General features: G+C 37.7%; 1 protein-coding gene across 2 annotated transcripts; it reads left to right on the top strand.

The window, feature by feature from the left end:
- Positions 1-22,852: 22,852 nt before the first annotated feature.
- Positions 22,853-59,376, top strand: LOC114664460 (nuclear GTPase SLIP-GC-like). 2 transcript variants are annotated; one of them, XM_028818555.2, is made up of 19 exons: positions 22,853-23,018; positions 24,182-25,093; positions 29,575-29,658; positions 30,117-30,225; positions 32,530-32,758; positions 35,834-36,055; positions 36,689-36,886; positions 36,985-37,166; positions 37,635-37,668; positions 37,853-37,951; positions 38,752-38,875; positions 39,536-39,669; positions 41,115-41,288; positions 42,447-42,604; positions 42,943-43,072; positions 45,091-45,199; positions 49,658-49,791; positions 50,187-50,274; positions 51,138-59,376. In XM_028818555.2, the coding sequence occupies exons 2-19, from the start codon at positions 24,217-24,219 to the stop codon at positions 51,203-51,205; spliced, it is 3,153 nt and encodes a 1,050-aa protein (XP_028674388.1). In that variant the 5' UTR covers positions 22,853-23,018; positions 24,182-24,216; the 3' UTR covers positions 51,206-59,376. The 2 variants fall into 2 exon arrangements, with proteins under 2 accessions (XP_028674388.1, XP_028674389.1); XM_028818556.2 differs by lacking the exon at positions 22,853-23,018 and having other exon boundaries at positions 24,143-25,093.
- Positions 59,377-72,089: the final 12,713 nt, after the last annotated feature.

Here is a 72,089-nt window from a genome sequence, read left to right as displayed (position 1 = left end):
GATGCTCATGTAACCTGTATGTGTGTGTGCTAGACAATCAATTATGTTGTCTGTTTTTTTTTCAGAATTTACTGTCTTAATCTTCTTTATTTATTTATCTGGTTTGTACAATGCTATATACTGTATATTCTGCCGTTCTTTATTATATTCTGTAAGTGCCTTGAGCATGGGAAAGGCGCTATATAAATAAAATGTATTATTATTATTATTATGAGAATTTTAAAAAGCTTCAACCTTTAGATATAAAAAAGATGTTTTCATGTGAAATGCATATTAGGCAATGAGAAAAATATAAAACACTACTAAAATTAACAAAGACAAATGACAATATTATTACATGTGTATGCTTCATATAGTGTTGATTTACAGATACTCTTGCCAAACACTTATGGTTTCCTGGCTACCATCTGGTCCAGAGGCTCTGACTGAATACCCTATCATAAAATCTGAAAGATTACATTAAACAAATTAGACAAACAGTTAAATTAACTGAACATACTTTATATTTATAAATATATGCCAGGTCTGCAGAGAGATAGTACATGGGACAGGTGATGGGGCTGTCTTCATTTTCATCATAGTAGAATGTTCACACTGGAAAAGCAAGGCGACCAGGTGGTTGAACAGCACCTTCCCTGCAGCACTTGAGCATGACATGCTGTTAATTGCACAGGCTCTTCAATTTGCAAAGTGACCAACAGTGTGGACAGAGAAGTGTATGATACTACAAGGCGCAGAATGAAATGTTTGTTGTAATAAATGACTGATGATGATGTTAATGAATGAACATTGGCATTCTGAACAAAGCTTTATGGAAAGCTTAATGGAGCAATATGACACTAAGGCAATCATCCACTACAGTCCTCTAGCTCTCATATTATACTGTATTTGTATAATATAAGCAAAGCAAAATTAGACTACCCTTAAGGTGTAGCAAGTTATCATACCTTTAAATATAGGTGGCATCTACTGTCACTAATAACTAGAAAGCTGACTGTTTTAAGCAAATTACACACTATTCACTTTGTGTTTACAGCTCTTGCCATGCCGTAAACACACAAACACCTGAGTTGAGCGGAGTTGATTTGGGGGGATAGGGGGTGGGGGATAACCAGTACCGAAACTTTCAGTATAGTGATCTGCAAACACTGTGAATAAATAACAACAGAACACTTACCTTTTGTTTTGTCTTGGTAGAGTCTACTTTCCCCTTTTGTATTATTAATATGAAGCCTTTGTCAGAATGCCTCAAATCTCCCAGACTTACCACTGTTTATAAGGTATTGTACCATATAACTTCTCCCCACCTTCCCTTCTACATCTATAACCTCAGGCAATTAGGTGTAGTAAAAGACAAGCAGGAGTTAAATTACAATTTAAACAATGTATTATTGATAATATTCATAAATAATAACAATATGCAAAGTACATTTGAATATTGGCAACCATACAACCTGATAAATGGTGATGTGTAGTTTCAGGTGGCACACAGACTTGTTAGTTACTTAAAATGTCTCTAGTTAAGGCATCATTTCTGGTCAGCTTTCTTCAGAACAGGCCGCATGCCTGTCTCAATATGGCTGCCAAGCTGTGCTCTTCATTGTGTTGTCCTTTTCAGTTCATGGTGTGTGAGATGGTCTTTCACCAGTTTGGTGAGAGAGATAGAGTGAGGTAAAGCAAGCAAATTTATAGGTTTTCTATCCAACCCGTACAGCCAATAGGGCGTCATTGTACTTAAAGGCTTCTGATACAAGCCAGTTCCAAACAGCCATACTTCAGACCAATGGGGGGATAGAACACCTTCACACATGCCCCCCAGACCATATGTTAAAGTAAAGCTTGGCAGTTAGGCAGCCTGGCTTTCCTGTGGGGGTTGACTGAAAGACTTCAGCAAAGAAATATTGGTCAGACTTGTTTGAGGCACTTCCCCCAACCCTGTTGTAAATTTACAAAGAGACTCATTCCAAAAAGGGGGAAAGGTGTTCTTAAACCATCAAACCATTGCTGTTATTATCAATAATGTAACACTAATATTACATTGCTTTGTCAAAGTTACAAATAAAGACATACAAAATATTTATCAACTTGTACGCAAAATTTCACATCACAACATCTTTTCAGTTCAAAAGATCATTTTGATGAAAATGAAAATATTTTTATCCCTTTTAAAGCTTTTTAGATGACATGTTGCATTCCAATAATTGTGTAACATATGCTATGGTCAGTTTGGCAAGAATTTTGAGACAACAGCTGAACGACAGTCCCGATTGCTCCATTGTGTTTGGTGACCACTATTCAACAGGAAGTTGGTTAACCAAGCAAGAAAATGGCTGGAAATTGGCATAAATACCCATGAAAATGGTGTATAGTCTTCTCCTGAATTGAATGGAATGTCAGAGAGACAAAGGAGTTGATTGTTGACTTTGGGAGAAAACAGCAGAGACAGAGCCACCCCTTGGAAATAACAGCTCATTTAGGGAGAGTGGACAGTTTTAGATACTTTGCTGTCCATATCACAGGGGACCTGACCTGATCCAAGCACATTGATAATAAACAAACCAGGGTTTGATAATCTTAGATTACAATTGAGAATACAAGGGACATCCCAAAATATAAGAAGGAGCATGATTTGGACACTGTATCAAAGAGCCTAGAAGGTCATATGCATAGATGAAGCTAAAGCTCTGTGTTGTCTTCCAAGCTGTGGTAGATCAATATAGTCTAGCCTAATGGGATCATACAGTTTGAAAATAACTCAAAGTGTTCTCAGAGTAAATCACGTGTGTTACCACATATTGTGGTAATGTGCTTTATTGTCATTACCAGTAATTAAATAAAATTAGTTTAGTGTCCTCTGCAGGATTATGAGAGAGGCATTTGTTTGGGAAAAAAACTATAAAGAAATTAAACTGGCCTTTTTCTTTTCTTTATATAGTGCAGAGAGATGTCTTCGCTGATGATTTGAGCGCCTTTTGGGGAGTGTCGCAGCGGGTCTAGTGTAGACTACAGAGGCGGCCCTGCCATTGACTGGCCGGGATGGCATTGTCAGTCTTCTACTCCTGCATGTGCCTCCCGTGACCTCAGCAAAAGAAAGTGTGAAGCACCTTAATATTAGTTTGCCACGGTTTCGAAAAGGGATCCCGTATTTGCAGTTGTCTGAGCTGTAGCTCAGGGAAGGAAAAAAAAATTTAAGTGCTTAGTTTCGCTTAAGGCAGAAGCGCAGTCCGCATCTCAAAGGCCAGCACAGCTACACGCGCGCGCACCGGCTGCTTGAATTTTTATAGTAATTGTGCGGGACAGGATACACCACCTTTCGAAGACATTCACGTCATCACGTGCCAGCAGAGGGATGACGTAGAGCAGTTTAATTGGTCGGTGTGAGGGCGCCGAATACAAAAGGGAATTACGGCCTCTAGAGGGGGTCTTCTGCCTAGATCTTGCTAAGAGAAAGATACAGTGGAACCTCGGTTCACGAACGTCTCGGTACACGTACAAAACGGTTTATGACCAAAAAAGTTCGCCAAACTTTTGCTTCGGTTCACGACCACACACTCGGTATACGAACAAGCCAGTTTCCCTTTCGGTTTGTACATGTTCAGTCTCTCCCTGTGCATTTCCTGTGCAGCGAGCAAGCGAGCGAGCAAGAGAGAGAGAGCGCAACACACACACACACACAGGAGCGTGACAGAGAGGCGCACACACACATGAGCGCGCGAGAGAGAGGCACACACACACACACACACACACACACACACACACACACACACAGGAGCGTGACAGAGAGGCGCACACACACATGAGCGCGCGAGAGAGAGGCACACACACACACACACACACACACACACACACACACACACACACAGGAGCGCGCGAGAGAGAGGCGTACACACACACACACACACACACAGGAGCGCGCGAGAGAGAGGCGTACACACACACACACAGGAGCGCGCGAGAGAGAGGCGTACACACACAGGAGCGCGCGAGATGGAGGCGCACACACACAGGAGCGCGCGAGATGGAGGCTCACACACACAGGAGCGCGTGAGATGGAGGCGCACACACACAGGAGCGCGCGAGATGGAGGCGCACACACACAGGAGCGCGCGAGATGGAGGCGCACACACACAGGAGCGCGCGAGATGGAGGCGCACACACACAGGAGAGCGCGAGAGAGAGGCACACACACACACAGGAGCTCGCGAGATAGATGCGCGCACACACACAGGAGTGCACTAGAGAGAGACACATGCACACAGGCGCTCCAGGCTCGCGAAAGAGAGAGAGAGCGAGCGAGAGAGGGAGGACTGGACGCATAAGGTAGAGAAGGCTTGTTTTTGTTTTCAGTTCTGTTTACAGCAATCGGTTCGTAGCGTGCATTGTTGCAATGTTACTTTTCTTGGTGGTTTATTAAATTACAGATTTTTCAAATGTTCATTTTTTTCCGTGTGCTTAAAACTCATTAAAAAAAGTGTTTTTAGCGAGCGGTTCCTAGCACTATAGAGCAAAATATTGCAGTGTTAGTTTTCTCTGTTGTTCAAGGTTTTCTCAGTGTTATTCAATGTTTTTACATTTAGTTTACTATTACGCTGTGCATTCTGTGGTATATTTAACTATAGTTGTGCTTAAAAACTAAAAAAATATATATTTACATACAGTTCGTACGGTCTGGAATGGATTAATTGTATTTACATACAGTCCTATGGGGGAAATTGCTTCGGTTCACGACCAAATCGGTTTACGAGTTTTGGAACGAATTATGGTCGTGAACCGAGGTTCCACTGTACTTGGTAGAACACCATCTTGAATTTACCAAGCACTACTGCTTGTGCCGTGATTATTGTAAATATTTTTTTTTGTATATATTCTGATAAATTTCTCGGAAATAACATTGGTGGAGGTATTTATTGGGTTTTGGTTATTGGTGCACTGTTTATTTTTGTATATACACTTTTTCTGTATTTTGAATATTTTTGTTTTTGGTGAATCCTGTACTATACACTGTTTGAAGTTGCAGCTTCCTGACTTGGAGCACTGTGGAGGGAGACAGCTTCATATTGGTTTTTGTGTATATATGGGTTTCACTAGTTTGTGTGCATTATTCTTTTTCATTTGGGACTTTCAGTCAGCACTATAAATACTGTATATAGTCACCCTTTTTGGGCTCTATTTAATTACTGTTTTTGTGTGTCCTTTTGCGGTATTGGACTGTATATCGATATATAAATTCCGCAGGACATTATTTTGTTTTTTTTTTAAGTGCACCTGTAAATAAAACCTCACTTTTATTTAAAAAAAAAACCAACCCTTTTTGTGTCCGTGTCTCCCTGTCTTACACCATCATCCTGATCACGCTCGGTCCCACATACTAGACACCTGGAGTGTAGGCCGGTGACCCCAATTCCCACTACACGGAGTGTCACACATATACAATATCATGGTTTCCCAAATTATAATCTCAATGACTAACAAAGAATTGTGTACCTCTTAAATAAGACTGCTAGAGAGACCCACCTATTGGCTAAGATGATTTATGAGAATACTGTGGTCTGTTGTGTCAAATGCTAGACTCAAGACTAAGAGAACAAGAACAGGCATACTGTCCATGTGAGTATTAGCATGCAAGGTATTTACTATTTGAACCAACACATTTTCTGTACTGTGATTTGGTTTAAAACCTGACTGAAACTTATCAAGAGTAGAATGCTTATTAAAAGATTGCATTAGCTGTTAAAACATTAGTTTTCTACAATTTCACTTGAAAAACCAGGTTACATATAGGTCTAAGATGATCAAAAACAGAAGCTTCTAGTTTATTTTTCTTGAGACAGGGTTTAACCACTGCATTCTTTTGAGAATCTGGGAAGACCCAGATAATCTACAAAATTCAGATTATCCTGTTTTAGTAAAGGAATCTAATTCATATTGCAGACCACGCTTAGTTTTCACAGGCAGGTCTTTTGATTGTATTATATTACATAGAGGTTGGGAGCATGCGCTGATTACAGGGAGTTGCCGCACCCACCACATGGCACAATATTTTTAATTGTATTTTTAAAAAATAACAAAAGCTTCACGTGTTTAACTTTAAGTATTCATTAGGCATACCATTGGGTTTTGAAGACAATGTTTTAAAATAAAAACCTTCGATTCCCAGCATTGCTGTTAACAATTTTACAAACATAGGACTGCCTCTCATGATGGACTAATGCATTATATTCGTTTTATATGCCTTTATTTTTTCATAGCGGACTGTTAATTTGGTTTTCCTCCATTTATACTCAGTCTTCTGACATTTGTTTTAAGCTCAGACACTCAGAGTGTCTCAGAGTTTCCCTTGGTATGTTTGTACTAGAAAAACTGCAGCTCTCAACCTGGCAAGAAATTTTTTTTTACCTTACTGGTTATTTCTGGCTTTATTAGGAAAACAACTAAATTCAGACTTATTATGATTATTATCAAGCCTAGCTGCTGCTGTGGCGTCAAAATAACGTTACTTACCAAGGTGTTGCTCTGTCGTTCTAGTCAGCAGTTTCTCGGAATCAAATAAAATACAAAAATGATCAGCTATAACAATATCTATGACTGGCATCACATTCATTTTTAATCTATTTGAAATTATTAACTCCTCGTGTGTTCTCCTTAATGTGTAGGCTGCTTGATATTCTGACTATGATCAATAGAATGCAGAAATTTAATAAATTCTCTTGCTTTGGGGTTTCACTGACTATCGAAATGAAATTGAATACTATTTCAAACCTGTTACAATTTGCTATTATTGTAGATAATATATCTGAGAATTCCTCTGACACATTATATTTTTGAGGTTACTAGAGAGTGTGAAACTCCTTGAAAAGATTTGGCAAGATACTCAAAAGACATGAAAGTACCAAAACTGGCATCTCACAGTTTAAACTTTTTGAGTAAATGGTTTTTAAACCAACACCTCTTTTACATTACCTTCATATTGCTGATTCAATTACCATGTAGCGCTGTCACAGCTCATCCACTTTTCACTAAGTTTTACAAAGTTTATTTTACTATAAATGATAAGTTCATTAAAATAAAAGACCTTACTGCTTGATGCTCTGATGTTAATTATGGCTGTATTGAGGTAAAAGTAGAAAAAAGAGTCCACAGTAAACTTTCTTATAATAAAACTATAATTAACTGCTTCATTTTTTATTTCCTCCATGCATTAAAAATGCAAGGCTTTTTAAAGATTTGCTAATTTTAAATATTAAAATGAAGACAGTAAATTTTAACTTCTGTGTAAACTTTTTTTAAATAACTATGTATGAGTATTTAAATTGCTTTTGATACAGTAGGAGTCCAGCACTGTAAAACTCTTATTCATAATCACTCTTATTCGTTTTTTACTGGTGGTGTGAATATAAAATGAGGAAACTGTGAAATGCTGAACACTTTTCAGATGCATTTAAAAACAAGTTCTCTTATATACAAATGTTATTAAAAATCAATCAATGCGTTTAATCAGCATGACAAAAGGGCTAGTTAATTGTGTTTTTCACTCTAATTTTTTTCATGTATTTACGTACATTGTCTTTAAAAATTCATTATTTTGTTATACAATAAGCCACATCACACATGTTTTAATATCTACAGTATTATATTTCATGATTGGTGGTTTTTTCCCTGTTTTATTTTTTGCATATCTTCTTTTCAAGTTATCACTGAGATAAGTCCAAGTTAAATAAAATAAAATAAAACGGAGCCGGGACTTGCTTTTTTTAAACTACAGGATGGCGGTGGTTTAGTTCCCAAGTTTGACTTGCTGCCCATTACTGAGAAATCAGTTGACTTATCTGTGCTCCCATTGTACAAAAATCAACGTTAGACTTGTATTACACCGTTGTACTTGTAACATGCCTTGAAATTGTGTTTGCTATGCAATGTTGTTATGTAAAATAGAGATTTGTTAAATGGCCAATATGGCAACTATTTGAATAATTTGGTGAGTAACAAGAAAATACAGTATATGAACAGAGTCTGACATTTCCACTGTGGGGACCCTGAAGAACTGTAAAAAATAATTCCATTTTTTTAGAGTCACAACTGTACTGTTATATAATTTTCTAAATATTTTTATAAAACAAAGAGACAATATAAAATAAAGCTCACTTAAATGAACAACTCTTAAATTAAAATTTCAAAATAATGAAAAAGTACACAAGTATCATTGACAATATTTAAAGGTCAGAAAGTATTTTGTTTTGTATATTTATTGTTATTCTGGCAAAATAAACACTTTTACATTTTTTAAACATGTTAGACAATGTATGCATAGTGTAGTAGACAGGTGCATTCTGGGATTGGGCTAACTGTTTTGGAAGTTGGAGTGTTTTTAATATTTGTATTCAGTGTCACGTATGTACGCATGGGAGGCATTTTAAGGACTTGGGTGATGGTAATTCTCCACCAATCCAGGGGATGGCGTTATTTGATAACATTCTCTCTTTTCCTCCCTCTGCATGATCAGAAGATTGACTGCCCTCCTCCACCAGTGTCACTTCCAGTGTGCATCCAACCAGGACCCACCTTTTCCTGCCCGGCTGTCATATGACCAGAAGACCTGCCATCTTGTGCGGTCACAGTAGGACTCCGGTCTTAGAAGACTTGATTTTGCATTTTTGCACGCTTTATTTTGATTTATATTATTTTCAGTTACACAGGGTTTGCCAAAACTCTGTCTCTGTTGATCTTATTACATCTGTGATGTAATAAGATCAACAGAGGTAGATATCACATTTTTGTTTGTAACTGGGTGTGTGTGACATGTGATTGAGAACTGGTGATCAGCTGCACAGATGTTTGTACATGCAGTACATTCAGGCAACGGCCCTCACAACTGTGCTACTGTTTCAGTAGCTTGTACTGATTATTATTATTTGAGATTATTTTATTAACTTAGTGTCTCCTTAAGGGTGGTCCAGGCCCCTCCAGCCACCCCATTAACTCCTCCCATGATTAAATACTATGATTCATTCACACTGAGCCAACATTCACATCTTTGGGATGTGGGAGAGAAAGTAGAGTGCCTACAGAAAACCCAGACAGACATGGGGAGAATGAGAACTCCACTGAAACAGTTCAAACTCAGTCTCTTGGAGCTGTGAGCCAACAGTGAAAAATTCGTTAAACTGAATACAGTATTTAGTATAGAAAGAAGAATCAAAATGCACATGCTGAAAAATGTTATCTATAGAATAATTTCTTTAGCAATTTAATTTCCCCTAAGAATAACATCATTTTCCAATTCAACTGCACTCTTAAAATGATACTTTTTTAATAGTAATATCCATCCATCCATTATCCAACCCACTATATCCTAACTACAGGGTCACAGGGGGCTGCTGGAGCCAGTCCCAGCCAACATAGGGCGCAAGGCAGGATAATAGTAATATATGGTTCTTAACTTGGTAGTGTGGTTATTCATAGAGCCATTGCTTAATGAAGCACAGTTTCATTCTGGGATGGGTTCTTTGCATATGAAGTTTGTGCCTTGAGCATGGGAAAGGCACTATATAAATAAAATGTATTATCATTATTTGTTCTTTGTGCTTTGAAAAACATCCTAATATGTAGGAAAAAAACTGAAATCTTTAATGTATACTGCACTGCAGGACACTGACAGATTAAGAAAATCTGAACTTAGCCTCTGTTACTGGACGTATGTAGCAAGAGTCCTTTTAAAATCATGACCCACTGATACAGTATTTCACAAACCTGTTACCATCTATTCATGGTTATTAACACTATGGAGCCTATTACATGTCTAAATAAATAAATGGGTCTTTCTGAAACCTTCATGTGGATGGGTCTCTTTTGAATCAAAAATGGTCCTCCTATGGTGTCTCTCTGAAGGATCACTCTAGCGCCTTTATTTTTAAGAGTGTCCTGTAGGTGAGTAAGAATTCTTCCTAAGCAAATTGATGAGATGACCTGTTAGTGGTATAATGTCCTTTATCATAACAGATTACTCATTATGTGGTAATGCCCCATCAGGTGCTTTTCCAAATTAATCTTTTAAGCAGCTTACTTCTTTCATGTCCTTGCACAGAAACAAGTTACTATATCATCCCAGGACAGTCCAACCACATTTTAAATGTTGTGCATGATGAGATCTGAAACACAAATAGAAAATTCAGAGGATAAAGTTGCAAGAGTGAGGTAGGGATTTGCAGTCCCGTGTTTGTACTGTAACTCTGCAGCAGCCTTTTAAAGAATAAACAAAAGTAAAAAATGAATGGTATTTGTACATTTGCAAGTCTAAACATTGTTCCACGCACATTTCTATAATTAACGTGAACATCATGTCTCTGTTCTCTAAAGAAATTGTAATGGAACATAATGTTTCCCATTTTTACTGGAACTGCTTGTTTTTCAACAAGTATGATTTTGCCTGACAAGAGCCGTCCTTATACTGTATGTAATTCAGTTTCTTTATATAGAGGCCTCAGGCAAAGGGTTGTATGTTGTATTTAAAAGTCCTGTCTGTTTGACTGAGGCAACATTGAATAAAAGTATTCATTTTTTAAAAAAACTCCAGTAGTATTTTTAATTTTAGTGACGATCTCAGAATATTTTACTTGAAGAATTGAGTAAGTAAGGGTTTTGCAAGGCATGAAAACACCTCTTGGTCAGTAGAGAGCAGCTCATGATTCATAGTCAGGGCAGCTGGTCTTTTATTCCACAATAGCTTAAAAATACTCACAGTTCTTGGTGTAAAAGTTTACAGGGAAAAAGTGAATGATGCACTAAACAACAAAATATGCAATCCAAAGTTAAAACAATTCTTCTTGAGACAATGAAAGGAAAAGAAACACAAAAAGAGAAAACGACACAAAATATAGGCTCTTACCGTGATATTTATTTGGTATATTTCAGTCCAGTAAAAGGTATTAGTGGCCTTAAAAAAACAAAAAACTGGACCTGCTCCAGTCCATGGCATAAATGCAACTTCTCAAAAAAAATCTTAGAAGCTGTTTTTGGTTCATAGGAGTCTCAAATTGCGCCTTAACAGCAACCACTACTCAGCCACCAGACCCCTACATCTGGTGCACCTCACACACACTAACCCTATCTTACAAGTTTCCACGATCAATCAGAACCCCCCAGTGCAGCTTGCATTCACACTGGGAGACACCATTTCAGTCTTGCAGGAGAAATTGTACACTTCAAATAAACGTTAAAGTGTCGACATGATTGATCACTACCCAATATAACAAAACAACATACCACGTTCACCTCAAGGCTATTAAGAAAAAAAAAAGAGAAACACTACGGCGTACATCCATTGTTAAGTAAAAGGGACTCCCCTGTGGCCGCCTTTCTCGATTCTCAGACATCCACAACTGCACTTGGCACCAGCTTTAAAACACAACATTGAACATTATGTACAAGGCCCGTAGCTGAAATTAATGGCGGAATGTCTGAAAAACACAGAGGTAACTTTCCAGTAGTTTCAAAACCTTGTTGAATATTTTTGTTTTCTCACTGTATACCTGCTGATAATCATTTATTGTTGCTTGCGTTAAGACTTACGGAGTGTGTTACTGCTCTCTGTCTGTGCTGCACTGGCATCCCAGTGAGGGTATAGCATCACAATGATTTGTTAAGCATAGGCTGCAGTAATAATGGAGATGAGTCAGAATACGGGAAGGTTGTGGTGAGCTTCATCTTGTATTGCAGGGACAACAACCTACAACTCAACATCAGCAAGACAGAAGAGATAGCGTTGGATTTAAGCATGCCAAGTAGCCTCTGAGAATAGTCACCTTTCAAAGGGAAGATGTGGAAATGGTGAGAGCTACAAGTACCTGGGGATCACATGAACAACTAGTTGAACTAGCTGGACTGGTCTGACAACATAGTGGCAAAGTACAATAAAAGGCCAGTGCAGACTGTAGTTGCTAAGGAGGCCCAGGTGTTTTGATGTGTGCAGCAAGGTTCTTCATAGTAGCCAGTGTGTTGTTCTATGCTGCAATCTCCTGGGGAAGCAACCTGAGGTCAAAATGATCACAATGCCTGAGCAATCTTATCAGGAAAGCCTGCTCCATTACAGGGAGAATCCTAGATACACTGAAGGCTGTTGTGGAAAGAGGATGGTGTCAAATTGAATGCCATCATGAAAAATCCCCTCATTCCACCATGGTGTACTAAGAAACCCATCTGGGGGTCTTTTCTGCCCACTGCTATCAGACAATTCAGTGCTTCCACCTGATGTACTCATTAAGTTTATTTTTATTTATTTATAAATTGATGATTAATTGGCAACATTATTTGTTTTGAAAGTCTGTTTTTTTCAATATAATTAGATTTCATAATTGCACTAATTTTATGCTGGGTTTAAAATGTGACTGCTACTTCTTTGCATTTTCTGGTTTAGTGCAGTTTCATGAATGAATATTTAATTCCATATTAATAAACAGAATTGATTGTTGAATGACTGAATCCATAGACTGTGGAAAGCATGAAGTAGGAGGGCCGAGGGGAATGGGGTTCACAGACATTGATGCAGGTCTGACATTTATTACAGGAGACAGACCCAGTAGCAGTGTACAATGTTATAAAGATGACTCAAAATTGATTCACTCAACTATGATGAAAATCTATCAAATCACAATGCTGTATTGAAAGCAAAGCCTAAAAATGTAAGTTCTTCATCATAAAATAGACTTGAATAAATGTTTACCATCAAGAAACAGTAAAAGTTACTAATGGTGTCCTCAGTCGTTCTCTTACCGACTATCTGATCAGCAACTGAACAGGTGCGAACAATCTCATTTCAATCTGTTTCATCGTTGTTTACCACTATCATACTTATTAAAGTAAAAAGGTGTACAACAGCATTAGCTAATTCAAAAATGTAAGGTTTTGTGGTGTCACCAGTTCATTTCAGGGTTATTTTCATATGTATGCAGCGACATGAAATTCCTATCTGCAGGTTTCATCAACACTGTTCTTGTCCATCAGCCTGAATCTCAGTCCATTGATTTTGTGTAATGTCCTTCCATTAATAACAGGTAGTGGTGTGCAAAAACAGCACAGTTTCCTTTATTATACAGTTTCACAAAAGTTTTCTCTTTGTGTTCATAGTAATGATGTCTTGATTTGAAAGTGAGTTGTTCTGTTTCTTTAGTTGTCAAGAGGTTGAGCTCTGAATGCAGTGCCTGTCTTTTCCTATGAAGTGCCCCTTTTGGACACCTGGCCAGTTCTTGCTCTATTCTGGTAATTTCATTAATTAGCTCTGATACCTTCTTGGTTCCCAATTTATTTTTGTGTTAAAGATATGAGATAATCTGTCTTCTTAAGAAAGCCTTCAGATTTTCCCAGAATATTCCTGAGAGACCTCTGAGGCTGTATTTTTCTCTAAAAAAATTGATTTGTTTGGATATAAATTCTGTACAGTTCTCGTCTGCTAATAAAAGTGGGTTAAGAACCAGCTGCAAGATAAGTATGTGGGTCCTAATGATTTGAGCTCCATGATCAAAGTGGTGTGGTCGGTGATGACAATAGCATTTAATCGTAGGAAAAAAATTGTTATCTATAAAGAAATAATCAATTCTTGAGTAGCAATGATGCATTGGTGAGTATAAGGTAAATGTTCTTGAGTTTGGGTTTAGAAATCTCCAGAAATCTCTGTAATTGTTTTTGCAGTGTCAGATTTCATCGCTCCTATGGCAGGAGACATAACTAAGTCTAGTTATAAAACACAATTAAAGTCCCCAGCCTTTATAATTTTATGAGTGTTCTGGGAATGGATGCAGATATGTTTTGGATGAAGTCACTATCATCCACATTGGGTGCGTAGATATTTATCAAAATCACTTTACAGTTAAATAAATTGCCAATGATGATCACATATCTCTCTTCAGGATCAGATATTACATCTGATACTACAAATGGGATTGTTCTATGTAAACAAATTCCCACACCTCTAGTTTTCTTTGTAAAGCTGGAATGGAATATTTGTCCAGTCCAGTCCCTGTGCAGCCGAAATTGATCCTTGCTTAATAAGTGAGTCTCCTGTAAAAATACTATTTTAGTGTTTAGACCTGTTAGGTGAGAGAATACAGTATTTTCTTTCTCTTTAATTTGTGATTGATACCTTTAATATTCCAGCTCACAAAGTTAACTGTTTGGTCACTGAGACGTTGCTTCTGAACTTTTGTTGTCATTTTGTAGTCGTAACTGAAAATAAGACAGCTTTGACCTTAATTTCCAATTTTGCCAGGAGTTATTGCCACGAAGCCTATTGTAGATTAAAAACAGCTTGCTGTCTTTCTCTACCTCCTAGCCCCCAGGCCCATTTTGCCTCCCCTCGTGAGGCTAGACCACACTTCACAAAGTCTCAGTCATCTGACATACCTAGAGACACAACATGTCCAAAACAAAACAAGCCCCCCAGCAGTGGCGTATAAGGATTAGAATAGAGGTATCTATTGACAATACAGTCCAAATGTTATAAGAATAAAATATAATAATAATACAATACAATTTATTTTATATAGCCCAAAATCACACAAGAAGTGCCATAGTAGGTTTTCACAGGCCCTGCCTTTTGACAGCTCCCAGCCTTGACTCTCAAAGAAGACAAGGAAAAACTCCCAAAAAAACCCTTATAGGGAAAAAAATGGAAGAAACCTTGGGAAAGGCAGTACAAAGAGAGACCCCTTTCCAGGTAGGTTGGGCCATGCAGTGGGTCAAGAAAAGGGAGTAAATACAATACAATACACAGAACAGAACACAAGTAATCCTCAATACAATACAATATAATAGTGCAATGGAAATATTACAAGTACAGAACAGAATTCAACAGTAGATGATATCACATAATAGGATTTGGATTTGTTCAGAGTCCTGGAGACCTTAGCCATCAAGCTGCCTCCCCCTATTGGCCATTCCACAGCTGAGTCAGTGCTGGGCCAGCCAATCTGATGAAAGAACCCCTCTACCCAATGATTCCTGCGATTCTCCATCAGAGATTACTTTACCTTAGGCAGGCAAAACAACTTGGCAGGTGGTCAGTGGCACCAAGTGCCACATTTGAGTACAGAGAAGAGAAACAGAACAGGTGAGAGTTAGTAACAAATAATAACTATCATATTACTTATGTTTTAGTGCTAATGACTAACAACAGAGATGCAGTCTGTACAGTTAATCAGCAGCTCTAGTCAGGATATGCTAAACTGAAGTAGTGAGTCTTCAGCCGGGATTTGAAAGCTGAGACCGAAGGGGCATCTCTTATAGTAGCAGGCAGACCATTCCACAGTTAAGGGGCCCTGTAACTAAAAGTTCGATCTTCCACTGTTATTTTATTAATCCTTGGGATCATAAGCAGACCGGCATTTTGAGATCTTAATGTATGTTCTGGTTTGTAAGTCATGATAAGTTCAGACAAGCAAGCCGGGCCTTGGCCATTTAAGCCTTTATATGTTAAAAGGAGGATTTTGAAATCTGCCCTAAACTTAACCAAGAGCCAGTATAAGGATTTGAGAACTGGAGTTATGAGTTAGTATTTTCTTGTTCTTGTAATAAATCTTGCAGCAGTATTTTGGATTAACTGGAAGGTGAATAATGAACAGTTTCAATATCCAGTAAACACCGAATTGCAGTAGTCAATCCTACTAGAAATAAACGCAGTAGTCAATCCTACTAGAAATAAACGCATGAATTAATTTCTCAGAATCCTGCTTATTTAGAAAACACCTTAGTTTCCCAACATTTTTAAGATGGAATAAACATGATTTACACAACTTCGTAATGTATGCTTTAAATGACATGCTGAATCAAAGATAACTCATAGATTTAGGGCTGATTCAGTAAAATTAATAGTGATTCCAACTGAGTTAAATGATAACAAAATATTGTTGCGATCAGCATCATTCTCTCCAATTATTAACATCTCTGTTTTATCAGTGTTTAAAGACAAGTAGTTCTCATCCATCCACTCCTTTAATTCACTAACACAACTAATTAAAGACAACATCGGAGAAACTTCATTTGGTCTAAAAGAAAGGTATAACTGGGTATCACCTGCATACGAGTGAAAATTAACATGTTTTCTAATTATAGATCCCAGTGGAAGCATGTAAAGTGAAAACAGTAAAGGTCCCAGTACTGAGCCCTGCGGGACACCATATCTCACATCTGTGTATAATGTTGGAGTACTGTCAGCATTTTTCTCAATATATTGCAATTGATTTGATAAATATGAACTAAACCAAGCGAGCACAGTGCCTGTGAGCCCAACATCATTTTCCAGCCTGTGCAGTAAAACAGAATGGTCAATGGTGTTAAACACTTAAGTCTAATAACTGAATTTAACAAATAAGTAAAACATTTGCTAAATGTGTCAGTTTCCACATCAATGTGTACATTAAAATCCCCCATCAGCACTACATGCTCATAATTTATAGCCAAATAAGATAAATGGTTGCCAAATTCAGTAAGGAACAATGAATATGGCCCTGATGGTCTGTAGACTAGCACTACAATTGTGTTGGAGTCTGTTTTAATATTTGAAATGAATGCCTCAAAGGATGTGAAGTTGCCTAAATTTTTAGAAGTGATTTGCATTTTGTTACAATGAATTATTCCAAGACCTCCTCCTCGACCAGAATCTCTACATTTATGAAGGAACGAGTATCCATCTGGTGATGCCTCAGCTAGGGGGACAGTGTCAGAATTACTAAGCCAGGTTTCAGTGAGGAGACACAGATCAGATGTAGTACTTAATATAATATCATTTACCAAAACAGCTGTACTGCCAAGAGAGAGTACATTTTTTGTTTTAATTTGAACTAAGTTTCTATTACAGGTGCCCATGGTGGAGGGTCTGGTTTTATCTCTTGGTCTAATTATACACCTTATTTTTTGGTTATCAAGTAATTTAAGGTCTGCATCATGACTAAATTTACTGGATGCCCCATAACAGGGATTATGGGTAACAGGTTCAGGAAAGCAACAGGTGGGATAAACAACAGCCTGTGATTTAAGATTTCATGACTGCGGCCTGGATGGTGCTCTTATCAGTCAGCCAGGCAGTGTTGCCACCATATTTTGTGATAATACAAAACATCCCCTCCAATTAGGATGAAGACCATTTCTTTTAAAAAATCCAGGCCTTTCCCAAAAATCATCCCAATTGTTCACAAAGGCTATGCTTTTATTTGCACACCAGGGGCCTCATGTATAAATGATGCGTATGTACAAAAATGCTGCATACTCCTGTTTCCACGCTCAAATCGCGATGTATAAAACCTAAACTTGGCGTAAAGTCACACACATTTTCACGCTAGCTCAAACCCTGGCCTATGCAAGTTCTCCGCTCAGTTTTGCAAACTGGCAGCACCCAGTGTCAAAGCAGTGCTTTTGTTCCAGTGTGGTTTCCCTTTCTTTTTTAGATCCACATCCCTGACGCAGCTTTATCATATACACTGAAATTAACCGCATATTGTTTATTAGTTTAATGCATCTGATTGTAATTAACCTGCAACAATATAACGGTCCATGGAATAGCCAAACTATTCCAAATACCATAGCTACTTTAGCGTTGTTACTGTCACTGCACCTTCTTCTTCTTTCAGCTGCTCCTGTTACAGGTTGCCACAGCACATCATCTTTTTCCATATTGCTCTCACTGCACCACTCGGAGTATTTTTATCACTGTATCTGAGTGTGGAATCACAGCTCTACAACAGCTGATCGGAAAGAGAATTATTCGTATACAGCATCAAACAGTCATGCTGCCTATTTGAACTGCTCTCATACGGCAAACTCTTCAGAGCCTTTCCTGTACTGACCTCGCATTTCAGAAACAGTTTCATCCCACGAACTCTAAATACACTCAGTGCTCCTTGTAGAACTGTTTGTACTTATCAGTACAATTACCTCACTGTAAACTTGCGATACAGTTATAATATTGCACAACCTGAGCCACTTTATAAAGCGCGTATTTACATATGATAACAATATAATTTTTAAGATGAAATGCAGCAAAATCTGTTTATTACATTATACAGATAAAATGTTAATATTATTTAAATAATCTATATTGTTAATAATTAAACATGTGAGGACACGGTGTCACAGCGCTAGCAACGAGCTGGCACCCATTCAGGGATTTTTCCTGCCTCATGCTGTATTCTTGTTGGGGCTGGCACGACACTGGAAGGATAGACGGATAGAATAATTAAACATGTACTATGAAGATATTTCAATGTTCCTTAAAAGTTTTAAAGAATCTGCATTATAAGCTTACAGATGGCTTGACATCTATTAGGGAGCTGATCATGTGGCGATTGGTTACTTGGAGAAAGAAAAGGAAGGACAGGAATTGGTTAGTAAGTTTGAAAGAGGCAGTACTGCTACAATAAATTATTTCATCGAAGGTCGCACACGGAGCAGCAAGCATCTTGTGGGAGGCAGGAACAATCTCTGGATGAGGTACCAGTTCGTCACTATCACTGCACCACCGTGTTTACATATTTAATAAAATGCTTTAATTCCTATCACCATGAAAATGATATCAAGTATACATCTCAGTATTTAAATTATTCAGAGAGCTGTAATATCATGAATGTAATGGATTCTGTGTCATGTTGGAGGAAGAGAAAAAGCCCGTTTAAGAAGCACATAGTGATTCACACACATAGAGCACATAGAAGAACAAATACAATACAAAGCATTTAAGGTGCTACTTTAGTTACGATGGTATTTGAGAAACTAGTAAATTAAAGATTTTAAGATGAAATTTATGATGTTCTACTTTAATGACAAAATAAACTACGTGATTAAAGTCGAAATTTCGAGATTAAAGTTGACATTTCAAGCTTTTTTCTCACTGTGTTCCTATTTTTTTTTCTTCTTTTCTCTGTACCCTAATAAGCTTTCGTATGACACTCGGACAATGGGCTACGACTCTCCTTTTCACGGCGACTTTGATATGTGACAACTTCTTTTTTATTTTGGGCACTGTGTGACTTTGTGAACTTGAACTTTACAGTTTCTCAGACATGCTATGTCACTCGATCAACTTCCTTTTGTTGTTTATACCATTGTTTAAACCAGCAAATAGTAAATTATTCCTTGCTTCCACTTGGTATTTGCTGAAATTCTTCTATTTTTCCCTGTGCTTTTTCCATTGTCTTTTCACAGAACGCCTAGCTTAAGGGCTATTTATATTGATTTGCATATTCAAAGAGGCATAATTCTGGGAGGAGTTTGGGAGTGGCAGCAGGCACATGCATGTGTGTTACTTTTCATGTTGACCAGGATTTATGGAGCAGAAGAATGTGGAAATTGGCATTCGCACAGATTTATGCATCAGGATTTTTTTTTGTGCTTGCAAAATTTTCGTTTTTTCCATATGCCATGTTTTAGTGTGAATTCTACGCACGGCGTTATGCATAAGGCCCCAGGTTTCTAGCCAGCAGTGAAGTGAATGCAATCTAAACTAAATTCTGAAATTTTCTTTTAGATGAATTTCCTCTTTAATAATCTTAAACAGTCTTGAGAGAGTAAACCCAGGGAATGATGTTAAACAGTAGCCCTGGTTGAGCATATTAAGCTCTAATACAATAATCCAGGGGTATGATGTTAAACAGTCCACTAAAAAAAAAAAAAAAAAAAAACAACATTTATTTATATAGCACATTTTCATACAAAAAAGTAGCTTTACATAATGAAGAAAAGAAAAATAAAAGAAAAAGTAAGAAATTAAAATAAGACAACATTAGTTAACATAGAATAAGAGTAAGGTCCGATGGCCAGGGTACACATACATACATACACGCATATAATCTATATATATAAAAGTCAATGTATGTATGTATGTATGTATGTTCCAGCATCACGTCCGAACGCCTGGAGCAATTTTCATGAAACCTGGTACAAATGTTTCTCAATGGTCAACTAAAAATATTGTAGGGTGAAATCAGCCCTAACCCATCCTTCTTGATAGGGTGGGGGGTGATCTTATGGTCTTGTATGTATGTTATCATTTAGTTGACACTCAGAAAGACCACCAGAGAGCAAACTGGAGGTGACTGCCAGCATTCTTTATGTTTGAGCACCACCGCGCCCCTGTTGCTTTTGAAATTAAATAGAGTTCTACGTGTGCAAGTGTGTGTGTCTGTCCGGCACAGAAGTGAGACGTAGAGTCGGGATGAGGGTTCCAGCTCCGAGGATACGCAAGCGAGGCCAGCACACCGGCAAAAGGAAACATCCTAAGAAAGACAGTCGCTTAGTTGCTAATGCACAAATGATGCGACCACGTCAGCAACATGAATCCTCATAGCAGACAGATGCCCAGAGTAGTTCTGACGATTTCAGTTCTTTGTAGGATCACAGTTAATATATAGCAGGCGACTGCCAGCATTCTTTATGTTTGAGCGCCACCTCGCCCCTGTTGCTTTTGAAATTAAATAGAGTTGGCCAGCTCCGAGCGTCAACTGGATGATAACATACATACAAGACCGCAAGACAAGAAGATTAGTGAGTCTTTATTGTTTGTTAATTTATTTTTATTTTTAAAGTTGTGTTTTTTTTTTAAATTATGTTTATCTCAAACAATTAAAAAAAAAAAAACACTTTATTTTCCTCCCAGGCAACGCTGGGTATTTCTGCTAGTTGTCATTAAAACATAAACAAGAAGTGGCCAAGAAGGAAATAGGATGTGGAATTACGGTACCAGTATCATTGCAAGCCAATCAAACAGCAGCTAAGATCTTCTTTGCCTTACCAGAACCGGATGCCACTCACGATTGTGTTTCAAAAAAGTGTTGGGATCAGATTTTGTAGCTATTTTTGTGCTTCCTCTGTAAAAGTAAAAATGTAGAGCTTGCCTTGAATGTCCACTTTCAGCTTGAAGTTTGGCCCTGGGTGGCACTACATACCTAGGAAGAGCTTAGCTGGTTATCCTCAGACATGCATGCATGACAAGTTATAAATGAGAATAAGTAACCATTCTACCCTGATAACGCAGCATTTTGGAGGGGAGGGTGTCCATGACAAACTTGAAGTTATACCATTGGTCTTATTTTCAATGGTAAATCTCCTTACACTTTTCTTCTGATTCTAACATTGTGGCCCCTCAGCATCTTCTTCCTCTTCCTTTTACTGCATTCCAGCTAAAATTCTCTGCCTCCAATCACCTATGCTACTTTTATAGATTTGCTCTGGTTGTTGGCTCTCCTCTCTTTCTCTTGGCTGGGGGTTTGAATTTTGCTTTGTTAAGTTTGACTTGATTGTACTGAAAGTTGTTTGATTCTCCCGAAACAGGTCTTGGGACTTGAAATTTGGAATGTAGGTTACCCTTGGCCCATAGGTGCTTGCTAAGAAACGGTTTTAAAAATTTCATGTTCCAAGCGCGAAATTTCTTATAGTTTTTTAGACCCATTTGTATGTCTGTCCGCTTTTCACGAGAGAGCTACTTAACAGATTTAGATCGAGTTTTTTTCTATAATTTGCTTGAACATTCCATTGATTTTGCGACTTTCTCGTCACACTAAGTATCATGGTTCGCTTGCTGTACTGATTTATTAGCGCGAATCCGAGAGAGACTCATCGGGCTGCAGGGAGGGGGACAGGGCCCTCCTCACTCACACGTCTGCCTCGGGACATAACCTTAACTCCGCTTAGTTAGTGAACGAGAGAACTACTTAACGGATTTAGATCTTTTTTTTCTATAATTTGCTTGAACATTCCAGTTGATTTTGCGACTTCTCTCATTGCGCTGAGTCATACTTTGGTTGCAGGAACGATATATTCATGCTAATCCGAGACAGAGGCTGCTGGCCGAGGGGAGGGGGAAGAGTGACGTCAGGAGTAGAGAGCTGGGTGGGGCTCTACTCACTGTCCTGTTTCACTAATACGCGGGCGAAGCCAGGGGGATGGCTAGTATATGTATATATATATAAAGTAACTGTCATTTAATTGTTTTCATTTTAGCACAATTGGTATTCCATAATTGAAGCCTAAAAGATTTAATTTAGAATTTATAAGCCTATTTCCTTTTGGCATTCTTCATATGATGAGCTGTTCCATTGTTCGTTACACAGCATCTTTGAGAAAAGCACTTCATAAATGACACTAGCTGTGCTACCCATCTAAGATGGGTTTAAATCTACAAAATCAATGTAGACCTCTGTTTATTCAGCGTTAATGTTTGCATTGGAATGTATTTTGTAATGCAGTGTACCAATAAAATGCTCTGCAAATTTCATTCCAACAGATGCTGGGTCACAAACATTAGCACTGCTTTTATGAACCTCATACCAAATGGTATACAACAGACACATTGCACCTGGACGAAGACACAGATACAAGGACACACACACACAGACACTTGTCCTTTTTTTTAAGGTTGATATTTTCCTCATTTCTGTTACTTGTGCAGTATTGATGTGGTTTGAGCAACAACAACATTATAAAACTAAACCTATGGGCAGGTAATTTTTTTGTGTTTTACTGGAGAAGAAATCCTGGATAGATTATCTTTTCCTTTCAGTTGGTGTCTTTATTACTTATGGAGGCATTTGCATTGTTTTACTCTATCTAGATTAACAAAACTATTGCAAAATGTTTTAACATAAGAATCTGTATCCGTCATTCATATTCAATCATCAAAATGAAGAAAAAAACGTTTTTACTTTCGATTTCTGTGAAACAAAGAAATGAGTTTCAATTTTCTCTGCTGATGTGTTGAGGAACTGGATTAGCTATTATGTAATACATTAAGCTTCATAGGAGGAGATAAAACTCACAAGATCATGTTACAGGAAAAAAAATCTATGTCTATTTAACAAGATCATTTTGGACTGTGAAACATTTTTCTTGTGAATAGATAGATATACTTAGTTAAAAACAGACTCTGCTTTATAGGGGTTAGAAAGAGTTTTTAAATACATTTTCCTGAAGACTGTGGTTTGGCATTTTTTTCAAACATTACCAAAAAAAAAAGAAAAGAAAATTGGCATTGAACTATATCTGTGGTAAGAAAGTGTTATGTACTTCAAGCTACATTAGTAAATATTGACAGACATTTGTGATTTTTTTTATATATTGTTCTGGTTTCATTCATTTCATTTCATTTTGTTGTAAGGAGATTGCATTTCTGGTTGATAATCAAACATTTATGTTTTAAATTAAATAAACAAGTCTATATTTTGTCAGGTTCTCACAATGGTTTAATTTTTATTATTTAAGATACAGGCTGTTTATGATTTACTTTGTGTATTTTTTAGACAAAAGTTATGTTAATTGCAGTGGGTTGGCACCCTGCCCGGGATTGTTTCCTGCCTTGTGCCCTGTGTTGGCTGGGATTGGCTCCAGCAGACCCCCGTGACCCTGTGATCGGATGGAAGTTATGTTAATGTGTCTGTTCAAAATCATCTGTATATTTGCACATTTGTGTATACTACAGCAACAATGTGTCTAGTTAATTTGTTATGCTTCTAAATGTTTCAAAAATAGTTTTCAGAGATTTACATCAACATTTACATTGTGTTACAAAGTTAAATGATAGCATGACCGTGGGCTCAGTGTGACTATGGGCGTGTGTGAGTGTGCCATGTAATGAACCCACATGCCATGAAGGTTTGATTCCTGTCTTGTGCCTAACAGCTGAGACCGGCTCTGCCTTTCTATGACTGCGTCTTGGACAAAGATATTGTTTGATCAAAATTGATATGATAATAGTGAGTGGCATTTTAAATTTGTGTACAAGTTAGTAACAATTTCCAACTTTGGCTTTATGATTATTCAGATTAAAGACAGCCCTACTACTAGCTATAATCTATATGAATTTGACAACTGTGAAACTAAAGCAGTATATTTAATTTTGCACATGGAGTAAATATACAGTAATGAATATTTGGTCTTTTTACAATTTTTTTGTGGACTTTTCCTTATATAAATATTGTATGTAAATAAAAAGATCTTCAGTGAATAAGACAAATGTTTTATTAGTATGTTAGAAAAAGCAAGATTATAATGAACATGTTAACATGAACCACCAAAGAATTGGTTTACATTAAGAATAATTATTACTTGAAAATAATTATTTTTACTTTTTATGTGTTCAGATTTTGATTTTGTAGTTGTGAAGATTTTTTTATTTGTCAGCTAATTTACAATTTAACATTTTGGATTTCAGGAGTCTTTAGAAGTGGTGCAAGAGTTTCTAGCACAATGGATCAAAATAATCTAAAGAACATGTTACAACTGTTGATCAGGAAACAACAGGAGGAGACAGCGCGACAGAAGGCTAGAGATTCCAGTCAAATGAAAGAGATTGAAAAGATAACTTGTCTGTTACAATCAACTTTGCCTGTAACCCAAGAGTCAAGTTCTATTCCTCTGACAAAGATGACTCCACAAGATGACCCTGCTGCCTTTCTGAAAACATTTGAGCGAGTAGCAAGACATCATCATTGGCCTGAGGAGACGTGGGCACTAAGGTTAGCCCCACTTCTGTGTGGTGAAGCCCAGTTGGCCTATGCTGGTTTGGCTGATACAGATGCAGAGTCCTATACTAAAGTCAAAGAAACCATTCTACGCCACTTCAAAACGGCTTCTGATTTATATCGACAGGAATTTCGTTCACTAAAGATGCTACCTGGGGATTGCCCTCGCTTTGTTGCTCAGAGGCTAAATGATTTAGCAAATCTGTGGCTTAAGCCAGTAGAAGCAGAAAAAATGAAATTATTTGACAAAGTTGTATTGGAACAATTTCTGAATATTTTACCAAAAGAAACACAGGAATGGGTGAAAATGTTACAGCCTGAAGACCTTGAAGCAGCAGTTATATACACTGAGTCATTTACTGAAGATACAGAAAGTGTTTCTGAATCAACTGGTAAATTGGCCAGTGAGCCCAGGATGGGCCCAGCATCTTCACATATGGCTGGATATGTTTTGCCTTCTGGAAAAGTAGCATCTAGCATTGGAGCTGCACCACCCAGACTGCGAGAGCAAATAGTTTCTCCATATCATTGTGAAAATACTTTGAACACAGTTAGAGCTGGTGCAGATGGTGTCCAGATGAATCTCTTATTGCAATTGAAAGGTAAGAGCAAAATTTACAAATGCATTATGTACTGTACCAGTAATGGCACGCTGCAAATACACTTGACTTGAGAATTCATAGTTTTCACACTCTCTCTCTGTACATTTAGCATTCGTTTGCTCAGAGGTTGATGCGCTTGCTGCTTCCTGAGCAGCTCTTCTTTTCTCCACCCTAGCGGCCCACTTCCTCTCTTCTTTCGTCTGCATCTTTTTCCATTAAAACTTATTAAGTCAGTGTTTGTGTTGCAATTACATAGTACGTTTTCCTTAATTTTTCACTTAAGGTGGCGCTTAAGTCTTCAGTTTGCCTCAAGAATGATTTAAGATATGAAGAGGTAGGGGAGGTGGTAGGGATGAGAATGGCTCCTGTACACCTGCTGGCCATTGCCGAGAGTTGATTCTACAATAAAATAAAAATAAGAAGAGGAATAACCTTGGAGGTCAATCATCACCCCGAAAGCAGATAGTAGATGTCACGTAGTATATTTGTACCAAATTTCAGGTCAATAGGTCAAACGGTTTGCGAGCTACAGGTGATTTAAAATCCTGGACAGACAAACGGACAGCCACTGTAGCATATTATATAAGAAGATATAACACATGGTTGATCAACTTGTCCTCTATGTGCCAAGCTTAGAGAATGGAAGGTTATCATCTGGTCTATTAACAGCCCAAAAGCCATGACCTCAATGTTGAGTGCTAACACTCTGAAATATGGACATCACATCCTTCCTACACAACAGCTTAACCCGTAGTGCGCATTTATTATTGCATTTCATAATAAAATTGCCAGTGAGTAAAAGCAAGATCCCTGTCCTCTCACTAAACCAAGAGATTAGTAATTCAGTTTTGTGGTCTTTGATCTGAAATGTAGACTAGTAGGACCATAATTTATGATTTGCACTGCCATCCAAATGATATCATTAACATTTGTTTAAAAGCTGTGGAGAGCACTGCCTTCACTACAGCACATTTATTCAGACATTTTATTAGTTAAAACGTGCATAATTGTAAAGATATGTATATAACTAGTGCTGCAGGTACATGTGTGTCAGATTTGTTCTTAAAAGGAGAGGTGAGAGCTCTAGTTTCCCTTTAAAATTAAGACTTGTTCCTATATTAAAAACTGTGATTGCAAATACATAAACTTCATGATCTTATCCAAGTTATACTTGTGTTTTTAACCTTGGAATGTGATCTCCCATTGTTCCTAATCTTCATAGGTTTCAACCCTGTGTTCTAACAGGCATGTCCAGATTTCCAGCTTCATTTAAATTATTAGAAAATGTCCTGTGAATTGATCAAATATGTAATGTGAAAATAGAAATGATTAGTCCTGATATGGTAACAGTGGATTTGTAGTAGTGAGGGAATTTTAGAATTTCTCACCAAAGTAAAATTAAACCATGTCTGCTGGCATATTAATAATTTTTCTTTAATAACTTAGTTTCAATTGTACATATATAGACAGACAAAAAGGCAAACAAGGTGCTACAATAGTTTGTGTTGCTATCTTACAGTGTCAGCATCCGAGAGTACTGGTTCTCTCCTGCATCCCAAAGATGTGCAGTTTAGGTTTATTGGAGATTAAAAATTTGCCCAGTATGAATAGGGGAGTTTGTGTGTGCTTTGTAGTGGACTGGTATTTTGTCATGCTGGGTTCTACCTTGAGAGGATACAGTTTGACTGGCTACAGACCTTCAGTGGAAAATGAAGACGCAAAAACTGAGTGAATGTACAAATAATATACTGATATAATAAAAAAAATTAAAATGTAAAAACTAATGTACAAAAAACAGTGTGCTAAATAAATACAAATGTTGGTACATATGTGTGCATGTGTTTATATATACAGTACAGTACCAGTCAAAAGGCTGGACACAACCAGACATTATCATGTTTTAGGTAGAAATTGATACCTTTTATATCAAGATACAGTCAAGACATTACTAGTGTTTCTATAGGCTAGTACTGCTTGAAATGATTGATTTTTAATTTATTATTCACTTATGACTGAAAAACCCCATTTTCAGCAGCCATTCCATATATATACAGTATATATACAGTGGTGTGAAAAACTATTTGCCCCCTTCCTGATTTCTTATTCTTTTGCATGTTTGTCACACAAAATGTTTCTGATCATCAAACACATTTAACCATTAGTCAAATATAACACAAGTAAACACAAAATGCAGGTTTTAAATGATGGTGTTTATTATTTAGGGAGAAAAAAAATCCAAACCTACATGGCCCTGTGTGAAAAAGTAATTGCCCCCTTGTTAAAAAATAACCTAACTGTGGTGTATCACACCTGAGTTCAATTTCCGTAGCCACCCCCAGGCCTGATTACTGCCACACCTGTTTCAATCAAGAAATCACTTAAATAGGAGCTGCCTGACACAGAGAAGTAGACCAAAAGCACCTCAAAAGCTAGACATCATGCCAAAATCCAAAGAAATTCAGGAACAAATGAGAACAGAAGTAATTGAGATCTATCAGTCTGGTAAAGGTTATAAAGCCATTTCTAAAGCTTTGGGACTCCAGCGAACCACAGTGAGAGCCATTATCCACAAATGGCAAAAACATGGAACAGTGGTGAACCTTCCCAGGAGTGGCCGGCCGACCAAAATTTCCCCAAGAGCGCAGAGACGACTCATCCGAGAGGTCACAAAAGACCCCAGGACAACGTCTAAAGAACTGCAGGCCTCACTTGCCTCAATTAAGGTCAGTGTTCACGACTCCACCATAAGAAAGAGACTGGGCAAAAACGGCCTACATGGCAGATTTCCAAGACGCAAACCACTGTTAAGCAAAAAGAACATTAGGGCTCATCTCAATTTTGCTAAGAAACATCTCAATGATTGCCAAGACTTTTGGGAAAATACCTTGTGGACTGATGAGACAAAAGTTGAACTTTTTGGAAGGCAAATGTCCCGTTACATCTGGCGTAAAAGGAACACAGCATTTCAGAAAAAGAACATCATACCAACAGTAAAATATGGTGGTGGTAGTGTGATGGTCTGGGGTTGTTTTGCTGCTTCAGAACCTGGAAGGCTTGCTGTGATAGATGGAACCATGAATTCTACTGTCTACCAAAAAATCCTGAAGGAGAATGTCCGGCCATCTGTTCGTCAACTCAAGCTGAAGCGATCTTGGGTGCTGCAACAGGACAATGACCCAAAACACACCAGCAAATCCACCTCTGAATGGCTGAAGAAAAACAAAATGAAGACTTTGGAGTGGCCTAGTCAAAGTCCTGACCTGAATCCAATTGAGATGCTATGGCATGACCTTAAAAAGGCGGTTCATGCTAGAAAACCCTCAAATAAAGCTGAATTACAACAATTTTGCAAAGATGAGTGGGCCAAAATTCCTCCAGAACGCTGTAATAGACTCATTGCAAGTTATTGCAAACGCTTGATTGCAGTTATTGCTGCTAAGGGTGGCCCAACCAGTTATTAGGTTCAGGGGGCAATTACTTTTTCACACAGGGCCATGTAGGTTTGGATTTTTTTTTCTCCCTAAATAATAAAAACCACCATTTACAAACTGCATTTTGTGTTTACTTGTGTTATATTTGACTAATGGTTAAATGTGTTTGATGATCAGAAACATTTTGTGTGACAAACATGCAAAAGAATAAGAAATCAGGAAGGGGGCAAATAGTTTTTCACACCACTGTATGTGTGTATATACATATACTGTATAAACAACATACTAAATATATATTGTGATAGATGGCCGGGGACCTTGCCCGGTTGGGATGCCGTTTTGAGGACAGGACCGGGGGTGTGGACATATCACCAGCAGTACCTCCTCCAGGACACAAGAGGGCAGCCCCCCGGTTTACACGGGAGCCACGGGACTGGAGCTTAGAAGCTCAAGCCTGCGAGGGCATGTGGCCACCAACAGGGGCCACCTAGAAAACTCCGCAGCCGTGGTCTGCAACACTTCCACCACACCTGGATGTGCTGCAGGAACTTGATAAAGGAGCACCTGGATCACTTCCGGGTGCAGTATAAAAGAGGCCGCCTCACTACACTGAGGGAGCCGGAGTCGAGAGGCAGAGGACAGAGCTTGTGAGAGAGGAGTGGAGGCGGTAGAAGAAAAAGGACAAGAAAGAGATAAGGACTGAGCATTGTAGGGTTTGTGCAATGTGTACATTGTGTTGTTGTGCAGAACGTTAATAAATGTGTGTGTTTGTGGGACATTCTGAGTCCGCGCCTGGTTGTGTCCAGGCTAATCTTCACAATATATACTGTATATATCCAAAACAACCAGTGTAGCTGCAACTCAACATATATTGTAGACATGATCAAGATGTTTACTTGTCATTTAACTAAAGTTTAGATTGGGAAGTAAAATGATTTAAGCATCCTTAACCAAAGCATGATTCTTAGTTGTAGAGGTGCAGAGGTACTTCTAATCACTTGGCCATATAATGATTACATGCTGAGCTCTGTCTTTTATGTTTTATTTAAGGTAAAAAGAAAATTAATGAAGATCATTCATTTATTCCCAGAAAAAGGTGTCGACCTTGTGAGAATGATGAACAATTTCAGAAGTGTAAGAATGTTTACAATTTTCATTTTTTTATCACTTTTAAAGGACTGCACTTGGAGAACTTATTTTTCAGGTATTGCTATATGCCATAGATATGAACACACACTATTTTGTTTATCTAAATGAAACATCCTTATCAGTTAGTTAAACCAGTAAAAAGGCTAATATGACACTTCATAATTCAGCACCATGATGAGTTTAGTATTTTACTATTTGTATTTAATTTCACATTCTTTTTTATCAACTTTCTTTTGCCTTCTTTATGCATGCTGTACATTTTTCCAATTTGAAGCTGGCTAGTGTTGGTAACAATTCATTATATGTTAAAGAAGCAGATCACAGGCAAAGTAGAATGACTTTCAAATAAAGTATCAAAATTTAAGTTAATTGCAATACAAATACTTTGTTCCTTACTTATTCTGAATAATCTATATCATGAATTAACAAAACTTTCCTTTTAGATTATAACATGGAAGAGAAATCACGAATTGTTATAACTAAGATGCACGAAAAACTGCAGAATTTGTTCAACAACAAGAAGAATGAAACTCCCTTTTTATCAGAATTAAAGTATGTGCTTGCTTATTTTATTAACATGTTTACTATTTGTTATTGCTGTGCCTCAATAATTTCTTGCAAACCTATTCAATGCATAAAGAGAGCTTATTTTTAAAATATTAATTTAACTTTTTAATAATTAAAATGTTTCATTTCAGTATCAGTGTATATACTCATTCTTTACATGGGTCATACAATTACTGTATATAACTACTATTTAAAATTCAACTGCAAATAATTTTTAAAGAAATATCATAGTACCAGCTGTTTTAATATTTTGAGATTGAACTACAAAAAAAAAATCCACAAAGGTTTAAATGTGAACATTCAGTGCTCTGCAGAACATGTGTTATATATTAGGTAATGCTTCCTGATAAACTGTGTTTTTACATACATAAGAAGCACAAGCAAACAGTTTGTGGTCCCTTTTCACCTTCAAACATGCTACAACTGGAGCATAAGTGGACACCTGCCAAAGTCTCAAAGTCAGACCTTGTACCTCATTAATTATTTGGTAAAGGAGACTGGTAAAGGAGGGACAATTGGTGGGATTTGCATTAGAATTTGTAATGGCATTAAGAGAACTTAGGAAATGAATACTGATTCCTCATCATCACTTGTTTTAACTATTGCTTATTTTGGGGGAGTAACCTGAAGTCTTGGTCCATTACAAGATTCTGGAAGGTTTAAATTATGTAATAGGGTTATCAGTGCATCTGTTTTCCTATGATTAACTCCTTCTTCCTTTCTCATTCTTTACTTCCAACTCAACTTAAATGGTTGGTGGGACTTTAGTACTTTTCTTAGCTTCACATTACATTCACAACAGTTGTCCTCTTGCTTAAGTGGGTCTTCCTATCATATTCCAAAGATGTGTGTGAAGATGTGTGTGTTAACTGGCAACACTAAGCTCTTGCACCTTGGTTTGAATAGGCACCAGATCATTGTGGTCATAAATTGGATATGTGGGTTAGAAAATGGACACAAGGATGGATTAGCCTATATGGTTTAAATTTAGAAGTACTCCATTATGTTTGGAGGGGATGGACAGGTTTTCTTTCAATACTAGCACCTTGACCTACTTATCAAGGGCTTGGTAATATGTTTTTTGTCATTATTATAGTTTTTATTCAAGATGGCAAACAAAGCAATTTAGAAGCTTATGTTCAATCTTAAATTGCACTTCAGATGAATATCTAAGTTTAATAAAAATCAGTTTACTCCAGTAATTTTTAATGGACACAATTTTTTATTTATTTCTGTGGGTAATGCATAACTAAACATGTTTAATGATATTGCTTCATCATTATTTAAAGGAACATTTAATTAGTGCTTTAAAATGGATACAAAAGCACCTAAAGGCAGTTTCATTCATGTTTTAATGCCTTTACTTTTTCAACATAACATTCTCAGGGTTGTGGGGAACTGGAGACAATCTCAGAACCATTGGCCTTATATGTATGAAACACAAATGGCTGATGCATGCAATGACTTAAATATAATATTTTACATATTATTTTTTCAGCCACTGTTGTTCCTTTTTCTTTTTTCTATTGTAATAAATTTGATTTCTCTTGAATATCTACATTTGTATTAGTGAAGTTTTTATTACTTACAAAAGGGATATTAGAAAGATAGACCTTACAGAGAGGTACTGTGTTGTATTTTTGCTACAGAACAGAACAGAAAATATCGTTAAACAATCAAATACTAAAATAATTAAATGAGAAAGTAATGATTATGAATAGGATTTGCACAAACATAGACTTACATAACAAGGTTGGAAGAGAAGCTATAACACTTATGGTAGGGTCACCAGCCACCTCAAATTCTGGGGATACTTCTGGCATTTCCCAGACCACCAAAGTCAGTTGTGCTACATCTCCCATAGAGGACATGCACATGATTGTTGGGTTCCACCACCCTGTGTCCTTGCCCGTCTTTTTTAAATAAATTTTTCTACTGCTCAAATCACATGAAGCCCATACAAGTGACTTCTAAGAAAAGCTGTTTGATTCAAATAACTACTTTTAGTTACTACAGCGAAACTGTCCATGGTGAAACCAGAAGAATGGTACACACTGGAAGTAAGTAGATTGTGTCATAAGTGAAGTTTTCAGCACCTATACACACTGACAATGCACAAATGTACTGTGGGTACAGAGGTAGTTACATCATTTTACTGTGGAATACCCTGTACGCAGAGGTAGTTTAAATTAAACAAACTATTTTTCTTTGCTTATTGTAAAATGCTGTTTTAGAAATTATTTTTTAATTTGAAAAACATGTTAAAACATTTCCTTTTCTGTCTTACAGTGAAAAGATCTTGAATTTAAAACAGAAACATCTTTATGAGGAAATGTTCATTGGAATATTTGGCAAGACAGGAACTGGAAAGAGTTCACTGATAAATGCTCTTCTAAATGAAAAAACCTTGTTGCCTACATCATCAAGAAAAGCTTGCACCTCTTGCATTATCCAAGTGCAAGTTCATGAAAACAAATGCCTCTTGTACAAAGCAGAGATCGAATTCATCAGTAAAGAGGTATTAACACCTTAAAGTGCCAATAAAAAAGGATTCAATCCCTTGGAAATTTTCACATTTTTTTGTTAAACAACAATAGAGTTCTTTATTTTCTTTTTTGACAATGATCAACAGGAATAGACTCTTTAATGTCAAAGTGAGGACAGATCTGTGTAGAGTGGTCAAAATTAATTACAAATATAACACATAAAATAATTGATCACATATGCTTTCACCCTTTTTAAAATGATGCCCCTAAATCATCACATTTGCAGCCAGTTGGTTTTAGTGGTTACTTATTGTAGGAAAATGATTTCTCAAAATGCACAAAAAAAGAGTTGGGGAATTGTCCCCTTATAATGTCCGATGATCTTGCACAAAAGCAATTGCAAAAAGGTAATCAAAATCATAACATTTGATGATACACAGTAGTTGAAGGTGAGTATTTATAGGGAATGGCGATCGGAAGGAAGTAGTAGTGGAAATGGCATCATAACTGGGAGACGGAAGTGATATTATCAGGAGGCGACCAGAAGTGATGTTGACGGGAGTGATGTCATCAAAGGGTGAAGGCGGAAGTGATGGAATGGAATAGGAGCCATTTTGGGAATCCAGGACTGTTGATGGTGAGTGAGTTAGTTTATGGGTTTTCTTCAGCAACTCTGGTGGAAGAAGGAGAGAGGTGTTAATACCTGATATTACCCCCTTGTCTCACGATAGATCACTCACCTTAGAGTTTGTTGGCTGCCTCCTATGCACACGTGTGTGACAATATTTATTTAAAGGAGATCATCTGTCTGGAGTTTCAATTGATTTTAGTATAAATGCACATGTATCTGAAAAGTCCAACTTGTGCTGAGTCAGTATTCTCTTTGGGAGAAGATCTGTTATGCAGTATGTGAACGACCCCAAGTTTAAAGTCAAAGCTACATAGGAAAGGCTTAAAACCAGCAATATTAATGTCCTGGAGTGACCAATTGAGAGTTTTTGGCTGGACATCAAAAAGTCTGTTCACTCACAATTCCTGTGTGACCTGACAGAGCGTGAGCAGCTTTACAAAGAAGAACGGGAAAAGCATCTTCAGTGTCCAGATGTGCAAAGCTGATAGAGTCCAGTGCACACAGACTCGTATCTTCCAAAGGTGCACCTACTAAATACTAATGTGAAGAGAGTACATACTTAATGGAATCAGTTATATTGTTGTATGTATTTTGAAATTAATTTAGATCACTTTATAGAAATCTGTTTTCACCTTGATGTTAAAGATTCATTTTCTGTTGATCAGTATTAAAAAAGCCAAATTAAATTTGCAGTGATTCGGTGGTGCATAATAATAAAAACTAAAAATATCCCAAGGGGTGAATACCTTTTACAGGCACCGCATTGATAATTACACATTACTTCTTCATACTTAAAAATCTCATATCTTGAAAGTTTGGACATCTTACTCTCTCTGTTGTTTGGTATCTTTTCCTTTTCTAACAGCAAAATTGGTTCTTATATTTATGTTGTTTATTAACAAAAATCATTTAATTTAGCTTTTGTATACAAAGGTGAGTTTCACAGGAAGCAGAAGGTTATGGTGTGAGGAACCTTATCAGAATTGGCTGATGTTAAGTGTAGTGTTCCACAGGGGTCAGTGCTAAGGCCGCTGGTATTTTTAATATATATAAGTGATTTAGATAGGAATATAAATAAGAAGCTGGTTAAGTTTGCAGATGACACCAAGATAGGTGAATTGGCAGATAATCTGGAATCATTTGAATCATTACTGTATGACTTGGACAGCATAAAGGCTAAGGGAGATTTGTATCAAATGAAATTTATTATGAGTAAATGTAAAATGTTACACATAGGATGTAGAAATGGTTAGATTTGAATGCACAATGGGAAGTCTGAAAATCAAAAGTGAACCTTATAAGAAAGATTGATGAATCATAGTGGACTTGACACTATCAGCTACCAGACAGTGTTCAGAAACCATTAAAAAGGCTAACAGAATGTTAGGTTATATAGCATGACACGTAGAGTACAAGTCCGAGGAGGTTACACTAAAGCTTTTTAACGCAGACCTCATCTGAAATTCTGTGTACAGATTAGATCTCCAGCATACAAAAATGTCATAGAAGTGCTAGAAAAGGTCCAGAGAAGAGCGACTAGGCTCATTTCAGGGATATAGAGGATGAGTTATGATTAAAAGAGCTGAGCCTTTTCAATTTAAGCAAAAGAAGATTAAGAAGCGACATGATTGAAGTGTTTAAAATTATGAAGGGAATTAGTCCAGTGGATTACAGACTGTTACTAATGAGTTCATCAAGAACACAGGGACACAGTTAGAAACTTGTTAAGGAAATTTTAACTCAAACATTAGGAGGTTTTCTTCACACAGAGATCCATAAACATGTGGAATAAGCTACCAAGCAGTGTGGTAGACAGTAGGACTTTAGGGACATTCAAAACTTGATGTTATTTTGGAAGAATTAAGTGGATAGAACTGTTCTGATGTTCTAATAGGGTACAGTGTCTTAAACGTCTGTCCATAAGGTTTATCAACAGACATCACAAAGAAAGACATGCTGTTAAACTGCAGACTTTTGAAATGAAAATGATTGCAAAAATATAATAAGTAAGAAAGTAGGATTTTTAGGAAAAGTAACCTCTAACTCATGTCAGAGATAAATCAGTATCACCAACTCTTCTTCTCATTACAGTGTGATTATGAATGATACATTTTCCTTAATAGAAAATGAATGAACAAGCACACAAACTATGCATTTTAAAGATATTCTAACTATTGTATAAATTAAAATCTGAAAAACTTTCAAATGCTGTATGCTCATTTTGGTACCAGAAGAGGAAGTTCTTTAAAAAGCCTTGCAAACCTGAAAAAAATAATGGGTAAGTGGGCAGATGAGGATCATTTATAGTATCTCATCATATTATAGATGGTGGGGCTTACATCATTTGCCTGTAGCTCTAATATTGTACTTGGTTCAATTAAATATCTCTCTTTTAAACCCATTTCCTGTGCATCACAGTTCTGTGTATTTATATCTAATTAAAACATTTTTTCATCATTGCTATTTTATACTACAGGAATGGGAGGAAGAGCTGAAAGAACTCATAGAGAACTGTAAACAAGACCATAATGAGGATAGCAGTTATACAGAGGATGGACAGGAGGCTGAAAGTGAACTTGCAAAAGAAAAAATTATGGCAGTTTATGGAAAAGACGGATTAAATAAAAGTTTTTTTGAGTTGGCTAACTTGAAAATTCCCGACATTGCAAAGGGTAGCAAAGTAATTTTTTCAAAAACTGTAAGTATTTTAGATTTTCTTTCATTTTTTTCATAGATGTTTTTTATTGTTTTATGTTATATAACTGTGAAGAGGTACAGATTTGCTTATTTAAAAACATTACAAATATGATTTGATTTCATGGTCCTATGTTTTGTTTTTTAATTTTGACTTTTTATTTCTCTTTTTCTGAACCTGACAAATTCAGTGATGTTTGTGTCAATATATGGTGTGGTTTGCAGAAAATGTAGTCATAGGTGCTCTGCCTCTTGTTTCAGTTAATGACTGTCACTTGTATACAAGTAACATTTTTTGACATTTTGCCCATCATTAACTATAAAAACGCTTTTGTTTTATAACAATTTTGCCACTTTAATGACAGTATGAATCATGTGAGAAAAACAGTGCTTTGCAAAAATAATCTTCAATTCATGTGAAAAAAATTTCTTAATTTAAGCACTTTTTGTATTGTATTCTAAAATTAGTTGTGCCGCAAGGAAGTTAGTAAAAAAAGGGAATGTGATGCTTATTATATGGTGTAGTTTTGTTCTTCATTTTTACAATGCTGGTTTAACCTGAAATATTTAAGTATGTATAAGAGAAGAACAGAAACCCAGAGTGCAACTAATGATGTTGGTTATTTACGTCTCACAGGGCTCAGAGTTGTCTGAGAAGATTAATCAATATATAAGGAGTGAATCAGATGATGAAACCTCCCGTTCTTATTGGCCCCTGGTGAAAGTTGTTAAACTTCATGTACCAAAAGCCTGTGGATTGCCAAATCAAGTGGTATTGGTTGATATACCAGGAACTGGAGATTCTAATAAAGACAGAAATAAAATGTGGAAGGAGGTATAATTTTACCTTTACAATCTTTATAATATATTTAAAATGTGAGTTTTAAATTTTAGATTACAAATAAATGGATATCATTTTCATTTCTTAAATAGTATATCAGCAAGTGTAATTCTATTTGGATTGTTACGGATATCACAAGAGCAGAATCTGACAGAAATGCATTAGAAATCCTGAATACTGGACTGAGAGGCATTGCTGGTGGAGGAGAGTGCCAAAATATAACCTATATATGCACCAAAACGGATGAAATAGGCATTCAAATGGGCATTCAGAGGTGAGTTATTATTTGAAATTGGTTAGAGTGGTGCCTTTTATATATATACTAGACAAAGAGCCCGTTTCGACAACGCATTTGGCTTCAGACGGACGTGAGTGAGTGAGTGAGGAGGCAGGCGAATTATGTATTAAGATATATATTAATATATATATTAAGGGGGCAAGCCCCCCTGGCGCCTTCAGTGCCCAACCCCAAGTTGCAGCCAGTCTGCCGCTCGCGTTGTGAAGAGGGGGGCTTAATGCACCCCAAGGAGATGCAGTCGCTCCTCCGAAACCCCTCTTAAACGGTGATACAATTGGAAACAAAATTGTTGCACTTTTAGGCTTAGGATTTTATATTTATATATATATATATATATATATATATATATATATATATATATATATATATATATATATATATATATATATATATATATAAAAATTAATAAGCCCAGTATTTTAATGTACTTTATTTCTTTTCCAGTGGTCACAAAACACAAGAGATTTCAGGACATGCAGTAAGTAGCCATGTATTTTTATCCAAGTTGAATTTTTGCCAACTTGATATTTAAGCTGAAAGGAATTTAATTATGATTAATATTATTATTAAGACTGATTATAATTGTATTTATGTATTAACTCTAAAACAGTTATATAAGCACTTTACCTGTGGTAGAGACTTTTTAAAATATGTTTTTGCAGGAACCAGACGATGACAGCAAATTGAAAAGAGAAACAATAATTCAGAGAAATATTAAAGTCAAACAGAAGATTAATGATAAATGCAACAAAATAGTAAAAGTAAGGGATTCTTTTTACTTATACTATTACTGAAATGACATAATGTAGACATCATTAAAAGTTACAGAATAATTAAGTATTTAATTTTTGAAGTATTAAAGGGTTTTTCATATACATGTTTTAACTTCCAAAACAAAATGTTAATGTTAACAGGTCAAAGGAATCTGTTTATTTTAACGATTTGTTTAATTTGCAATACTTTTTTTGCCAATCATATAATTTGTTAGTCCACAATCTTGTAGTAAAAAGAGATTAACTAACTACTTAACATTTGGTAGAAAGATTTCCCATTCCTAGTATTTCTAGTCCTAGCTGTATTGTATTGAATCCAGAATCTTCTCAAAATACTAAATTAATTCTGTACCTGTTTTTTCTTGGCTGAGGTCTAATTTAGCTGGAGCATCCGCTCACATATTTTTTGTAGCTGTATATGCAATCAAGGACCTCCATTAAGAGTCTGTCCTGTGATCCACAATTGCAATGAGAAGAATTTCTTTTTCCCAAGTTTAGAGCAAACACACACCAAAAGAATGTAACAGTGCTGATTATCAAACTATTGTACAGTACGTTTCGGCTTTAATGAAGCCAAGAGAAAACACAGAATGTTTCAATTACTGCACCCTGCTAAAGGGTCATATTATCTGTCAGAAGACACCACAAAAGGTTTTTGGAATACACTCCTCACAGTACCTCCACTTGATGCCTACAGTATCTGTAAATGCAGCAAATGGTTTGTTAATGCTGCTAATCAAGTTGACATCATTTTGACTAAATATTACATTTTTATGTTTCAATTCCAGAAATTCCTCTTTGGCCTTGAAGATAATTCTGTTAGAAATCCCATTAACGTGTTTACAGTGAGTTCTAAAGAGTTTTGGAATATCAAACAAGGAAAAAATAATGTTTTAACAGATGAAGAAACTGGTAAGGTTTATAGAATAGAACGGTAAATTTAAAAATGCATAATTCTGCAAATGAAACGAATATTTTACATTAGTCGATGTAATCTAAGATTAGACTTTTTTACAAATCACATTCTACATACATTTTCTTTGTTGCAATATATTGCATGCTGCAATGCTGCTATTTCATATTTCAATAACAGTGTAATTTCTACAAAACTAAGAAAATGCAAATTTTTTGTTCTGCATTTTATAGTATCCATCCATCCAACCCGCTATACCCTAACCACAGGATCACGGGGGTCCACTGGCACAAGGCAGGAAACAAACCCCGGGCAGGGTGCCAGCCCACCGCAGGGTGCACACACACACACACACATGAGGGACAATTTAGAATCACCAATGCACCTAACTTGCATGTCTTTGGACTGTGGGAGGAAACCCACGCAGACACAGGGAGAATATGCAAACTCCACGCAGGGAGGACCTGGGAAGCGAACCCAGGTCTCCTAACTACGAGGCAGCAGTGCTACCCACTGCGCCACTCATTTTATATTATACAAAGGTGAATTTAAAAGCTCACCATATGTATTCCTGATTTTAAGTAGAAAATGGTTAATCGTTTGTATTATGAATTGTAAATGATAAACCACCACATTTTCCCTTGTTACTATTCATATAGAGCTCCCATCTTTGAAAAAGCATGTGAAGGAACTTTATGTCAACCAGACCAAGAAAGCAGTAGAAAATTATGTTTCCGAGGTATCTGGGATTATATCCTTTCTTCATGTTCCTAAGGAAAATGCTGAAGAGAAGGTAAACCATTTGGTTTTCTCAAAACACTTCCCTAATTTGCTCATACCTTTCTGAAATGAAAATCAAACCAGTGACTTGAAAATAATATGTTTTTGTAGATTTTAACTTTGCTCAGTGAGAATGTGGGTTAGGGTTAATAGGTTAGGCCAGTTCCTGCCTTAAATCCTGATTAAATGAATTTTGAATGCTATTTCATGAATGCACCTCAATGCATTTACATAGATAGTAGGAGAAAACTAAGCAGTAACATGGGTACTTTATAGAAAATAATGAAAGGTTGACTAGCTCCTTTTCAGCCTTGCATTTTAGATACTGTATTTCAGAGTTCAGAGGTTGGGAAGCTTGTCAACATTTCTACTTGTTACACACAAGCTACAGTCTCTGCCACATTCAATGTTTTTTGGTGAACAAATAATTCTTTCTATCTGACCATCTTAAGCTGTTTAGTTCTTTAAACAGCTCTTAGCTCAAAGAGTTCTGGTAGGATGCCAATTGTACATTACAGATGCGCTAAACACCAGACGGGAAGGCAGGTATTCAGAGTATACTTTAGGACAAAATTAACCAGAAAATGGAGCACAGTATTTAAAAACAGACTGAGTCTAAATGACCACAAAGGGCAGTCTAAGCAGATAACCAAAGCCAAACACCATGCAAGAATCAAAGTCGATTGACTGTTGTAAAACTTGTTTAATTTTACTAATAACTAGCACTACAAAATGTGTTTTCATTTATTATTAAAGAAAGATGCATTACTAGGAAACTGTCACGTTTGACCGGTTTCAATCACCAAGTTATATTATCTAAGTGCCTAACTGTAATTTCCTTAAGGCCAGAAAATAAAAAGGGCTAGTAGTGAAAGATATTAAGGTTTGAATTAAATTGTAAATGCTAATTGATAAATATTAGTGAATAAATAAATGTACTTATTTAGTAGACAAATCACCCCAAATAGAAATAAGGGGATAGATATCATGCATGATAGCACCTTAACTCCTTAAATGTTTGCCTGAAATAAAATAAGTAGTTTTGGTAACATGGTGGGAGGACTTATAAAACGGGCTCTTCATTCACATCTGTAAAGAGAATGGATATTCGCCATCTTTTCACCAATCAAATCTCAAATAGATTTCTCTATACCTTTTTATTCACTAATATTTGTTTCTCTGTTTCAGAAATGCTTCTTGTGTATAAGCTCAGATTTAAACCCTTCATATAGTAAAGAGCATTTATATTTATTACTTTGTAAATGTTACACCACTATTCAAAAAGTCATGGCTTTAGTGATTAGGCACCATAAGAGAATACATAATAAATTCCTGTAATAAATGAATAACAATACTTTTTAAAATCAAAATTTAAATTTTAAAAAGATTAATTTGAATAAATGTGATTTTTTGGTAATAATGCAGCTTTTTATATTTTCTCATTTCGCATTTTTTCAGGCTGATGAAAATGAAGAACTCTATATTAAACTAAACAAAAATCTTACTGCTGAAATTGCCAATTTGGTAGTTTTCTTTGATAGTGTTTTTAGAAAACTACAAGGGGAACTGACACAAGGTGTGGAAAGTGCTGAAAAACAGTGTCTGCACATTGTTCAAAAATTGTTAAAACCTGTAAGTATCTGTAGTCTCTCAAAATCATAGAGTATGCACAAGTATCTGAACTAATTTATTTTCTGCCTTGGAATTACTAGTATTATATCTGACATAGAAATTTGGGGATCCAGTCTAGTTGTTGTTTTAAGCTATCAGAAGGAAGGTCCTTGATACACATTCTGCGTTTTCTAAATGGATTTTATAACATGATTATGTGATATGAGATATGGTACAGACTAGAACTGTTGGCACACAGAATTTCTGTCATGGACACCAAACTCATGCCAGTTAGGACATGATTGCCCAGAAGAAGAGAAGTAATATTGGCTGTTGGCCTTGGAGTTGACCTTTAGATCTGACTAGTTAGAAAGATAGCCATAGAAGGAAGAGGCTAATACATGTATTAAGTGAGAATGGTTGTAGAATGTTGCAAATGGAAAATGAAAATATTATCTCAAGTTGATGAGGATGCGTGTGTTTGTGTGAAGTGTACACAGAGTGGCTGAGTTAGTTTTGTCTATAATGTCCCAAATCTGGTTATTAAAACCTATTATCCAGTGTTTATTTTGCAAGGGGAATGTGCTCCTTGAAAAATAGGTTAGTTTATTTTTCAGACTAATGTCAGGACAAAAACATCACACACACGCACACATCTCCAAATAGACAGAGGTGGACAAACAGCTTCTCTTCTAGCAATTGATAAAGAGGCTCTTTTAAGGAACAGCCAAGGAGTACTTCTGGTGTTTTAAGAATGTGACCATGAAGCATTTCTGGGTAATTCTTGAAATAATTTTTGATGGAAACCTCTGCCATGACACATTTTCTTGCCGATAAGACTGGCTGTTTTGAAATATAAATAGGAGTTAGCTCTAGTGGAGTCTGAAAAAGACCAGGATAAGGAAACTGCTGCTGTCTGTCACAATGTAGAATTACATTCTGTGACATTCATAAAAACATTTAATTATTTGTTTCTCATGTACCAGAAATTGTTCTTCTGGATATCCCAACCTGGTTACCAAATCTCTTGCAGATAGTGCTGCCACTACAGTTCTACTTTCACTCTTTAAAATATAAAAAATAGAGACAAACTAGTTAGTGATTATGATGTATTTTGCTGCACAGTGTATTACAGAGATGGTAATTATATATTTTTTAATGCATTCATTTTCTTGGCAGGGAAGAACGAACCTTGGTGGTTACCACCAGACAATTAAGGCTTTATGCCATAATTCTGGAAGCTTTCGCTCTTCTAAAGGTGATATAATTGATCTCAACAATGAGTTGGCATCACCCATCTATGCAGGTGTGGATAACACCCTAAACAGCAGTTTCCAGTAAGTTGATAATGTATGGCATGCAGCCCTTTACAGACATTACACAATTCATTGTTTTTGTTTTTTATAGTCTGATTTATATATCAAAAATATTACATTTTAAACTCAATTCTCTTTCAGTTTGTTGTTTGACTTTTTTAATAGCAAGTTGGAGCATAGTACTGCACAGAAAAGATCGATAATGCTTCTTAATCAAAGAAACGATATATTCTAGAGATATAAAATTAGTATAATGAATTTATAACATGATTTTTGAAACATTAAGTTATGAACCTTTCATGACAGACTTTATAATCATTACATTTTCAATGATCAGTCTACAATACTCCTACTACTAGGCTCAACCAGAGTACCAGAAGAAGTATAAAAGCAGCTTTGGAGTTACTTCAATCGAAGTTCCAAGATGATGCCATATTTACAAAGAAGAAAGCTGGTCAGTCATATCGGCTGGTGTTCATTAAAACTGAAGTATGTTTTTTGGTTTTTTTTTTTGCTTTCTTTTACTTAAGAAGAAATGTACTTATTTAAAATGTGCAAAGTCCCCAGGTACACCTTCACTTTTTCACAGTTCCTGTAAATCAATGTGGTGCATCTCCGCCTTACATTCTGGTTGATTTATGCATTTTTTAAGCTTCCCTTTCTACAACCAAATAAAATTCTTCATTTTCCCAGTTTTAACTATCAATACCCACAATTCACACAAACACCTTTCTTTTTTGGTCTTGTTCTGATAACTGTTGTGTCACAGTTGAGCTAAAAGACCCCACATTATATCACATTCTAGAAGGCTTTACTTTGCAAAACAACCTTGCTGCATCGTCATAGTTGCTTCATGTTTTAAGTGTAATGATTCTGGGGTTTGGGGCAGTTCATCAATATTTTGATTTATTTTATTGTTATTATTTATTATCATTATTTCTGTGGTTATTTTCTTTATTGCAAGCATTACCATTTTGCTGTATTTTCAGATCAGGCAGCCATATTGTAGGCAACCATGTTGTACCTCGTGGTGCATTTTGAGGTCAACACCGGAGATGCATCATATAAGATGGTGTCTCTGATGTCCAAGATTTTGAATTGAAAACAAACTTTTGCAGTGTTAGCTAGTGTTTAAAAATACATTTGGGCAGATAGGACTTTGGCTTGATTTTTCTGACAATGATTTCTGGCTAACATTTGGGGCTTTGCTACTTTTGTGAGACTTCATTTTTTTGACTTCTGTCCATTATGACTTTGATTTTCATTTTTCCTTTTCCCACTGCTGTCATTATCCAGTCTGTCCAATTTGACAATCGTGTAGTAGAAGCAGGTCTGTTAGGTGCAAGGCAAGAGATTCTTTAGTTATTGCAAACATCTTTTACGCAGAAGAATATTTTATTATTTCACCAAAGTCAAAACAAGAACTAGAATTGAAACTCAAAGCAATAATGTTATCCAAACTTGTGCCTAACTAACTTTGTTCATTGTTTGAGCACTGTTCTGATAAACCTGGAAAAAGAAGGTCATGAGTGATGTTTCTAACAAGTTGGGAAATGACCAAGAAAAATCTCTCAAAACAGCAAAAAGCCAAAGTGGAAGTTGATATAACACACATGAAATGCAGAATCCTAAACATTTCACTTAGAAACATGCACTATAAAAAATCAGGCTTTTATCTAGAAACGTGGATGCTTAGATCACCACTCAGCCATCTAAAAATATTGTGGTGATGATGTTACATGTAGAACATTTGCCAGCCTTTTAATAGTATTTGTGTCATAATGTCAAAAGCCATGCAACACAGGAGGCAAGTAATTTGCAGTGAAACATGTTTCTAATGACAAAATGGCAGCAAAGTGATGTTACAGTGATGATAATATTGGCTCTGAACAATACCAATCAAAAATAAATTAAAAAGTAAAGAACAGTAATGTCAAAATAGAAAAAGCCAAGAATGTTAAAGAGGGACAAAAAACACAGACAAATGCTATCTAACGACATGGCAAAGTACTGTGGCAAGCAAGAGTCTTATTGTCCTGCAATGACTGCAAAGTACTAATCCAGGGTGAGGCTCCTTCCCTGTAGATTCAGAGTGCAATTGGCCATTGTGAAGAACCATGAGAAAATAAAAACACAAAATAAAGCATACACAGGACCATGTTGAAGAATAAGGGTCAGTCTAAAAATATAAAATAAAATGTAAACAGGTGAGGCAGTTTCACAGTCCTGAAAACATATAATGTCAGACAGCAGACATGATTTAAAATGGACATTTAAATCCTAGTCATACCCATGGATGGCTTTACTAGTTGAGAAAACTATTTTTAAGCAATTTTATTCCATTTAATGTCCCTTAGGGATAGACTGCATCATCCATATGAAGCATATAATGGCAACTCTGCAATGAAAAATCAGATTAGGAGAAATTTAAAGTGTGACCCATACAGTATTACAAAAAGGACAGGCTATTATTTTTATCTGTTGTTTTCTTGTGTTTTTGCCATTAGCTAAGAAGAGTCCTGGTGTTGTTGGAAAAAAAAATTCTTCAGAATAAAAAAATAATATACAACTCTATTTCTCAGTCAATTCAAGATGGAATGGATCCTGTTTATAAAGGTAAAGTCTCTTGCAGCCTCTAAAATAAAGAAAAATTATGTGTAATACCCTGATTCAATGTTTTGAGCTTTTGATTAAATTTAAATGATTTGTATGGGATAGACGGCTCTCTTGCTAACCAGTGAATCCTGTGTTCAGACATTCTTCATATGTAGTTTGCAAGTTGTCTTTGTGTCTTTGCAGTTGTTTCCCTACCAAATCTTTAAAGACTTGCCTGTTAGGTTAAATGATGATTCCAGATTGGCTCACTGCAAGTGTGCGTGTGTTCATGAATGAGCGGTGCAGTGGGCTCGAACCTTGAGCCAACTTCCTCCAAGATAGGTAGAAGACCCCAGAACCATTAGTTACTAAATGGGTTTGAGAATCTTATGTTATGTTATATGTGTCATAAAACAACATGTTCTCTCCACCTTATTCTAATTGTCATTCCTTGCAGGACTTATTATTTTTCTTTACCTTTCTCCAGCTGAAGTATTGCCCATAGTTAAGAGTTTAATGAAATGTATTGGGAAGGATCCATTTTTTATAACTATTTCCTATTCTGTCTTTCCAGCTATTGTTTGTTGAAAACTTAATCATTCACAGTTGATACTCTTTTGCCCTTTCTTATTTAATGAGGCAACTATTACGCAGGGGAGTCAAGCTAAAGTTAAAAAATGGGATTTATTAGAAAATGGAATGAAACTGATAATGTAATTTCTCAATGTAGTCTCCACCCTTCTCAATGCACTTGCACCACCTGCCTAGAAGTGCCTGGATTCCAGCAGAATAAAAGTTTTTTTCTTGTCCTCGCAACCACTCATGCACTGCTTTCTTCATGTAGTCATCTTTCTTGAATCGACGACCACCCAGATGTTTTGTTAGCGGTTCAAAAACATGGAAATCACACAGTGCCAAATCTGGCAAATAAGGAGGATGTGGCAATACTTCAAACTTCAGTTTCTCCAGACAAGCCTTGGTGTTCTTAGCAGTGTGTGGGCAGGCATTGTCTTGCAGCAAAAGGACTCCTTGAGACAGCAGTCCACCGCTGCTTGGATTGAACAGCAGGCTTCACATTGGTCTCCATCAAGTCACAGTAACCTGCACTAGTGACTGTAGTACCCCTCGGCATGTAGTGTTCAACAATAACTTGGGTGCATGAGTGGTTGTGAGGACAAGACAAAACCTTTTATTCTGCTGGATGTCTATCCTTCTGTTGCTATTGACTAGAGAGGCATGCTAATTCACCCAACTTTATGTCTAAAGTACCATCAGAACATTTTGATTCCCTCTGATTTCCTATTATCTGTCAAAACATAGCCTTATACATTTAATCCCTAAGTAAAGTGAGATCTTCATATCCACCTACTACCCAGAAAAATGTAATGGCTATGAACTACCTAAACTGAAATAGGCACAACTCAAGTTTAGAATCAAATATCTTTGAAGAGAAAATGGACAAGCCATACGACCATGGAAAAATGCACACTACTGTACACAACGTAAAGCATATCTGGTAGCAGCACTAACCACTATGCAGCCAGGTGTTTGCTGATCAGCACAGGGCCAACAAACAATTGAAAAAAATAATTTTCTACATACATACTGTATCTGTTCTTTCAGCACTACAATCTTGTGCTTCTTTTAAACAGGACCATCATACTGCTGACTTCATTTCCACAAAGTGGAAGGAGCACATTGTAGGCTTCCTTGGTGTTTTGTTTTGTTTTTTTTTCAAATTTAGTGTGGTCCCTTTTTCACATTACTGTGGCTACATTTATGGAAGCAAATGGTACTGAATGTGTAATTAGAATGTGTAATTAGAAAAATCACTAATAAATAAAAACAGGGGGTTCTCATTTGGGGCAGCACGGTGGTGCAGTGGGTAGCGCTGCTGCCTCGCAGTTGGGAGATCTGGGGACCTGGGTTCGCTTCCCGGGTCCTCCCTGCGTGGAGTTTGTATGTTCTCCCCGTGTCTGCGTGGGTTTCCTCCGGGGGCTCCGGTTTCCTCCCACAGTCCAAAGACATGCAGGTTAGGTGGATTGGCGATTCTAAATTGGCCCTAGTGTGTGCTTGGTGTGTGGGTGTGTTTGTGTGTGTCCTGCGGTGGGTTGGCACCCTGCCCAGGATTGTTTCCTGCCTTGTGCCCTGTGTTGGCTGGGATTGGCTCCAGCAGACCCCCGTGGCCCTGTTCGGATTCAGCGGGTTGGAAAATGGATGGATGGATGGTTGGATGGATGGATGGTTCTCATTTGGTATGGGACATTCAAGCCCCATTGCTAAACTGGATATATAAAGTTGCACATGTGCACCGCACTGTAGGGTCAATTGGTCCAACCCCTCATATTGAGACAGGCTTGCAGTACCCGGTACAAAGACAATTTCACATAATACAAAAAGCAATATTTTTCTAGATAATTACATTGAGCATATGATAAAACATTGGAAAAAAATACTTAAGAAGATAAAGTTGGGGGTTGTTATAAACATTAATAACATTATAATTACATTAGCATTATAATACGTGAAATTGCTGCAGGAAGCTTATTACTTATTTTGCACAACATCTGGTGAGGCTGTAGCCCACAGCTTCTTATTGTAGAGACCCCACTATTAGTAATTATGATTTATTTCCAATGATACAAAAATTCAAAGATAATACTATTGCTTCCAGCAACTCGATTGTACTTACAGTGTCTCTTGAATTTAGGATGTATTTAGTAAGTAGGTGAATTTCCTAAATTTTCATTTAGCTAACATCCAGTTCCTGCCACTCTGAAGTGGATTAAGATGGCTCAAAAATGAATGGACAGAGAGTTTCATTCAGAAGGTTTCTCCTGATGTCTTTGACTTCTTTCTGTTTTCATGTTTTCTGTCCATCCGGTCTAGTTTCATGTTTGTATACCTTGCTAAACATACTTGTCCTCAAAATGCTAGTTCCTCTTTGGAATAAGCAAGTCAATATAATTTGTTCTTTAAGTGTGAGCTTTTTTATGAAAAGTGTTGTTGTCACCTTTTCAGCAGCAGCTTTGATTGTTAGTTTTACTTTTTTAGTAGGTAAGAAACACCTTAAACACTTTCTGGATCTCTAATACTATATGACCACAATTATTACGGTAGTAACTTTGATCTACCTGTGATGTCCCATTAATTTTTATCAAACTATTTAAAGTGTTATACTCAAACAAAAGTAGTTTAAAATACCAGTACACCACTTCTCATAGTACCTTCTGTTATCTCCTAAATATAAACCTATAAATCTCTACATAAGCCATGTTTACTGAAGAAAATGCCACGTCTTGCTCTGAAATGCATTTTTGTTTGAAAATGCATGCTTTTCAACTGCCTACATGAGTGCAAATTGTTCATTTTTAAAAAGGATAATTTATTTTATAAATTGGAAAACTGGGCATTTCACAAACAGCCAAGGCTGAACTTAGAATCCAATAGAATTTGCTTTTTACACTATAATTTTGCTTACAAGTCAGGCATAATTAAAACATTTCCTTACAGAAAATACTGTTTAAACTTCAAGTCATTACACTCTATGAAACTGGTCCATGGGAAACTGAAAATCTTAGGTTGCCATTCATATGAGCAGTAAAAACAAAATCATAGCCACTGAAAATGAACAAGTGTTTATTTTGCAGTATTTCCTGTGCTTGCAAAGTTATTAATTAAATATATTTAGGCTGATACCTTTATCCGTGTTTTTTCATGAGTTCACCAAAATGTTTGCAAACTTTATTTTTATTTAGACACTGAAATAAGTAGCCTCGACACACAGAAAAAATGTTTGGGGCAGCCACCCGTATACTTGAGCCCTTGCTGCAAAAGGCATATTAAGTTGCAGAGTTATGCACAGGTTTGAGTCCAACATTTGACTGACTGGCAACAGAAAGTGGTTTGGTTTTTAAGGTGTCTGCCAGGAAATGATATCTTCAGGGCCGGAACTGGAACCAGGCAGAATTTCCCATTTTTGATCTGCAGAGAAAACAGAGAAAGGGTTAGCGTGCCCTGCCACCCCATGGCCTGGCGTGGAATTACCTTCATTAGGTCCTTTTAGCTGCCTCCTAATCGAAGGTGTGTGACAACACAGATACTGTAAGTTAAGTGACATCCTTAGGAAAAAAACGCAGCAACCTGAAGTCCAGTGCCTTTATCAAAGCACAATACACCACCACCTTGTGGTTCATGCAAATTCATACGCAAGTCTTTTTGGGTTTTCTTCCATAATCCACAGACAGGGTGTCAGTTTGACACTTTAAATTCCTTCAGGGTGTGGTTGTGTCAGCACATCTTTGGCAAAAACTGGAGTGTTTGTTTTCATTTCTGCTGTTACAAGATTCAGTACTGATAACAATGTTAGGTAAGGTCTTATAATGAATGTAAAAAAATGAAGTATAGCACTGTGGTAAACGTTACTTGTACCTATCATTTTTACATATTTAAATGATTTTTCAATATCTTTCCTTTTAGAGGCCAGTAAAGAGAAGGGTCGAAACTTCATGAGTAAAATTCAAACTATGTTTGAAGATAAAATAAAACAATCCAAAAACTGCATGTTCAAGGAGGCAATGAAGAATATGCTAAATGAGTTTACTAAACTAAAGGTGAGTAAAATGTCAGGCTTTGGGATCCATTAGTTAACATCATTAGTTTACTCCAAGAAACATTTCTTGTTCATCAGAGCGCTCACAAATCGAACTGTGTCCAATAGTTGTCACAACCTGAGAGTGTGCCTCTGGACCTTATGCATGAGCCCAGAAACATTAGCCTTGATTCAGAACAGTAAACACTGTGATATTACCCAGCGCTCCACTTTGCTAACTTTGTTTCCCTAATTGAACTTAAGTAGCAGTAATGTGCACAAACTGCATATAATTCATATGCAGAGCAGTTGACTGTCAGTTTTATTGTATTAATCAGCAAAGTGAAAAATGTAACCATTCAGATGAAATGCTAGAAGAAGATGTACAAATATTATTACTTATTCAATCTGTTAAAGGATGAAGTGAGAGAAACTTTACAACAAAAAATGGATGCATCTATGAAGCTGGCACTGGCACAGTTTCCAGAGGGTGTGCATTTTCCAGGTAATGAATAATCTTTATTTATTTAGAAATGCCTGAGCTGCTGCTTCTTCTATGTCTTCCTCTTCATCTTTTCCCACTTCTGTGAGGGGTTGATGTGCTTGATCAACCTTCCCTAAAGAGCTTGATGCAGTACCCCCACCTCCAAGTCAAGTCCATTTCCTTTAGATCATCTTACTTTATCCATCCACCTCTACTTTGCCCTCCCAGTTTAATCTTCCCCTGCACTTCCACTCCCATCACTTTTTGCCCACATATTCATTGTCTCTCTTTATCACGTGTCAATATCACTTCAACCTACTTTCCCATACTTTCCTAGATATCTCTTTCATTTTTATTGCACCTTTAATTCTCTCATTTCTTATTTTGTCCTTTTTGTAACTCCACACATCCATCTCAACATTCTCATTTCTGACACATCTAACGTCTTCTCCTGTGCTCCCTTTACTGTCCATGTCTCACCTCCTAACATCATTGCTGGTCTTACCACTGTCATAAAAACCTTACCTTTAACCTTCACCTTAATGCTTTCATCACACAATACTCCTGATACCTTCTTCCAAATGCTCCATCCACACTGCACTCTATCGGTTAACTCTTGCTCTAATTTTTGCTGATTGCTATAAAATAAGTAGTTAGAATTATCCTAAAAATTAATATTAAAAAAAAACTGCTGATCTTAATTTGAAAAATGTCTTAAAGTTGCAAAGCTGTTTTTTCAACAATGAGATCCCTTAAGCAATTAAGCTGTATAATTATAATTTGTACAAGTCGACAAGAGCATCACTTTGGTAGATTATGAATTGTATTAATAAATTTTATAATGGGCCTCTTTTGCTTAAAATATTTGCAACTTTTTTCCATAGATTCCACAGATGAACTGGAGGAGATGAAGAAACTCTGTGATTTGCTAAGCCTTAATATTTTTAACTGAGAGTTCAAGCTTAAAATTGAGAATTTTTGGTTTGGCTTGTAGTGCATTCCTTTTGTTATTATAATGAATTCACTAGAAAGCCATCTATCCTTTCTCCCATTTTCCAAAGAAGCTTAATCCAGTTTTAGAATTTTGAGGAGCCACAACCTATCTTGACAACATCAAGTGAAAGGCAGGAGCAAAGTCTGGTGCTGAACATTTAAGAAAAAAAAATGATGGGCAAAATCTGTGTGAATGAAATAGCCTTCTGAGCCTTTAGAACTAAAATATCTGAGGTGAGTTTCCCAAAAGCATCATAACACTACCTGCAATGGTAATTTTATTTTAAGGTTGTTCATGACTGTTTCCTAAAATCCTTCACGTACAAGAGTATGTGTAGCACTTTCTCCATCCTTTAAACCATGGGTAACGCCCTGAATTCGTATAACAAAATGTACAAGTGTTTGGTGTTTTCAAAAGCCCCTTTCTATTTAAAAGTAAAATATTTGAGCTTTTTATCTACTCATTTCTCAATGGCATCTGCACATCTTAACTACTTCACTAATCAAACTCGGTGCCTACTGAAAATGCCGAACTCAAAGAAACAAACTGTTTAACATTCAAACATTCAAAACATTTAATATACTAGCTGTGTACGCCTGTGCTGTAAAAAGTCCAGGGTTCTAGAAACTATTGAAATCGGCAGAAAAAAAATTGAAATGTAGAGATGTCAGGTAATTGAACGGAACTTCACTGGCTCTCTCTCTCCTAGGAGGATTCATTTTGCCGACATCGCTTGTGCATTAGCGGTGGGAGGAAAAGTAAAAGGGATACCGTTTTGCTGATGTTAGCAGCTAAGCGACTTTGTCTTTCTTCTGAGGTTTCTGTTTCATCGGAGGCAGAGCCCTTACCCCGACTCCACTTCTCACTTCCGGGCCAGACAAACACACACACTTCCACGCATAGACTTTTATATATAAGAAAAGTAAATCGATTCAATAGACATATACAAATGAATTATTTGAGTAACTAGTTATTGAACTCCCTTATTGAATTCCTTTGCTGTCCCAATGCATTTCATGACCCTTTATTTATTTCTATGTTTGCTTTAAATTTCACAATAAGCTATTTGCAGTCTTACAGGTTTAAGTACCTATTATTAACCCTTAACTATTCGCACCATTTCTCATCTCATAAGTACACGTGCGGTGTACTTTATGTACCAGTGTTAAAATGGCTATTTATATGCAGGCTGTGAGGTTGGAATATAAAATATTGCAATAATTTTACATTTTATTTAATACCATATTACTGAATAGTATGACACAGTCTAAGTCTATCTGATCCATTCCTCCTGTGCTCATTCGTCACCGGTCACACTTTCATTCACTGTAGGATTTGCACATTTATCATATTTCACCTCAGTTGTTGAATGTTCTTTGCAGAAACAAGGCATTTTGCACCACTTAGATATGAATGAATATTCATAACTTTCATCATATTCTTCAGAGCTTCCAGAGTCCATATTTGTGTCAGCATGCATATCTTCTTTTCCAATATCAATTTTTGAATCTGTATTATGATCGTTTTCATTGACAACCCTCTCTTCATTGTCATCTTCGTCACAGTATAGCCCTAAGGAATCGATCCATTTTATGAAAAATCTCCCTCCAAGGGAAAATTATAAGCAACAAAGTTTAAGAAACAAGTAAAATGTATGCAACAAACTGTACATATGTAAGTACCCATGTCGTGTACCAAAAGCACTATATGGAACTTGCGACTGTGCATCCACTCATAAACCCATTGCGACCCTGCACTTTTAGTGAATCAAGCTGAGGATAGATGGTGGATGCTGCCAGTAGGAACAAGTAAAAGAACATTGGACAAAAATACACCAGCGCAAGTAGTTAAGGGTTAATCCTTATGGGCTAACACTCGAACACACGCACACAGAGGTGATAAACAGCAAACAGGGCATCCAATAAATATAATATAATTTTACAAATACACATAAAATGTCCTCGTGTTACAGGCCTGAGCGATTCTGGGGTGTAGTAGCGGCAGAAAAATTAAACTGCCCATTCACTCTTATCCAAGCAAATAAGTTAAAAAAACAGAATATTCGCAAAAGTAAAACGAAGTGTCCAAAAACCTGCACAACTCATACAGAAGCACTCAGGAATACCTTCAGAACTGTCCTTCATTGCTGGAGGAAACCCCAGAGCTTTTTCTTTTGTGACTCACAGTGCATGGTCTTGTTTCTCACTCTTTTTGTTTTGAGATTGTAACCCAGTCCAAGCGACAAGTCCACCCGTAAAGAACCTTTGTCAACAGTCATAGCTGCTACTCTACCGAGTATGATGCTTGCAGTCACGCTCACCATGTACTTTATCATTAAACTTCATCATTGTTTTTTATTTTCCTAGTCATTTTTTTTCTCTTTCGTTTCAATTTTCAAAGCAAAACAGAGCTGGCATCATGCAGCTCCCCAAACGCTTCCTGGTCTTTTCAAATCTTCCACATTTACTCCTTTTGGCCAATCCCATTGCAAGAACAGAATACAGACCCTCACTCAACCAATCACAATAGAGATACCGTGAAGATGGGTCATGCTCAGCAAGTTAACTATTGAGGGGCGATTTTCTTTTCGATCCGATACCGGCTAGTATTGCCGATACTGATGGCGATCCCAATACTGATCCAGCCAGAGTGTTGTCTTTTAAGAATGGTTAATCTTCTGTAAAAACTTACAGTATTTGTGGACATCAAAAAGTCACATTTCAAAAGACTTTGCATTAGTAGACTATTACATATAGTGCCAAAGATCAGACCTATTTGCTTGTTTATTAACAGAAATTATTAAACATGTTCAGTTCTTGCAAACAATCTGTGGAACAACAAGCGTTAGTTACATTTTTTCTCAAAAAAAACATGGAAAAAGCTTTGCATTTTTTGGCTCACAAACATTTTTATTTTTTAATGTGAAGCATGCAAAACACTAAAAGTATGCAGTCAGAAGTGTAAAAAGTATAATAACGTTGCAAATACTGAGTGAGCGTCACTTTCCAATTCATTAGACTCACTTTTTGTTTCACTGTCAGTTTCAATTTCATTGACTGAAGACAGATTCAATTCGTCATCACTGCTACTGAGGGGCTCAATAACATCACTGCTCGTATCACTGTTAAGAGTATGTAATACTTGGGCTGCTAAATGACAATTTTAATGAGACACTATTATTACTAGGCACGCCTACAGGTAAGAGGAGAAGACCCGGCTATACTGTTGCCCTGGTAATGCTTGGGAGTACTGCTTTTAGCATTGTTTTATAGCCCGGGGTCTATGCTAGGGAATGAGATTTAAAGATAATATCGAGTTACACACAGACACACACACACACACACACACTGTGTTTATATATATATATATATATATATATATATATATATATATATATATATATATATATATATATATAAGACACGGTCGCTCCTCCGAAACCCCTTCTTAAAAGGTGATACAATGGGAAACAAATACAGTTATTTTTTTTACCTCCTCTTTGCTCGATCAGCTGCTGGATTGTTGTTGCTGCCATGCTGCGTGATCTACATCTTGTGTGCCGCACTTCTGTCATATCACCTATGTCCATATATTCAATCTCTTTTCAATTTTACCTTTTCATCAATAATGCATTGAATTATATTCCGTGTTTGGAATTACATCGTGACAACGCAACGTATAACTGCCCGTGAGTGAATATTGTTTCTTTCTATCTACAAGAAATGTGTCTGGACAATAGCATTCACACAAATGAGAAATAATTTCTCTCACGGGATTTCACTTTTACTAAACAACAAATTTTTTAATTCTCGCGGATACGCCTCTTCATTGGGATGAAACACTACTTTTTTTCCCTAATGGCAACACAAATTAGACGATCTACAAGTCTCTGACTGAAAGTTTAAATCCGAACAATATATTCAATCTCTTTTCGCTGTTCCGTTATTTCACAGAGTAATAATTTCTGTTTGTTTCCACTAATGCGATCTTTACTATACTTTTTTTGAGATTTTCAAATTTTCATACTTCCATTATCTCTAACCTGCTCTGCATGTGTACCGCGCCAATGTTTTTGAATTCTTTACGATGTTCTACTTTGTCATCTACTCTTTGTTTTATTTTTGGTCCTGGGCATGGTTAAATCTTTTGGCACAAAGACTCGTCTCGTGGGACGTGAAAGTGTCTCTCTGAGAAAATCACATCTCGTCTCCTTGCAACCTTTTTTTTTTTAATATTTATATAAATGTAATATACTATAAATGTAATATACTCCTCTATACTCCTCTTTAAATACAGACATTGATTATTTTCTATTCAAACAATTACAACAACCTTAGATAAGATTACAATACTAACGCTGCCTGCGTACTACAGTAATCCCTCCTCCATCGTGGGGGTTGCGTTCCAGAGCCACCCGCGAAATAAGAAAATCCGTGAAGTAGAAACCATATGTTTATATGGTTATTTTTATATTGTCATGCTTGGGTCACAGATTTGCGCAGAAACACGGGAGGTTGTAGAGATACAGGAACGTTATTCAAACACTGCAAACAAACATTTGTCTCTTTTTCAAAAGTTTAAACTGTGCTCCATGACAAGACAGAGATGACAGTTCTGTCTCACAATTAAAAGAATGCAAACATATCTTCCTCTTCAACGTAGTGCACGTCAGAGAGAGAAAAGCAAACAAATCAAAAGGGCTGTTTTAAGTATGCGAAGCACCGCTGGTACAAAGCTGTTGAAGGCGGCAGCTCACACCCCCTACGTCAGGAGCAGGGAGAGAGAGAGAGACAGAAAAAAACAAAGTCAAAAATCAATACGTGCCCTTTGAGCTTTTAAGTATGCGAAGCACTGTGAAGCATGTCGCTTCAGGAAGCAGCTGCATACAGAAGGTAGCAACGTGAAGATAATCTTTCAGCATTTTTAGACAAGCGTCCCTATCGTCTAGGTGTGCGAACAGCCCCCCTGCTCACAACCCCCTACGTCAGCGCAAGAGAGAGAGAGAAAGTAAGTTGGGTAGCTTCTCAGCCATCTGCCAATAGCGTCCCTTGTATGAAATCAACTGGGCAAACCAACTGAGGAAGCATGTACCAGAAATTAAAAGACCCATTGTCTGCAGAAATCCGCGAACCAGCAAAAAATCCACGATATATATTTAAATATGCTTACATATAAAATCAGCGATAGAGTGAAGCCGCGAAAGGCGAAGCGCGATATAGCGAGGGATCACTGTATCTGCTTTTATGGAAGGCTTCTTTAAGAGAAGACAGCAGCCTGAGTGTCTGTACTCTCTTCTTATCTCCTCCATTTTAACTCTGTGTGTTCGACAACATGATTGACTTTAATGTGTTTTACCAAGTTTGTGGTGTTGCTACAATAACGTACGTTCTTCTGACGTGTATCACATTTTGATTCATTATTGTTTACTTAATGGAGTAAAATAACTCCAAACAACACTTCACTTTCTTTCAGCTATTGCCTCACATACATAGCTCCACTGCTTTGCCTGGTGTATCACAGCACTACCAGTGTGAATGCAGGGTGATGAAAAACTCAGAAGGAAAAGCAGGTCCTGTTTTGCACAGTATGACATGTTTAATTTAATCATGTTCTCACCATCAAATGCTTTTTAAAAATAATTTCCATATTATTGAAAATGTGTAATATCAATACTTTTAATGTGAACATCGATGTATAAATTAAAAGGTAAGGATCGGAAGCATCGATACTTTAGTATCGATCTGCCCATCCCTAATGTTAACCATTCACTTCAAAAACAGTGATTCAAACTTTTTTTTCTTTTTATAGTTTATTTATTTAAATTAAACTAAAGGCACTCTGAATCTTAGCAGGGCATATTCAAAAGTGTTTGTAAATTAAAGACTAGCCTAGCCTAGTCATTATTCACAAAAAGATTATTTATTTTGATCATGTCTACAGTTCTGCCTGTAAAAGTCAGATGCCACTCATCACAGTACAAAAGTAAAATTCACTGGCAACCCGGTTACAATAGTGAACCTTGGAAAGACACACTAGGTGAAGAGTTTACCACCTCTGCTGTGTGTCGCTATCAGTTTAGAGCACTTGCTTCCCAACCCCGTGATCAGGGCTGGCTCAAGGGAACATGCCAGCTCTATGCAGTGGTGGGTGGATGCACCCCCTCAGAGATCAGACTGCGTTCATTTATGTATGTAATGCGCAGTGGCGTAGCTCAAGGGCAGGGCGGAGCTTCAACATGCCCTCCAACATATAATGAATGAATATGTTAACCTATTTAAATAGAAAATTAAAATGACATATAGAGAAAAATTAAGATAAATTTTATATTATAAATATACAGTATATTATACTATATATTTATATATAGAGAAACAGCAATAATTTTTCACATATAATTATTTATAAGCATCAACTAGACAAGAATATAGTATAGATGCACTAATAAGATGTGTTCTAATTATTAGTTTAATATAATTATGCTGCGAAAACCAGAACCAGTGTAGTGTGCAAGTGGTAGGTGGGGATGTTTTCTGCGCAGAGCAAGAACACATTCGGATTGATAGTGAAACGAAATTGTAAATTACTTGTTTATTTTCCTAGAAATTATTCCTAGAAATTATTATCGGTGTAATGTTTATGTTTATTTTTGTTATTGCCAAATGCAACTGCTGTGTCTGATGCCGTCATAGAAGGACAGTCTGAAAATTATTTTTGAAGCATTTGTGGATAAAAATCAGAGAATTTTACTTTTTTCATTCATGAGTGATATTTTTTCGAACCCTGCTGCTTACACATTAATTGTACTGAGCCTTTTGGCCAATAATGCCGCCTGGGGCAGATCGCTCCCTTCGCCCGCCCCTAGCTATGCAACTGGTAATGCGCAACGAGCTATAGTGACATCTGTTTGAAGAACCTGGCACCTAGATGAGCCTTGGCTCCCCAGTCATAGTGCCTCTAAGTTGGTGCTTACACTATCTTAGAACCAGCCCAGCCAAAGACCAAAGTTTGAGTTTATCCAAAAGCAGGTGAGATGCTTAGCATGAAAAATAAAGATTATCACTGACATTACTGTATCGACATATTTATTTTCAATTATTTTAAATGATTCCTTAATTCAATTTAAAATAATTTGAGGTGGCTCGGGCATCTGATTAGGATGCCTCCTGGACGCCTCCCTGGTGAGGTGTTCCGGGCACGCCCAACCGGGAGGAGGCCCCAGGGAAGACCCAGGACACGCTGGAGGGACTATGTCTCCCGGCTGACCTGGGAACGCCTCGGGATTCTCCCGGAAGAGCTAGACGAAGTGGCCAGGGAGAGGGAAGTCTGGGCATCTCTGCTCAAGCTGCTACCCCCGCGACCCGACCTCGGATAAGCGGAAGAGAATGGATGGATGGATGGATGGATTCCTTAATTCAGTTTTGGTAGTTTTTCTGGTGAGTGGCTATTGAGAACTTACTAACTTCAGAGCTGAATCTCCAAAACCAAGGCTAAAGGTAGGTATAAATATGCCAACTGCAAAACGCACTGTGTTTAGAGTGATCTGTAGGAATTGGGAAGATGCACTTTTGATGACTACACATAAACTATTAGGGGGCTTAGATTTTCACCAGAACACTACTGTGCTGTTGTTGTTGTGTGTTTATATGCTGCACAACACTGCAATATAAGCTGACCTATTCCCTCCCCTCAACAAAGTGGAAGGTGATGACGAGGAGATGGAGGAAGAAAGTCTTACAACTGAGTTACCAGCAGATAGAAGGCAAGGGCTAGGATGTATGAATTAACATTATCACAGGAGCTTTCACTTGATCTGCCTATGAATTACATTTGTAATGTTACTCTTATGTTTTTGTCTTGATGTGTATGTTCTGTTGCCTCATCAATAAATACACTTCATGTTCTTTATTGATTTGTCATGTTTCTGTTGGAGTCAAACGTATTTGTCTTAACATGATTGTAAAGCAAAAAAAAAAAAATTGCAAATCTACTGTTGAACTAGAAGTGTTGTGCTGGCTTCATCTGGCCATTTGTTTGTGTGTCTGAAAAGACAGTATAAAGGACTGACTCAGTCGTATCATGCCACGCCATTGTGTTGCTTTCTGTATGTTTCATAAAGAATTCAATATAAAGCATTTTTTTACATTGAAATATAGGGCCAGTTCTATCATGCTGCTTACTCAGGATGTCATGTTTTACTCCCTTTAGCCAAACCAGTTCCATAATGTGCCTTTCCATCTGCTGGAGCTCCTCTTCTTTCTCACCTTCTTATCATTTCTGTTCTCTCTCTGTCTCTGTCTATAGCAGAAACCTTTTCTTGTCCAGTGCTTTCACCTTTTAACTATTAGAAGCATTAGAAGATCTCCCTTGGGGTAGTGCCTGCATGAAGTCACTCAATGCTGGAGATCAGGAGAAGATGCCCAGGCAGGGCAGATTTTGTTAGAGTAGATGGAAATATTTTCAGACCCCTATCTTTCCTTTCCGATATCCCTTCTGATGCTGTTGAGTGAGAGGCATTGTCCAAAACCGCCCTCCACCAATCTTAGCCTTCTATCTCAAATCTGCTGCCCTTTTCTTCACAAGACTTGAAAGACCCTCCATTTTTCTTCAAGAATCTCTATAAAGCATTGGAAAAATCTCTCTATCTACTATTCGTAATTCATTTATGGGAAGAAGTATTCATTTTATAGATTATCCATACTGTAGATATGCAGCTAACTGAATGACTGATTAACTAATTTGTAAGTTTATTCAAAGGCATTTTATTAACTTTCTAATTCTTCTTTTAAACATTTATGTTATTTCCAGATGTAACAGTGTAAAATATATTTGACGTTTAGTGTGTTGATTATTATTATGTGCCGACTATACTTCCTTAGAAGGCTGGTGTCCTTCAACAGCTGCAATAAGATGCTGCAGATGTTCTATCAGACGGTTGTGGCGAGCGCCCTCTTCTACGCGGTGGTGTGCTGGGGAGGCAGCACAAAGAAGAGGGACGACTCACGCCTGGACAAACTGGTGAGGAAGGCAGGCTCTATTGTAGGCAAGGAGCTGGACAGCTTGACATCCGCGGCAGAGCGACGGGCAATGAGCAGGCTCCTGTCAATCATGGAGAATCCACTGCATCCACTAAACAGTATCATCTCCAGACAGAGGAGCAGCTTCAGCGACAGACTGCTGTCACTGTCCTGCTCCACTGACAGACTGAGGAGATCGTTCCTCCCCCACATTATTTGACTCTTCAGTTCCACCCGGGGGAGTAAATGTTAACATTATACAAAGTTATTGTCTGTCTGTATACCTGAATTGTTATCACTCTTTAATTTTGTATCTTCTTTATCAGTATGCTGCTGCTGGAGTATGTAAATTTCCCTTGGGATTAATAAAGTATCTATCTATCTATCTATCTATCTATCTATCTATCTATCTATCTATCTATCTATCTATCTATCTATCTATCTATCTATCTATCTATCTATCTATCTATCTATCTATCTATCTATCTATCTATCTATCTATCTATCTATCTATCTATCCATTCTGCTTTTTCCCTTGCTATTGCAGGGGAGGAGCCCACTAAGAAGCACTTTAAATTGCATTGCTAAAAATAAAATAGTTTAACCAGGTCCCTCATTAGTTAGTTCATTACTCACTATTATGTATCGTTTTTGGGAAACCCACCCATGATTGGAGAAACAACATTAAATGGGAGAGTCTCTATTTAAAATCAATTCCTTTGCTGCACTGCTTTTTTCTTTATCTTAATTGCTATTTGTTTTTCTCAGAATCTAATGGGTCTTTGATTTTTCATTGCATCTGTAATAGAAGTGAAATCTATTTTATATTTCTGGTACACATTACATGAATACTATACAAAATAAAATATATTCTTGGTTAAAGATTGTCCTTTTTTGTGATAATATTCATCAATTGACAACAATTTTATTTCCTCAATTTCAAGATTCCATTGACAGTGTTACTTTCTTGTTAAATCTTCTTATATTTATTCCTTGTCCATTAGTTAATGTATTTATTAAATATTAAATTGCTTTTAAATTGACACAATTAAAATGATCATTTTTTGGTTTTCATAAATTGCTAGGTGTTTGAGATGTACCACCTCAGTACCACCTATGCAGTTACTTTCTTTGCAGGCTTTTTGATAACACATGCTAGTAAGACTTTCACTGTACTCTGTACACATTACAATCATGAACCTATAAACTTTTACAGTCAAATGGTTCCTTTCTATCATATCATTCTCAGACCACCTTAACCAAATTTGAGATCATGGTAGGCCGGAGCCTAATTTTAATTTTAAGAAGTATAAAATCCCTATGTCATTCATTAGTAATAATTAAGGCTTGCATCCTGTAAGCAATTTCATTTCATGGAATACATTGATAACACAGTTTATAATAGTAGTGTTTATATAGAAAGAAATCAATATATACAATACTAATGACAAATTTATAAACTAGAATGATCATTTTAAACTCCTATATAATAATCATTCAAGAATAAGTCATAAATGTGAACTAATAAAGAAAAATGCAAGGTAGATAAGATAACAAAAAAAATTGCCATTCAGTGCAATAAAGCCTGTCTTCTTCTTTCGGCTGCTCCCGTTAGAGGTCGCCACAGCGGATCATTTTCTTCCATATCTTTCTGTCCTCTTCATCTTGTTCTGTTACACCCATCACCTGCATGTCCTCTCTCACCACATCCATAAACCTCCTCTTAGGCCTTCCTCTTTTCCTCTTACCTGGGAGGCTCTATCCTTATCATCCTTCTCCCAATATACCCAGCATCTCTCCTCTGCACATGTCCAAACCAACGCAATCTCGCCTCTCTGACTCCCAACCGTCCGACTTGAGCTGACCCTCTAATGTACTCATTTCTAATCCTATCCATCATCATCACACCCAGTGCAAATCTTAACATCTTTAACTCTGCTACCTCCAGGTCTGTCTCCTGCATTCTGGTCAGTGCCACCATCTCTAACCCATATAACATAGCTGGTCTCACTACCATCCTCTAGACCTTCCCTTTCACTCTTGCTGATACCCGTTTGTCACAAATTACTCCTGACACTCTTCTCCACGCATTCCACCCTGCCTGCACTCTCTTTTTCACCTCACTTCCACAATTCCCATTACTCTGTACTGTTGATCCCAAGTATTTAAACTCATCCACCTTTGCCAACTCTACTCACTGCATCCTCACCATTCCACTGACCTCCCTCTCATTTACACACGTTTTCTGTCTTGTTCCTACTGACCTTCATTCCTCTCCTCTCTAGAGCATATCTCCAACTCTCCAGGGTCTCCTCAACCTGCTCCCTACTATTGCTACAGATCACAGTGTCATCAGCAAACATCATAGTCCACGGGGACTCCTGTCTAATCTCGTCTGTCAACCTGTCTATCACCATTGCAAATAAGAAAGGACTTAGAACCGATCCCTGATGCAATCCCACCTCCACCTTGAATGCATCCATCACTCCTACCGCAGACCTCACCACTGTCACACTTCCCTCGTACATATCCTGTAAACTTCTTACATACTTCTCTGCCACTCCCGACTTCCTCAAACAATACCACAGCTCCTCTGGAGGCACCCTGTCATATGCTTTCTCCAGGTCCACAAAGACGCAATGCAACTCCTTCTGGCCTTCTCTATTCTTCTCCATCAACATCCTCAGAGCAAACATCACATCTGTGGTGCTCTTTCTTGGCATGAAACCATACTGCTGCTCACTAATCATCACCTCACTTCTTAACCTAGCTTCCACTACTCTTTCCCATAACTTCATGCTGTGGCTCTTCAATTTTATTCCCCTGTAGTTACTACAGTCCTGCACATCCCCCTTATTCTTAAATATCGGCACCAGTACACTTCTTCTCCACTCCTCAGGCATCCTCTCACTTTCCAAGATTCCTTTAAACAATCTGGTTAAAAAATCCACTGCCATCTCCTAAACGCCTCCATGCTTCCACAGGTATGTCATCTGGACCAACTACCTTTCCATTTTTCATCCTCTTCGTAGCTGTCCTTACTTCCTCTTTGCTAATCCGTTGCATTTCCTGATTCACTATCTCCATATCATCCAACCTTCTCTCTCTCTCATTCTCTTCATTCATCAACCTCTCAAAGTACTCTTTCCATCTGCTCAACACACTCTCCTCACTTGTGAGTATGTTTCCATCTTTATCCTTTATCACCCTAACCTGCTGCACATCTTTCCCAGCTCGGTCCCTCTGTCTAGCCAATCGGTACAGGTCCTTTTCTCCCTCCTTAGTGTCCAACCTCTCATACAACTCATCATGCGCCTTTTCTTTAGCCTTCACCACCTCTCTCTTCACATTGCACCTTATTTCCTTGTACTCTTGTCTACTTTCTGCATCTCTCTGACTATCCCACTTCTTCTTTGCCATCCTCTTCCTCTGCATACTCTGTACTTCCTCATTCCACCACCAGGTTTCCTTTTCCTCCTTCCTCTGTCCAGATGTCACGACAAGCACCCTTCTTGCTGTCACCCTTACTACATCTGCTGTAGTTTCCCAGCTGTCTGGTAACTCTTCCATGCCACCCAGTGCCTGTCTCACCTTCTCCCTAAACTCAACCTTGCAGTCTTCCTTTTTCAACTTCCACCATTTGATCCTTGGCTCTGCCCTTACTCTCTTCCTCTTCTTGATTTCCAACGTCATCCTACAGACCACCATCCTATGCTGCTTAACTGCACTTTCCCCTGCCACCACTTTGCAGTCTTCAATTTCCTTTAGATTGACTCTTCTGCATAGGATGTAATCCACCTGTGTGCATCTTCCTCCACTCTTGTATGTCACCCTATGTTCCTCCCTCTTCTTAAAATACGTATTCAACACAGCCATGTCCATCCTTTTGGCAACATCCATTATCCTCTTACCTTCTTCATTCCTCTTCTTGACACCTTACCTACCCATCACCTCCTCGTCTCCTCTGTTCCCTTCACCAACATGTCCATTGAAGTCTGCAACAATCACCACTTTCTGTCCCTTGGTTACACTACTCATCACTTCATCCAACGCACTCCAAAAATCTTCTTTCTCATCCATCACACACCCAACTTGTGAGGCATATACACTAACAACATTCATCATTACACCTCCAATTTCCAGCTTCGTAATCATCACTCTGCCTGACACTCTTTTCACCTCCAAAACACTCTTGACATACTGTTCTTTCAGAATACCCCCTATCCCATTTCTCTTCCCATCCACACCATGATAGAACAATTTGAATCCACCTCCGATCCACCTGGCCTTACTCCCCTTCCATTTAGTCTCTTGCATGCACAATATATCAACCTTCCTTCTCTCCATCATATTTGCTAACTCTCTCCCGTTACCATACAGGTTGGCTCACTTTGGATAAAATAAGGCTTTTGTGGTATGCTCTGCTGACCCCCCACCACCCTTGAACTGGATTAAACAGATTCACTAATGGTTTTATGGAAAGTTCAGTGGGGTTAGGTATAGGTTAGGTAACTCAGTGAGTTTGCCACTTTTTCACTAACACTAAGAGCTGGTTTGTGCACAACTGCTTTAACACTTTCAAAGTATTTTTCCCAATGGCTACATTTTAGTAATTAAATGTGTTCCTCATTACTTGCTGAGAGTTTAATCTTATTATTTTCACTGTTTATATGTCTACAAGTGCTATTATCAGAACCACTCATTTAACTGTTTAGAACCACTGCATGCACCAAAACACACATCTGAATGTTTTTTTATTGTCGCTGGCAATTTCAAACAGGCTTGTCTTAGTTCTATCAGCATGTTCATTGACCAACCACAGGAAAAAATAGACTAGACCTTGTTTATATGCACATTCAGGTACCATGTCCAAATTTAGGAAAGTGTAACCACATTAATCTTTGCTGCTGCTCCCTGCAAACAAACCTCTTCTCAAAAGATCTAAACCTCTCACCAAACAAAAGAAAGAAAGGTCAGGAGAAGCAAGCTCAGCACTGCAGTATTCATTTGACCTCACTGACTGAGACGTGTTTAAAGCTCCTGCATCTTATGGTGACTATTTGCATGTGGCCAGAAGCCTTGATTAATTTTGGAATTCATTTTGCTGTTGAAATCTCGAAATACTGTAGTTAAGTCTGTCAATAATGTGGCACTCAAGGCATCCAGGGCCATTTTAATCAGCTGCATAAGACAAGCTAAATGAGCCTGCAGTCCTTAGGATTCAGGAGTGGATGTGGCAGAATGTATCCTCTCAAGGAGTAACATGTACTGTTATTTGTTTAAAATATAATACGTACATTCTGGATGCTTCTCTCAATATTACACATATGATTGTTTATATGCAAAATATAGAAGGTGGAACTGGAGGTTAAGATGATGGAGTTCTTTTCAGAGCAGAATTAGTTAACAGGTTTATGTCTTCTTTTGGTTCGTGGGGTTATGCATTTATATTATTGAATATTAATATATTTATTGAATTGGTTATAAGTTTTCTACTAGTCAATAGTTAATTTGGTTTTCATATATCAAAAGGACCGGTGCTGACTCGCAGTAAGGGTTTACTTCCCGGGTCCTCCCTGTGTGGAGTTTGCATGTTCTCCCCGTGTCTGTGTGGATTTCCTCTGGGTGTGCCGGTTTCCTCCCACAGTCCAAAGACATGCAGGTTAGGTGCATTGACGATCCTAAATTGTCCCTAGGGTGAGCTTGGTGTGTGGGTATGTGCATGTGTGTGCCCTGCGGTTGGCAGGCGCCCTGCCCGGGGTTTGTTTCCTGTCTTGCACCCTGTGTTGGCTGGGATTGGCTCCAGCAGACCCCCCGTGTCCCTATAGTTAGGATATAGCGGGTTGGATAATGACTGATTGACTGAAATATTAAAAGGGGAGAATGTCATCAACTACAGTATATGCTAATTTTTTTTTGTATTTATGTAGATACTAGCCATGGTACCTGCCAAAGACAAGTAATAGAATAATTTAAAAAATATTTGGTATCTCCTGCCCTACATGTATTTTCAGAGCCTTTCCTCTGTATTCACGTGTCTGAAAGCCTCTTCACCGGTGCCCCCTCTCTTGAGTGCGCTCCCATAAAGCCTGCGTCTCAGACCCGTCATTATTTTTGAGGCACCTTTGTTTTTTCCTATCCAGTGTTATACTTTCTGTCTTTGAAGATGACTCTTTCTGCCTGTCCTCTATACCGTTTCTACTCCTTACATGTCTTACATTCACAATTCCTTTTTCACTTGTATCACCAAAGCCAAGCTGACTAATCACATCAAAACCAAACTGACCCAATTAGATTGCTGTAAGGGACTGGACACACAGACGTTAGTGTTTTATTATATAGTAGATATGTTTCTATTCTGAGTTTGTATTCTTCTCTAATAGCTCTAAATCCTTTCACTAACAAAACATACTTTGTTGTTTAACAATAAGTAATGTACTTGGTTTCATGTATGTTAAATAGTTTCATACTATCTTTTCTTGTCAGTTTTAACCAAATATGTATCTTTATAGGTACTTGTAAAGTATATCCTACTCATAATATGTTTCCACAGAAGGTCATTAGTGTTCACTGAAGGAGATATAATATACAGCATGGCTTCTTCTTGTTAATGCTGTATCTTGGAGTTCACAGACAGATTATTTGCCTTTTCAGTAACAGCCTAAGCAATAAAGCTGATAATATGCTAATGCTGTCACCAAAAAGGCAGAGACATGACCAAATTCTTTGTTTCAATAGATATGAAGTAGACAGTTTATGATTGCTTTATGACATATCTAAGAAAAGGGGTTCAAGCTATATAAAGTGTGCAATGTGTTAACTGAGCATTCAGGACTTTAATGTTAAAGTTCTGGATCAGCACAAATGTGACGATGCGGGTTCTCTCCATGCTCCCAACGTCCTTATGGGAGCCCTGAACCCAATACCATCGGTAATGTCACCGAGATGAGCTGTCAAATCGCACATGAAGCCAGGGGATATTTCCAAAAAGTGCAGGAGTAGCTTTAATTAAAAACAATAATCAGTGTCCAAAGTACAGTGCATCAGGTTTCAATAAATATTCCATAAAACAAGTGTCCAGTGGGGATAAAAATAAAATAAATCCTTTAAAAATCAGAGGTTAAAAATGCAGAAGTTAAAATGCAGTCTCTCCGGCCCACCTCCGTCTCTCTTTCTCCCTGGCTCACCCATTACTTGCGGAGACCCAACAGCCACAAGCTCCTTCGGCCAACCTCCGTCTTGGTCTCCTTCCGGACGTCACTACCAGACCGTTCGAGGTTGGTTCTCCTCCCTTCATCCTTCACACTCCCGTAGTCGCTCCTCAGATCCCTCGGGAAGATACCTGCCCTGCTCACCCCACTCACTCTAACTTTCAGGGGGGCGAACTAGCCCCCAGAGTGCAACCGACTAAACGCTCCTTCGCGAGGCCCCAGCTCGTTCTGTCTCCTGCTATAGGTGGCCAGATCATCCTGCTAGGACTGCTCTTTCCTGTCCATTAATCTCCTCTTTTTTTTTTTTTTTTTTTTTTTTTTTTTTTTTTCCTTCCTTCCTTCCATCCATCCATCCATCTCTTTCTCTGGTGTCGACCTGTATATATACACATACGTCCGCGCACCTCCGTGGGCGCAGCGCCTTAATCACACATCGCAAGAAGCCAATGAGGCAATCGAGAACAATCGCACCTACACGTGCAGGTGCGACTCACTCCAACTACCTCATTAACTACCCACAGTCGTGAAATCGCGCCCACAGAGAACGACAAGACTATACGGATTTAAAACCCAGCCCCTTTTTTTTTTGAAGCCGCGGACTCGCTATACCACAACAAATACTAATAAAGATCTCCTTTTGTTAATTAAATATTGTGGGGTTTTTTCTTCCACAATTTTTAAGCCAACAAAACATGAATAGGATTGAGGATAACAGAGCCTTCATCTGGTGTATAACTGAAGGCGAAAGAACAGGTAGCATAAAAAAAAGAGAAAAGAGGGCACAAAGCCAGGCAAGATGAAGGGTGTGAAATGTGAGTAGGTGTGAAAAGCTGCTATTAGAGAAATAAAGGGAGATTAAACAGTTTTGTGTAAGGATTACTGATCCATATAAACAAATCTTTGTCTCTTCTAAAGTTCTCTTATTTACAACATACAAAAAGAAGAAGAACTTATATATTTCAGTTTTGATTCCTGAGAATATAAATGTTAGTTTCCGTTTTCCCTTCAGAAGTGACATGCAAATATGAGAAGGTGTGGTGAAAGTGAAATTAAAATACCAAAAAAAGACCAGCTTTAAACAGCTTTTAAAACATGACTGAAAGCAGACACGGGAAAGGAGGTAAACCAAACTGAAGGTTCTTGTTTGACACACTGTGGGCTGCCTGCAGCTTTGCTCTACACAGACAAAAATAAAAGAAACACAGTTCATATTTTAAAGATTTAAGCGGTAAGACATTTTTATTCTTTGAAGTATTTAATCCATTAAATGGATATTTTATGTATAATTTGTGTATTCTGATATACTCAAGGCAACAAGATCCGCAAGGCTACTGCACTCATTAAGTGTGACATGCTCTCCAGTCTTTCAGTGTGATGTCGGCATAAGACAGTCCTCCATTTCCTTCTCTCTTAGTCCATTAGCAGTTACAAGCATGTCAAAATAGATACAGTATTGGTCCAAAGAACTTGTCTGTATCCAAATAAGGTGAACATGTATGCAGTTAGCAGAAGTTAGCAACTGTATTTAAGAATGATCTGTTGCTGAATAGAGAGCCAATATAAATGTATGAAAGATGAAGGTGGGTTTGTACATTATAGTGTTGTAATTGTTTACTTTGTTTGTGTTAGTTGGGTTTGGTTTGACTCCTGTCTTGTCAGTCATCTGCATGGAGTCGACATGTTGTTATTGTGCTGATTTTATTGTTGGTTCTTTTTATCTGCTTTGGTTTCCTTTCACATCACAGGAAATGGAGGTTACATTGATTGGTGATTTATCATGGCATCAGACTACGATGCCTCCCATTTCTTATGTTTTGCACTGTGATAATTGCTGGTGGTCAGCTGCAAACCAGCAACATCTGGATTAGAAGAAGCTCCCTTTTCCATGCTGTAAGCAAAAGAAGTAGCTTTTGTGTTCATGTGTGCAGGGACTGATTCTAAGCACTGCAAGCAGAGCACTTCCTGCTACTGTCAGTTGAGCTCTATTTCTCAATCAGCCCCACATCCTCAGCGCAGCAGATTCACTACACCCCACCCATCCACAGTGCAAATGATGCCTGTTAGGTAAAGTGTTTTATTGTGGAATCACACCACAGTTCATCCCAGGTCACATATTTTGCACTGTGGTAATCTCTGGTGGTCAGCCACACACCCATCATGTCTTGGCTCTGTCTCACTTGGCCCTACCTTCAGTGCAGCACCACCACTACAACTGGTAACCCTACCTGGTCTGGTATAAAGGAGTCTAAGGATATGTAAGATTAACATATAACATAACATTCCATTTTCCAATTTGATTTATCCAATTATTGGTCATACAGGCCAGAAGCTGTCTTGGCATCATTGACCACAAGGCAGAAAGCATCTCTGGATTTAGGGTCCACTCATATACACACACACACATCCACAATTATACTCATACAGGTGCCATTTTACCATTGTATCCTATGTAGAAGGCACACAGGATAGACAAACACCCGGCCAGGAGTCCAGAAGATCCCTTACCCGGATGGGAGGCCCTGATTAAATGGAAAGGCATCCCGGCCAGACATGGACTTTATACCTTCCCTGGCCACAACAGAACATGAGGACATGGAAGGATTGTCCCTGGGAAATGTTTATTTCCACCAGGTGCTAGATCGCAGCAGCCCTACGTATTGGCACCCATTCAGGAACCAGCAGGGAATGCTGGGAGTTGTATTCTGGCAGCACAGCCCTGCTAGGGTCCATGGGCACTGCAGGGAGATGAACTCCCCAAAATATGGGACTTCCATACGACCCAGAATTACTTCCTTCGGGCAGTGGCTCTAGCACCGGAAGTTTTCCCGGGTCCTCAATAACAGGGACTGCATTCCAGGTGAATCTGAGCTGGGCGGACGTGGAGAAACACTCGACTGGAGGAGGTCAGTGCAGTGGTGAAAGGAGAGGTGACTGAGAGAAGATTTGTAGAGTGAAAAGACCTGTTTTTGTGCTTGTGCTGATAGGAGGAATGTATATTTTGATATTAAAACCATCCATTATTTGGATGGAGACTCTCTGTGTGTTCGTGTTGGGGTTTGGGTCTCAGTGACAGCTGTGTGCTTTCACACCTGCAATTACCTGAAGACCTATCCAGATTTGTTTTTTTTACCTTGTGTTCCAGTGCTGAGATAGACCCTACACATGATGGGAACTTGTGAAGTTCAGAAAATAGATGGATAAAGTAAGGTTTAAAGGTCTTATGTGTAAATATCAAAAGGACAATAACAGACATTCCTGTTTCAGGAATAAAACAACACTTCAGTGGGTACTAGGCTTGGTGTCATTATCCAACCTGCTATATCCTAACACAGGGTCCAGGGGGTCTGCTGGAACCAATCCCAGCCAACACAGGGCACAAGGCAGGAACAAATCCCCGGGCAGGGCACCAGGCCACCGCAGGGCACACGCACACCAAGCACACACTAGGGACAATTTAGGATTGCCAATGCACCTAACCTGCATGTCTTCGGACTGTGGGAGGAAACCGGAACACCCAGAGGAAACCCACGCAAGCACAGGGAGAACATGCAAACTCCATGCAGGGAGGACCCGGGAAGCGAACCCAGGTCTCCTTACTGCGAGGCAGCAGCACTACTACTGCTCCTCCATGCCGCCCGTAGGCTTGGTGTGGTATATGGAAATGGCTGCACCCAATCTGTCAAAAAAGTGGCAGTGAAGAGAATGAAGGAAGAGTATGTTAGGAGTGTTTTGGAAGTGAAAAGAATGTCTGACAGACTGATGAGCATAAAGTTGGAAATTGATATGGTAATGTTAAATGTTATCAGAGCATATGCCTTGCAAGTGAGTTGTGAAATGGAACAGAAAGAAGATCTCTAGAGCGAGTTAGACAAAATTTTGGAGAGTATACCCAATGAAGAAAGAGTGGTGATAGGAGCAGACCTAAGTGGGCATGTTGGCAAAGGAAAGAGTTGTGTTGAGGAAGTGATGGACAGGTATGGTGTTAAGGAGAGAAATGTTGAAGGGCAGATGGTAGTTGAATTTGCAAAAAAGGTGTAAATGATTGTGGTGAATAAATATTTTAAGAAGGAGGAACACAGTGTGACGTCTAAGAGTGTAGGAAGGTTCACACAGATGGACTATGTCTTATGTACGAGATGCAAAGTGAAAGAGATTAGACACTGTAAGGTGGTAGCAGGGAACAGTGCAGCTAGACCGCATCGATTGGTGTTATGCAGGATGAATTTTGATGTGAAAATGAAGAAGAGAGAGAGAGAGACCCGAACCAAGGATCAAGTGGTGGAAGGTGAAAGAAGAAGACCTTTGTGTGAAATTCAGAGAAGAAGTGAAACAGGTGCTAGGTGGTGGTGAAGATAGGATAGATGATTGGAATACCACAGCAGAAGCGGTAAGGGAGAGAGCTTGGTGCTTGGTGTGACATCTGGACAGTGGAAGGAAGACAAAGAGACTTGGTGTTGGAATGAGTAAGTACATGAAAGCATAAAGAGCAAGAGGTTAGCGAAAAAGAATTGGGATAACCAGAAAGATTGTAACGGCCGACCCCTTACCCAGCCGGCAGCTACACTACCAAGACCTGCGGCCTGGATAAATTACTGAAATGAATCTTATATCAAGCCG

Source organism: Erpetoichthys calabaricus, chromosome 14 (genome assembly GCF_900747795.2).
Source record: "Erpetoichthys calabaricus chromosome 14, fErpCal1.3, whole genome shotgun sequence".
Classification (NCBI taxonomy): domain Eukaryota; kingdom Metazoa; phylum Chordata; class Cladistia; order Polypteriformes; family Polypteridae; genus Erpetoichthys; species Erpetoichthys calabaricus.
The sequence above is the reverse complement of the archived record's forward strand: the minus strand, read 5'-3'. Positions and strand labels throughout refer to the sequence as shown.

Bases quoted from the DNA above. Each gene is read 5' to 3' on its own strand.
- LOC114664460 (XM_028818555.2), top strand. From the start codon at position 24,217: ATGGATCAAAATAATCTAAAGAACATGTTACAACTGTTGATCAGGAAA. The intron at 37,952-38,751 runs GTAAGGGATTCT...TTTCAATTCCAG, and splicing joins AATGCAACAAAATAGTAAAA to AAATTCCTCTTTGGCCTTGA. The intron at 38,876-39,535 runs GTAAGGTTTATA...CTATTCATATAG, and splicing joins TTTAACAGATGAAGAAACTG to AGCTCCCATCTTTGAAAAAG.